Consider the following 72,089-nt stretch of genomic DNA (forward strand, 5'->3'; position numbering starts at 1 on the left):
TAAAGCCATTTTGCAATGGATATAAATCCTTCAAGAAACTATTTTCAGGCCAGGCACAGTGACTCACACCTGTAATCCCAGGACTTTGGAGGCTGAGGCGGACGGATCACCTGAGGTCAGGCGTTCGAGACCAGCCTGGTCAGCATAGTGAAACCCGGTCTCTACTGAAAATACAAAAAGATTAGCCAGGTATGTGGCGGGCGCCTGTAATCCCAGCTACTCAGGAGGCTGAAGCAGGAGAATCACTTGAACCCGGGAGGTGGAGGTTGCAGTGAGCCAAGATCACGCCACTGCACTCCATCCTGGGCAACAGAAAAAAAAACTATTTTCAGCCTGCACTATTGTGAAAAAATAATGGGTTCCCTTTTGCTAATTTGGGTATGAGTAGGGTATCTGATGGATATAGTAAATGTTTTTAAAAATTAATAATATAAACAATGAGATACCACTGCCCACCTATCAGAAGGGCCAAAATCCAAACTGATGACAGCACCAAAAGCTGGAGAAGATGTGGAGCAACAATAGCTCTCATTCATTGCTGCTGGGAATGCAAAATGGTACAGCCACTTCACAAGACAGTTTGGCAGTTTCTTACAAAACTAAACATACTCTTATCGTACCATCTAGCAATTGTGCTCCTTGGTATTATATTTACCTAAATGAGTTGAAAATGTCTATACAAAAACCTACACACAAATATTTATAGCAGTTTGATTCATAATTGTCAAAACTTGGAAGCAACTAAGATGTCCTTCAGTGGGTGAATGAATAAACTGGTACATCCAGACAGCGGAATATTATTCAGTACTAAAAAGAAATGACCTATCAAGCCATGAAAAGACATGGAGGAACCTTATATGCATATAAGTAAGTTTAAAAAGCCAGTCTGAAAAGTATGATTCCAACTATACGACATTCTGGAAAATGCAAAAACATGGAGACAGTAAAAAGCCTCAGTGGTTGCCAGAGGTTAGGGGAGAGGAAGGAATGAATAAGAGGAACATAGAGGATTTTTAGGGCAGTGAAACCATTCTATATGATTCTATAATGATAGATACATATTATACATTTGTCAAAATGTATAATGCCTTATCCTCATGGTAACATCGACTCTTCCTCTGTCTCAGCTCAAGTGTCATTTCTGCTATGAAGCCTTTGGCAAATCCTCTAGGTAAGGCTGTTCCTCCTCTGTGCTCCCACACAGCATTTTGTTTATCTCTTACATAGTATTTAGGTCCTACTGTAATTATTTACTTACAAATCTGTTCTTCCTCTATAATATGAGCTTGAAAACAGACACTATGTCTTAGTCATTTTATAGTCCCAGAATCTAGACATAATAGATACATAATAAATGTTGAACAACTTAATGAATGGATAAAGATGAAGAACTATTAATTCCACAAATATCTGAGTGCCTACAATGAGCCGGGCTCTGTTCCAGTACAAAAAAAGTAGCCAGAACTTTACACCTGTAAGATGATTAGAACCCTGGGAGCAGGCTTCTATTTTAAGCCTTTTTTTTTTAGCTTTTTACCTGTAGAAACTTCCAAATGAGCCACTTGCTTGTTTATTCATGTTTAAGAAAGAACCACCTGCCCAACGTTTAGCAGTGGCATTATGCCCATGAATGGCAGTGGGAAAACACAATGCACTCATTCTCATCTCATAAAAGTGCACTTTAAGAGTCCAGTCTCAATTTCATAGACATCTTCTTTTTATTACTCTCTGGAGAATGTAATTTCAAGAGTTGGCAAAGGAGAAAATAGTAAATGAAGACAAAGACAAAGTGATTCTGCCAATAAATACTTTAATGAGAACCGAGGTCTGTAACACATATAGCAATAACCACCCTGGCCTATGCCTTCTGCTCTAGCCCAAGTCTGGGGCTAACCAATTACATTTAACCACATTTGGAAAGCAGGCCGTTTTCAATGTCACCCATCAGTATCCATCTTCATAGAAGATACCAATCTGGGGCCAGAGTCTCAATGTTAACACTTTCTCTCGGGGAAAAGTTAACATGGTAACACAAACATAGAAATAACTTTGAATCACCCCACTGTTCTTCCATCAGGAGGCTCTTAGGAGACCAACGGCTTGGTAAACACTTACGACATTGTCAAAATACATCAGAACATGGGAAAAGGGCAAAGGAGTAGAAAGGCTGGCAGGGCTGGGCTCACATATAATTCAGTTCTTAGATTTGAAGCCTCTTTAGCTGCTCGTATGTAATAAAAAACTGGAGTAAGTCAAGGAAGATCACCAGGTTGATACTGAAAGCCAAAGCTAGTTCTAAAATTAGCATTGCATTCTCTTAAATTAGTCTATGCTATTCTAAGCTTCATTTGCTTTAAAATCTTTTTTAAAACACTACCTGTCAAATCAAGCATGTGTTGCGTGCCTACCATGTGCCCATTTAGATCACTAGCATCGAACAACATAAACAGAGTAAAACTCTTAATATATTTGCAGTCTTCAGGGGAAAACAGGACAAACACACACACACACACACACACACACACACACAGTAACCAAGAACATCAATGATAACATATAAGATCAGAGTGATTCCAAGAGGGAACGAGATACCCTCTCTCTGTCTACAGACCCCACAAGGGCAGGGAATTACTTTCCAACGCTGTGGTGCTTGCCATTATACACACAACACCACACACAGTATCCAATACATGGCTCTGCACTTAGGAGGCACTCTAAACACAACTGAAGGAGACAGATTCACCCATGAAGAAAGAAGCCTACTTGGCTGTGGATTCCGTCACCCCATGAATGTCTTCTGTCCTGTTTTTATTTCCCAGCTATTTTGGTCCTACAGTTAGGGGTAGGAAATCTGAACCACCTCAGCATGGACTTTCCTGTAGGCTTCTTCCATCAGGGTTTCTAAAAACTTCATAGCCCCTTCCAGATTAGCTGTGTTTGTTGTCATTTTGTTTTAAAGAGTAAAGTTTGACATATCTTTTCCATCCCCTTTAGTTTGTATTAGCCTCCAATTGAAAGCTGTTTCTCTACTTAATTCCATTCTCAAGGGTCACCAATGGGATGCTTGAGTTTCTCACTAGCCTAAAAGGCTTTAATAATCAAATTTTCCTTCCCATAGCCTAGAATTATCTGGGAGCTTGAAGCACTTGCTTTCATCCTCTCAAAGGATACAATGATGTTCCAGGGTCCAAGCCGAAGCCAGTTTGGCCAAAATCCTTTATAGAGTGCAAAAAAGCCCTCATGTTTCCACATCTGCAGGAAAGATATAACCAAAAACAGAGTGAATTCACCTTTCTCTACATTTGACATCACCTTCCACTCCCACCTCAGAGCAACTTATGGCTCCATGAATAGTCTTTTCTCTGAAGGTCCATTTTAAATTCATCTGTAGTCTAAATCCATCCACCCACTTAATCAATAAATATTTACCTACCATACATATGCAAAGCACCATTCTTGATGTTGGGAATATACTAATAAACAAGACAGAAGAAGTGTCTATGGTAGCCAGCCTCCAAGATGGCCCCCAATGAACCCTACCTCCAGTTATTTGTACCCTTGTGTAGCCTCCACCTCATAGTATTTGGTCTGTGTCACCAACAGAATACAGTAGTAGTGAACATATGTCACTTCTATTGCTAGGTTATAAAATATATATTATATATAATAAAGCATCTGTCTTATTCTCTCTTGGATTCATTCACTCTAGAGGAAACCATCTGCTATATGATGAAGAGAGGACTACATGGTGAGGAACTGAGGGCTCCAGCCAACAGCTGCACAAGTGATCATTGAAGCAGCTATCCCAGCCTGTCAAGCCTTTAGATGGCAGCAACCCTAGTTGACATATGAACTACAACCTCAGGAGACAGCCTAAGCTAGAATCAGCTAAGCTGTGTTGCAATCCCTGGCCCATAGAAACTGCAAAATAACAAATGTTTAAGGCAGTGAGTTTTGGAGTAATGTGTTACACAGCAATAGGTAACCTACACAGCAGTCTCTACCCTCATGGAGTGTATATTCTAGTGGGGCTGACAAATACACAAATTGATATATATTATATCCAAAAATAAATGCTACAAAGAAAACTAAAGCAGGGTAAGAAAATAGAAAGTTGGGCAAGTTATTATTCTTCTCTGAGTCTGTTTCATCATTATAAATTCTATATAATGCCATGGCCTACCTCATGTGAATGCTTTGAGGATTACATGAAGAAAAATGTGAAGTGTTTTGAGTTTTGGTTTCCTACTTTATACAACAGGGATCTTATATACATGGTTATGAGAATTAAATGATAAATTATGCATAAACATTATAAACTGGTGGCATGTGCTGAATTTAGCCAGCAGAAATGGTTCATATATAATGGACAAATATCTATTAAGTAACTACAGTGTGTTAGGCATTGTGTTAGACATTGAAAAATGTTATTTTGCCTTTCCAATAGTAAAGTGAAACCCACCACAATTCTAAAAAAACGAAATATTTGTATAAGACAATAATATGAGAAGCCAGAGTTGTAAATATCCTTTATCCCATCCTGTTCATTAAGTATACTAGAGATAATTACCCTTACTAACCACTTTTGGGAACAAACAGTAAAATAATAAGCACAATATTTATGAAGATATAGTGGTAATATGTTTCCCCCAGTGGATCTTCAGCAAATAGTAAAGGTCTAAGACCAAAACTGATGTTGGAAAATTGTGAAAATCACCCCAAATAAAGCCTAGATGTGAATAACCTAGAACTAGACTGTTAAATGACAAGAGACCTCTGAGAGACCATCCAATCTCATAATCTCTTACCTGGACTACCACAATAGACTTTTAATTGGTCTAAAATCTCTACCTAGAAGCTAGAACAATCTTTTAAAATTATAAATCAGAGCATATCACTTCCTGCTTAAAGCTCTCAAATGGCTTCCTGGTGGATTTCATTCTAATTACAAATTCTCTGCAAAGACCTGTAGGATCCTACATGATTTAGCTGCTGCCTTTCTCTCCAGTTTCATTTCCTACTAGTTTCTCCCTTTATTCACCACACATTCAGCCACACTAGCTTTCTTTCTAACCCTTGAACATGTCCAGCTTATTTCCAACTCAGACCTTTAGTAACCTGTTCCCTCTTTATGAAATGCTTTTCTCCCAGCTCTCATGGCCAATTCATCATCATTCAGATCTCAGCTCAAATGTCACCTCCTCAGAGGTTTTTCTTGACCATCCTTGCTGAAGTAGTTCCCCACTACTGAGTCACTACTGCAATATGCTGTTGTTTTCTGCATAGCATCTATTTCTATCTAAAATTATACTGTGCATTGTGTGTTTATTGTGTCTCCCTCAACTAGAATGTAATCTCCAAGAGATCAGAAACTAGCTTTGTTTGTTCACCATTGTGTCACCACCACCTAACACAGTGTCTGGCACAAGAAATTTTCCCGTAAGTATTTGTTGAAGAGGTGAACACAAAAACAGTAAGGGTCTCTAACACTCTTATGAGCCATCTGGATCTTTTTTTTTTTTTTTTTAATTAAGAAACATGGTCTTGCTCTGTCGCCTAGACTGGAGTGCAGTGGCAAGCCTACGTAGCTCACTGCAGCCTCAAACTCTGACTCAAGCAATCCTCCCGAATAACTAAGACTACAGGATGCAAGCCACAGCACCCAGCTTGAATCTTTATAAATTTCCAAAAACAGTGACCAATTTCTTCACAACATGAGAACTGGGAGGTACCTTTTGGCATAAGGCAGTTGTGTGAAAACAAAGAACTTCTATAGACAAGCATAGACAAAATAATAAAGTATGATGCTATTACACATAATGGCAAAATAGAACAAAGTCATTTAAAAAAATGACTGCTATTAAAAATTTTTAGTAGCACATAAGTAAATGACTGAGCAAATGTAAGTACTTAAAGGTTACTACCAACATAAAAACATGTTTCTGCAGATTCAAAACAGCATAGTGGTTGTAAGTAGAAACTTTGGAATGAAACAGATTGTGGATTAAGTCTCAGATCTGCCTCTTATTAGCTATGTAATCTTGTGTAAGTTATTATTTAGCTACTCTGAACCTAAGTTTCCTCCTTTATAAAATAGGAAAGATAATATTTACTCCACAGTGTTGCTGTGAGAGTTAAAGGATATACTCCATGTACAGTGCCTGGGACAGAATAAGTATTCAATAAATATTAGCTATTACTATATTATTGTATAGTAAATCTTTTAGCCAATCTTCTTGAAACAGTGCTCTTACACCTGTCTATCTATTATTACTTCCTGTGTTTATCTCCTTCTATGAGAATCCAAGTGTCATAAAGACAGGGACATTATGGTTTATTTACCAATACATCCTCAACAACCTAGAACAGTGCTTAGCACATAAGACAAACATTTCTTTCATTTTTTGGTGGCGGCGGGGGTGCTCTTCAAGCGTCAGCTTGATTTTTTTCTTTTTTATTACTTGAATGAATAATCAAACACACTCCTCAATGCACAGCAACTGGCTTTTGCAAACACCAATTCACCAAACCTTCTAAAAAATATTAAATCCAACAGACGCTTTGCAGTCCTTATCATATTAGATCTCTATTGTATGTGACATTAAGTAACCACTCATTCCTTCTTGAAACTCCTCCTTTGGCTCCCATGACACTACTCTCTAAGTTTCCTCATCTTTGGTGTCTTTCCTAGGTTCCTCATCTGCCAAGATCTTAAAAATTGGTATTCCGGGCAGGGCACGGTGGCTTACACCTGTAATCCCAACACTTTGGGAGGCCAAGGCAGGCGGATCATGAGGTTAGGAGCTCGAGACCAGCCTGACCAACATGGTGCAACCCTGTCTCTACTAAAAATACAAAAATAAGCCAGGTGTGGTGGCGGGTGCCTGTAATCCCAGCTCCTCAGGAGGCTGAGGCAGGAGAATTGCTTGAACCCAGGAGGCAGAGGTTGCAGTGAGACGAGATCGCACCACTGCACTCCAGTCTGGGCATAAATAAATAAATAAATAAATAAATAAATATTGGTATAAATAAATAAATAAATAAATAAATAAATAAATATTGGTATTCTGCAGTGTTCTTTCCTTGGCCCAGTGCTCTTCCCTCTACACCAGTGATTGTCAAATGCAGAAATACCAACGGGGGCTTTTGCCAAACTATACTTTCCAGGGTCTGAGAATTGCTGCCTCAGTCAATCATTATTACAGGAAAGAACTTTATAGTACTCCAGTATGCTGGGAAGGCAAAAAGGTTGTGAACTCTTCTACCTACTCTCCTTGGTCAACTCTCTCCACAGTTATATACCACCTGTGTGCTAATGACTCCATGGGCTTTTATCTATATCCACGAACCCTGTCTTGAGTCAGGGCTAGAATATCCAAATGTATCCACTGGATTTTCCTCATGCATATCAAACTGAGTATCCAAAACTATGATGTCTCCCCCAAGACCTGCTCCTCTTGTGATGCCTCTGTCAATGAATGTCACCACCTGGTCACCAACTCCAAAAACCCAGAATTTATCTTTGACACCTCCTTTCTCCCACACCTCTCCACATCTAGTCAACCAAATCCTGTTGACTCTATCAACTAATTCTTTCTTGACTCTGTCCCACCTTCTATATCTCCATTATCATGCTCAAGTTCAGGCCTTCACCCCTTCTTTCTCAGATTACAAGAGCCTTCTATTCAGCTTCCCTATCTGTAGGTCAGTGGTTCTCAAAGTGTGGTCTCCAGACTAGCAGCATCAGTATTGCATGGGAATTTGTTAAAAATGCAAATTTCCAGGTCCCACTCCATACTTACTAAATCAGAATCTGGAGATGGGTCCAAGTGAACGGCAGTTTAACAAGCCCTCCAGGTGATTCTGATGCATGTTAAACTTTTAAGAATCACTGCTCCAGGCTTATCCCCTTAGTAGTCTTCAACCTTGGGTGAACATTGCAGTCACCTGCTATAGTTTAAAATATTGACACCTGGACCTTACTCCGCAGGTTTTGAGTTAATTGGTCTAAGGTAGAGGAGGGAGCTGAGAAAGTTCCCCCAAGTGATTCCAATGTGTACCCAAGATGAGGAACCACTGTGGTAGATCTAGTCTCCACAAAGCCAAAGTGATCTATTTAATGCAAAGCTAATCTGATTAAAAACTTTCAACAGCTCCCTGACAAGTTAAAAAAAATGTCAAGCACCTCAATATAGCATTCAGTATCCTTTATAATCTAACCCTTGGCCACCAATATGAGGAAAGCACCATAATGGAGAGGTAAATGTCAGTTTGAGGTCAAATGATCCGAGTTTAAATTCCAGTTCTACTTAGTGGCTGTGAAACCTTAGGCAGCTTACTTAATTTTTCAGTGCTTCAGTGTCTACCTCGTGGGGTAATGGTGAGGATTCAATGAACGAATACACGTAAGTCTCATAAGGACAGTTCCTGACACACAAAAAAGCACTAAGTGGATGTGAGTTATTGTTATTCAAGATGCCACCATCTACAGGGAGCCTATCTCAATGCTTCCAAATTGAGAACTCTGAGTTTATCACTTATTAGGCTATACTGATTATCTGTTTGTATACCTATAGTACTTTTGTAATATCTGTAATTTCTCTCTAACTACTAAAATGGTGTCTAATATGTAATATTGTTAAACAAAACTGATAATAGGAGAGAAACCATATGGCAACATCATATTTTAGCCTCAATTTGTTTTCAGTAGCAATAATATCACCAGTAATTACGTAATACTTTTAGAATATTCAGTTCCCACAAACACAACAGCAGGAACTTTCAAAGCCAGAGTGAACAACAGCATAACCCTGAACTGAAATAAAGTACAGGCTTTTTTCCTTAAGTACTGAGTTATCTATTGCAGGGTCTCTGTGTTGTATGAAGTAGGCAAATGGGGGATATACTGTCTTTTCTATCACTAATTCTACATGATACTATTAATAAAAGTATCCTGTATTTTAAAGCATTCAAATGGGAATCATTATATTAAATACCACTGCAAATTGGCAGACTGCTAAGGAGACAGCTTTTCTACCTGGGAATAACTGAGAAGCTACTAAAAAATATGATTCTTTCATCTTCAAAATGGTATGTAGCAACTAATAATAAGAACTGAAGGAAGGTCTAAGACATCAAAGAAAACCAAATTGTAACCCAAATCCACAATGTACTTACCTTTAAAATACCATCAACGGTGCCCTTATAGAGATCCACATGTCCCACGATTGCCCTCTGGTTCATCATGCGAGTTCGCACCACATCAACCGGGTTGGAGGCCAGAGCCCCAGCCAAACCACATGTAAAGCTGGAACTGAAAGGAAAAGTTTAAGTAGATTGACCCCACTTCCACTCCCTGCCCACTTAAACAGAAATTAGGCTAAATGTAAACTGTACAATATAAGTCAGACCCATCAGATAAAACCTGGCACTTGGCCTTTCATTACAATCTAAAGAGACAGGAAATTTTTCTAAAGAGATATCATTCAAAGGCTTCAGTTTTCAATCTGAAACTCAGCCTCTTTTTAAAAGGAGAGTTTCTAAACCTAATAAGATTCCTAAGTAGAAAGCATCATGCACCACCTATTAGTTACATAAATTTTTCAAACCACAGCATCATATGCCAAATGCATCTGAGTAACAAAATTATCATAAAGGTTGCAAGACAAAGAAAACGTAAAGTGAGATTAGCAACAGTCTTTAGCCAAAAAACTGTGCTTTAGTTTCACAGACCTTATTTACCCCTTTTTTCCTGATTCCCATTGAGAAAAGTTTGCTTTCTCAAACAAAATTAACCAAAGCAAATAATAGATGTGCTTATTAGATATAGAGGCTGTGTATGGACAAATGTAAATCAGACAGACCTCTGATAGGCTGCTGTATTAGAAAATATTCCCAAGTACCCAAGCCCCCACAGCACCTGGGATTTCTGTGAAGTATAAAGTGTTCACAAGGCTTGAAGTTCTGATAATAGAAGAGACAAGGGTATTTAGGCCATACGTACCAGTTATCAAATTCCACCTGAGGATTTCAGTAAAAGAGACTTTTTGTACTCAAAATGCTGGAAATAAAATGAGCACATCCCATCCTACTTACACAAAGTGAGTTAAAATTGTATCACCCATCATTCCTGACAATATTAAGTGCTTCTTAGTAATATCATAGACTGGTAGCTCTACTCCCACAACGATGGCAGCACGCTGAGCAGTTGGAACCACACCCTACAAAACACAAGTGACATTAGGCACCAAGGAAATATAAAGGGAATGATGTCTTAGAGTGAACAAAATAGGTCAGGAGTTGAAAAGTAACAGAAAAATACAAGTCTGAAGTACACAGGTCACTCTTTCAAATCAATGACTAATAAGGGAACATTTACAAATTTCCAATTCACTTGCTATACTAAAAATAAAATAATTGATATGACACCCAAAGCACAAAAGACAAAAGAAAGAAAAAGATCAACTGGACTTCATCACAATTAAAAACTTTTGTGACTCAAAAGACACCACTAAGAAAGTGAAGAGCCAACACACACAGGGAAAAAAACATTTGCCACTCCTCATATATCTGATAAGGGACTGGTGTCAAGAATATATAAAGAACTCTTACAACAAAAAAGGCAAACGATCCAATTTTAAAACGGCCAAAAGACCTGAAGATATTTCCTTCAAAAAAGATACACAAATGGCCAATACGCAGATGAAAAGATGCTAAACATCATTAGTCACTAGGGAAATGCAAATCAAAACCACAAGGACATTCCACTTCATACCTACTAGGAGGACTATAATGATTTTTCTTTTAAGTAAAAGAAGGCTAGGTGCAGTGGCTTATGCCTGTAATCCCAGCACTTTGGGAGACTGAGGCAGGAGGATCACTTGAGCAGGAATTCTAGACAAACCTGGGCAATACAGTAAGACTCTATCTCTTAAAAAGATTTTAAAATTAGCCAGGCATGGTGGCATGTGCCTGTAGTCACAGCTACTTGAGATGCTGAGGTGGGAGGATCACCTGAGCCTGGGAGGCTGAGGCTGCAGTGAGCCATGATCGCACCACTGCATTCCAGCTTGGGCAACACAGCAAGATCCTGCCTCGAAAAAAAAAATTAATTAATAAATAAATAAGTAAAAGAGCAAGCGTTGGTGAGGAAGTGAAGAAATAGGAACCCTTACATGCTATGGGGCAGCCACTGTAGAAAACAATTTGGCATTTCCTCAAAAAGTTAAACACAGATTACCATATGAGCAAGCGATTTTACACCTAGGTATATACCCAAGAGAACTGAAAATATATGTTCATATAAAAATGTGTACAGAAATGTTCATAGCAGTATTTATAATAGCTAAAATGTGCAAAGAACCCAAATGCTCATTAATTGATGAAGGGACAAATACAATATGGCATATCCACACAATGGAATTAATATTCAGCCATAAAAAAGAATAAAGTACTGATACATGCTGCAACATGGATAAACCTTAAAATCAGTATGCTAAGTGGAAGAAGCCAGTCACAAAACTCTACATATTGCCTGATTCCATTTACATGAAATACCTAGAACAGGCAAATCTATAGAGACAGAAAGTAGAGTAGTGGTTCTCTGCAGCTAGGAGGGCTGGGAGAAATGAGAAGTGATGGGTAAACGGTAAGGGTTTCTTTTTGGTAATGAAAATGTTTTTGTTTTTTTTTTTCCTTCTTCTTTTTTTTTGAGACGGAGTCTTGCTCAGTCGCCCAGGCTGGAGTGCAGTGGCACGATCTCGGCTCACTGCAAGCTCCGCCTCCCAGGTTCACTTATTCTCTGCCTCAGCCTCCCGAAAGTAGCTGGGACTACAGGCCTACCCACTACTCGCCATTTTTTTTTTTTTTTTTGTATTTTTAGTAGAGACGGGTTTCACTTTGTTAGCCAGGATGGTCTTGATCTCCTGACCTCGTGATCCGCCCATCTCGGCCTCCCAATGAAAATGTTCTAAACTTAGACAGTGGTAATGGCTGCACAAATCTGTGAATACACTAAAAACAATTAAATCGCATACTTTATGTGAATTATCCCAATAAAGAATTTGGGAATTATCATTATAATATGTGAATTTTCCCAATAAAGCTGTTATAAATAAAATCATGAAGCAAAAATCAGTGGGGGGAAGACAGCTTTCAAGTTTAACTCACAGAATTTTCAGATGTGCAGAAAGGACAAACACTAGGGTGACAGCAAAGGTATGAAGAAGCAAGAGAAAAAGTCAAGGGAAAGTGGTCCTTTGCTAACAACTCCTGCTGTGGTAACATTACCAGGGTTTCACTCGCTAGCATGATGTTCCTATCACAGCTCCCATTACAACACAGGGTTGCTAGTACATTAAAAGACACATTTATTAACGACACAAGAAAATGCTTATGATAGCATGTTAAATAAAGCAAGGCATAAAATTATATATAGTATTATTCTATCTTCAGGGGAAAAGGTATACACGCACATGCCAAATTCTTAGAAAGGATTAGAACGAAACACATCAAAATATTTTTTTCCTCTGGTATTAGGATAAGAGATGTTAATTTTCATTTTTATGCCTATCTATTTCTTTTCACATTTTCACAATGAATGTTTTACTTTTATAATTGTGTTTAGGTGTCATTTAAAGTTGAAAATAACATACCATGTGGACATCTGCTTTCTGGGATAATTACTATATTAAAAAGTTTTCAGTTATCTCTAAGTTCCCAAACTCAATTTATAAAGTGGGGCTGCTCTGCCTATGGAGTAGCCATTCTTTATTCCTTTACTTAATAAACTTGCTTTCACTTTAAAAACTAATAATAATAATCCCAGCTACTCGGGAGACTGAGGCAGGAGAATCACTTAAACCCAGGAGGTGGAGGTTGCAGTGAGCTGAGATCGTGCCACTGCACTCCAGCCTGGCAACATAGCGAGACTCCGTCTCAATCAATCAATCAATCAATCAATCAATCAATAAATAAAATGAAGTGGAAGTGACACAGCTGTGCCAAGATGCTTGATTGTGCTGATATGGCTGGCTAGCCGAAGGGTGCCTTCCTTGCTGGCTCTTTGACCTGCTTCTCATAAAGAGGGCACCCTTCACAGAAGACTGCTTTGGTGAACAAAGGCCCCAAACTGGAGCCCACAGTCCAAAATCAGGCTATAGACATGTTTTGAGTGGCCCACAGTGTTTCCAAAAGACTGAATTGGCTGTTAATATGTAAAAATCAGGATATTTCACACAGAAATGCAGATTTCCAGCATCTCTTGAAAGGCCAGAAAATTTGACCACACTGGGCTCACCGTCAATGCATGGCAGCAATGGGCTGGAGCTAAGGAGTAGCTGTCCTCTCTCAGTGGGGACTGTGCTTTCCAGGACCACAGTCCCCACCACGCTACTCTCTCTCCAAATCTGTGGTAAGTGCTAGTTATACTTTGTTATTGTACTCGTGCTATTTTTTCTTACAATGAAGTTAGGAAGAAAGTGAAATGTTTTCATTATTCATGTTACAATCAGAGCGAGAAGATAAAACAAACAAAGATGAGCATGTTTGAAGAAAAATGCAAACATATTTTCTTGTTGAAATGAAAACTAAGTCCTGTATTTTTAACATGCAAATAAAACATGTCTGTCTCAGAAGAATACATTCAACAATGTACTTTGCTTCTTTATGTTAGGTGCCTCGATCATGTAAGTAGCCTGGATCATAAAAACAGTTATGTTCAGTTTCTCGAAATATAAACATAGATTTACCACATAATCCAGCAATTCCACTTTTGGCTATATAACCAAAAGAATTGAAAGCAGGGTCTAAAAACGATATTTGCACACCCATTTACCCAGCAGCAGTATTCACAATAGGCAAAAGGCAGAAGCCATTCAAATGTCCATCAATGGTTGAATGGATAAACAAAATGTGGTATATACATACAATGGAATATTATTCAGCCTTAAAAAGGAAGAAATTCTGACACATGCTACTGCATGGATGAACCTTGAGAATATTATGCTAAATAAAATCAGCCAGTCACAAAAAGATAAATATTATATGATTCCACTTACATGAAGTACCTATAATAATCAAATTGATAGAGACAGAAAATAGAATGGGGTTGGCAGGGGCTAGGGGAAGGAGAAATGGGGAACAGCTTCATGGGTATAGAGTTTCAGTTTTACAAGACCTAAAGAGTTCTGGAGATCAGTTGTACAACAATGTGAATGTACTTAACACTACTGAACCATCGAAAATGGTTAAGATGGCAAATTTTATGTTATGCCTACTTTTTATTACAATAAAATATAAAGTAGCTATGCTCCTGTGAAAAAATCTCCAATTCTATTTATTCCTCTGTTTTTGTTCCTTATCATCAGTTTATGAGAAAGTTCTAGTTAGTTCCATTTTCTGACTTTAAATTAGATATATCAAGAAAGTGTACCCTGCTATTACCAAAAAGCAAACCTCAAGGACCATTAATGGATGCAAAGACCATTAGTTAGATGAAAGGTGATTAGATATTAGAATATATGCACGTTACTAGAATATTATCACCTCACAGATTACTTGCTAATTGCAAAGGAGGGAAAAAAAAAAAAAAAAACTTACGTTTTACAATGGCGAGATCTGGTGGACGTTATCTTACCAAATAATCAAACTTGGTACCACTAATCATGGGACAGATTAATATTATGTGCCTCTTGCTGTGATGCAGTATGAAATACACAGCATCACCTATGAAGCACCCTTATCAAAAACGTTTAACATGAATCTAATCAAGCCAATATACCCTACTTACAGTTTATAGGAAATACAAAAGACAGAGAAACAACTTAAACACAATCAGGAAACATTTTATGAGAAAACTAGCCTGGCCAGGCATGGTGGCTCACATCTGTAAGGCCAAGGCCAGAGGATCACTTGAAGCCAGGAGATCAAGACCAGCCCAGGCAACAAAGCGAGACTCTGTCAAATAAAAAAAAAAAAAGAAGAAGGAAGGAAGAAAATAAATTATAAATTAGCCTGGTCTCATTAACAGGAAATTCTAATATGGGCTAGATATTAGGTATTAGGGACTTGTTAATTTTCTCAGATATGATAATGGTATTATTATGTAGAAGAATATCCTTATTCTTAGGAGATGCATAATTAAGTATTTAATTGAGTGCCATGATGTCTGCAACCTACTTTCATTTAGCTTAGCTGAAAAGAGAGAGTGTTTGTGTGTATACACATAAACAGATAAAGCAAATACGACCAAACTTTAACAGTCATCGAATCCAGCTCACAGGTATGTATTTCATAGTTGTATTCTTTCTTTTTTTTTTTGAGACGAGTCTCGGCTTCTGTCGCCCCAGGCTGAGGCAGTGGCCTGATCTCAGCTCACTGCAAGCTCCGCCTCCCCGGTTCACGCCATTCTCCTGCCTCAGCCTCCCGAGTAGCTGGGACCACAGGCGCCCGCCACCTCGCCTGGCTAGTTTTTTGTATTTTTTTTAGTAGAGACGGGGTTTCACCGTGTTAGCCAGGATGGTCTCGATCTCCTGACCTCGCGATCCACCCGCCTCGGCCTCCCAAAGTGCTGGGATTACAGGCTTGAGCCACCGCGCCCGGCAGTTCTACTCTTTCAATTTTTCCTTATGCTTGAAATTTTTGTTATGAAAAATTATAAAGGAAGAAAAATAGCAAAGCTCTCATTTTTATTTAAAAGTCTATTAAAGATTTCCCATTCCACTCTCTCTGTATATTCTACTAATAATCTTATTAATATTACAACACTTAGGGATTAAAAAGTTAGAGCAACAGTGATGCAAAGCAAAGTATAGATAGAAGACTAAAAGATAATATGACAAAAAGTTTAACAGAAATTATCTCTAGGCAGTGGGACTACTGGATTTTTTTCTTTTTACTTTTTTATATTTTCTCAATATTTTACAGTACATGTTATACTTTTTAGGTTAAAAAATTGTTTAAGGTAACAGCTCTTTTTTTTTTTTTTTGAGACAGAGTCTCGCCCTGTCACCCAGGCTGGAGTGCAGTGGCATGATCTTGGCTCACTACAACCTCCTCCACCTCCAGGGCTCAAGCAATTCTCCTGCCTCAGCCTCCTGAGTAGCTGGGACTACAGCCGTACACTGCCATGTCTGGCTAATTTTTGTATTTTTAGTTGAGATGGGCTTTCACCATGTTGGCCAGGCTGGTCTCGAACTCCTGACCTCAAGTGATCCACCCGCTTTGGCCTCCCAAAGTGCTGGGATTACAGGCATGAGCCACAGCACACGGCCAGTAACAGCTTTTGAACACAAACACTACAAAAACATACGTCATCGTGTTAGTACAAAACTGGCAAAAAAAAATACACTGAACAACTACATTCACTGTGAATATGATCGAAATGACCATCTCAAATAATGTAATAACTTTCCCCACCTATATAATCCCTAAACATTATGCAGAAATAAAAGGCCAATGATAAGTTTTGGGCCTTTCAAAGGAGATGAGGAGTTTCTTACCTTAGTTTCTGGATTATAATTCACGATTTTATGTCTTTATATTAAAAAAGTATTCTTTGCAAATTATAGGAACTGAGAGTGTAGAATAATAGCAGGAAAAGAGTGCTTACCCTCCACAGACCCCTGGTGCCTTCTTGTTGGTATATATCGATAAAGCTTCCAATCATGCTCCCTTGGAACAAGCTTCCTTGAGCCTGCATTCGAATCTAAAATGAAAAGAGGTGAACATTTTATTTTGTCGGAGAGAACCAAAATGCTAAATTCATTTTAAATTCATTTAAATTCATTTTAAATTTATCTAAAATGTAAAAAGCAGTATTCGGGAATCCCAGAAAAATATCTGCTATTATGATAAAGTTAATTAGTTAAACTGTATAGAAAAAGAATTTGTGTCAAAGTGTATTTTATAAAGATGATTTTCATCAGCCTCACATTCCTCACACTAAGTCTATTATTTCTGGAGCTAGAAGAAAATCTGGGGAAAAGAAAGAACAAGTGCTCAGCAGGACTAAAAAATGACTCATTTAGTGAAAAATTAGAAACAACTTAATATCCAAAAACAACAACTACACAGATTGGTTACAGAAATTATACATTCATTTAATAGAATACTATGGAGCCATAAAATTTTGTTGTACGATGGTATTTGCTGACACTGAAAGATATCAAAAATTGCTAACCAGAAAAAAAAATATTGCAAAGTACTATATCATTTTTATTAAAAACATGTAAACTTAAAAATATCCATAAGCACAGCAAAGAGACGAGGTGAACATATAAAACTAAATACTTACAGTGGTTTATGTCTGAGTGGTGAGGCTACAAGTAAGCATTTTTCTCTTTTGTGTTTTTTCTGCCTTCCACATTTTTCTACATTAAACATGCATTGCTTATGTAATTATAAAAAGGAAAAATGTGTTTTAAAATATAATTTTATGTTTATGAGACCTTAAGTTGAGTTCTATTTATAAAAAGCATGATATTATATTCTGCCAAGTGGCCTTTCAGAGCTGCAAGAAAGGAAAGATAGCATTAAATGGCCGTGTAAAAGGTTTGGTACAATTCCCCACAGACTCTGCACACATACAATCCTAGTAGTCAGTCACTAAATACTAGTGGCCCAAATGTAGGCCTGATTTTTATGCTACCATTCTAGGTTTCAACAAATGTATTTAGTAAGTCATGTAATGGCAACATGCTTTTATGCAGAAAGTTAACTGTTACTACTAAGAGTTTTAAAATATTATAATTATAAAAACCTAAACCCATTAAATCAAGATACAAACTGTCACAAAGACAAATCAAAACTACTAATACACTGTGGTAAGTAGAACACTTCTTTAAGGAGGTGATTCCTGAGCAACACAGGGACTAGCATGAGGCAAGTGAAGTGCTTTTCTTAGGCATGAAATGTAAGGGAGTGCAAGAAAACCTAAGTAATCAAGATAAATGACATCTCAATATGATATTTTTTAACCAAAATTAATCTTTTCTTAGGCATGAAATGTTAGGGAGTGCAAGAAAAACTCAGTAATCAAGATAAATGATGTCTCAATATGATATTTTTAACCAAAATTAATCCACAAAAAGCCATGATGAATCAAATATCAAATTTAACTAAAGCTAGGAATCAACAGGGCCAGGATTAGGGTGAGGTGAATGAGATGAGTTATATGAAATCTTGGTATCTGGTTCATCATGAATTTTTTGCATTAATTTTGATTACTTAAAAATACTGCATACAAATGTTGTTTATATTGATTACTGAGTTTTGTGGCACCTTCTTACATTCTGCATCAAAGGGGACTGCCTTACTTGTTTTGCCCTAGTCCTGGCCCTGTTTATGAGCCTTGTCTTGAAGGACAAATTCACCAGGAAAATGAGAAAGACATTTCAGGAAGAAAGTGCTACATGCACAAAGGCAAAGAAGCAGTACATAGTAGATCAGATATGGATTTAGATAGATCTTTCTAGCTTCACCTGGGGATGGGTTGAGGAAGTGGAGTACACACTAGAGTGAAGGGACAAGTTAGGAGGCTACTGAGATGAGGCCCTACAAGAGGAATGGTGCGGAAAGGACAGAGTTGAGAAAGATAGATGAGGCAAAATCTGTAGAAACTTGGTATCTAATCCAATACTAGAAGGAAGCAAAGATACAGAAGAATCAAAGATGATCTAGGTTTCTAGTTTAGATGACCCAGCAGGTCTGGGTAGTGTGGTAGATATGAGCTGTCTCCCAAAATCTACTCTCCTTTCTTGCAGCTAGATGTAGCCATGGAACTAAGTCTTTCAGAATGGAACATGAACAGAAATAATGGTTGAAACTTCCCAGTGTCTTGCTTAGAAGGAAATCACCTGTATTTCAGAATAGCCAAACGCCCTACTAAATGAGAAAAAGTTGTCATTGGCCGCCTATAATCCCAACACTTTGGGAGGCCGAGGTGGGCAGATCACCTAAGGTCAGTAGTTTGAGACCAGCCTGGCCAACATAGCGAAACCCCATCTCTACTAAAAATACAAAAATTAGCCAGGCGTGGTGGTGTGCACCTGTGTAATCCCAGTTACTCGAGAGGCTGAGGCAGAATTGCTTGAACCCAGGAAACGGAGGTTGCAGTGAGCTGAGATCACGCCATTGCACTCCAGCCTGGGCGACAGAGCAAGACTCCATCTCAAAAAAAAAAAAAAAGAAAGAAAAGAAAAGAAAGGTTGTCCTTGCAGAAGAATTCTAGCTAAGAAACATGGATGGAATGATGGAATCAGAAAATCACCACTTTGTGACCTTAAATGAAACAATTGATTCAGGTAATAGTCACCAATGGATGAAACCATTAGATGAAGGATTGACAGGAAACTACTAAGGAGAAATCGGACTGTCACGCCTGAACCCACTGATCAATCATAACATACCTATATTGGGACAACCAAACACTGTGTGCCTCCTCACATGACTCAGTATGACCTTTACAGAAACCTTCCTTTTACAGAGATAGAAGATTTAGAGGACTAAATTACAAAAGACAAATCCAAAACTTGGAAATTCTAAAGGAGAGCTGATCCCATTTATTTGACAAATTAATGGCAAAAAGCAAATAAATAAATAAATAAATAAAAGGTATATGGACAGGAGTAGGGTACTCTAGAATAAAAGGGACTTAAGAAACATAACAATTAAATATAATGTATAGGCTTTGGAACCCAAGTTAAACAAATCAACTGTAAAATATAAGACAGTCTAGAAATGTGAACACAGATTATTAGATGTTATTAATGAATAAATGTTAATTTTGTTCAATGTAACAATAGCATCATGGTTATATAGAAAAATATTCCTTTTATGAGATGCACATCGAAGTATAGGGGGGAAAAATGACAACGTCTGGAATGTGCCTTAAAATAATTCAGAAAAAGGGAATAAAAAAGCACGTCTAGCAAAATCTCAAGCTATCTCGGTGATGTGTACAAAGATGTTCAATGTACTATGTTATTTTCTACTCACTCATATGTTTGGAATTGCTTATCAAAAACTACATATTTAAAGATTTAAACTATTAAAGATAAAAATGGAGGCGACAATTGAGATAAAGCCCAAGACCAGACACCCATCATCAGGGAACCGAAACTTAAGTCTTCCTATTTCTTCAGAACTGCTATCTCTAATCATAACAACAAAACATAAGCTTTATATCTTTGTCAGAATGCTTCAGTGAAATGAAACCAATAACTATAGACAATCACCTTAAACAGCTGTTTGCCTTTAAAAGAAGGATAATTTATAACAGTCGATCACAAAAAAGGTCAAAATGTTTCTGCCCTTCTGCTTTATAAACTGTACTGTAAGATAAGTTTGTTATCACTCGGTTTGAAGTATCCTGGATCAAGATCTGTACTTTCTCTTATTGCATACAATAAACTTTAAAACTTTTCCTGATTTTATTTTTGACAAATCAAAAGGAAACTGCTTTCCCTTTACTCTCTCCCCATGGGCTGGAATGAAGGTTTGATGGTGCTCCAACTTCAACTATACAGATTAAAATAATACCACAGGACAGGGGTCAACAAACATTTTCTATAAGGGTCCAGACAGTAAATATATTAGGCTTTGCAGGGCTTATAACTTCTGTTGTGACTACTCAGCTCTGCCACTGAAGCACAAAAGCTTTAAGACAATAAATAAACAAATGGAGTGGCTGCGTTCCAATAAAACTTTATTTACAACAGGGAGTGGGTCAGATTTGGCCCACAGACAGTAGTTTGCCAATCCCTGCCCTAGGAGATGGCAGTGCAACAAAAATGAAGAAAACTGGATCCTGGATGAATACATGAAGTAGTGCTGCCTTACCAGCATTAACTGCAGTCCTCTAGATGGTTACATGAGAGAGAAATAAACTTGTATATGGAGATGTTTTATTTTTGAGTTTCTTTGTGACAGTAGCTTAGCCTATAACCTAACTGGTACAGTGAGAGCTAAAGTATTAAGAATGAAAAAGGCAGTCAGGCACAGTGGCTCACGCCTGTAATCCCAGCACTTTGGGAGGCCAAGGCAGGCAGATCACGAGGTCAGGAAATCGAGACCATCCTGGCTAACATGGTGAAACCCTGTCTCTGCTAAAAATACAAAAAATTAGCCGGGCGTGGTGGCAGGCACCTGTAGTCCCAGCTACTTGGGAGGCTGGGGCAGGAGAATGGCATGAACCCAGGAGGCGCGGCTTGCAGTGAGCCCAGATTGCGCCACCGCACTCCAGCCTGGGCGACAGAGTGAGACTCTATCTCAATAATAATAATAATAATAATAATATTTTTAAAAAGAATGAAAAAGGCCACCAGGGAAAGACTGAAGAGGAGAAAAGAGCTAAAGATGGAACCTTGGGTGGGAGAAGAAAAAGATTTAAAGTACATGCATAAAAAGGAAGCCCACAAATGAAACTAAGGAATAGGAAAACTAGAAGAATTTAAATAGTGTAGTAACAAAACCAAAAAAGAACTTCAAGTAGAAGTAATTAGTCAAAATAGGTTAAGTAAGATGAGAACTAAAATGTCCACTGGATTGGATAATGAGGACATTACTGATGACCCTGCGGAGAGTGATTTCAATCAAGTAGCAGGAGTGATTACAGCAGGTTATGGAGGAAATGTGAAATGTAAAGATTACTCTTGTAAAATCTGAATGAGAAGGTAAGGAAAGAGATAGCATGGTGTTTTGAAGTCAGAGGGTCAAGAAAATATTTTAGGATAGAGCGATTTGACCATAGTTATCATTTGAGAGCAGATAACCAGTAAAGAGGAAGACACTGAAGAGAAAGAGGACAAATGATAGAGAAAGGTCCCTGATGAAACAGAAGTGAATAAAAGTAGAGTAACCAGGTTTTTTTTTAAACTTAAGCATGTATCAAAATCACTTGAAGGGCTTGTCAAACCAGACTGCTGGGCCCCATCCTACCCTTTCTGATACAGTAGGTGTGGGATGGGGCCTGATAATTTGCATTTCTAACAAGTTCCCAGGTAATACTGGTCTGGTCTGGAAAACCACTACAGTAAGACAAGATAAGGATGGGTATAGATGGAAGTTTACACATGTAGGGTAGAAAGGACATGAAATTGAGAGGTCTAAGGCCAGGCCATAGGAGGTCGGGTTGTCTGCTGAGAGTAAGAGGAACAAGGAACTCTTCAATTAAATTATCTTCATAAATACTTGTTCTAAGTCAACAAAAATAAGCATGGGGAAAGGACTCCCTATTCAATAAATGGTGCTGGGATAGCTGACCAGCTATATGCAGAAGAATAAAACTGGGCCCCTACCTTTCACCATATACAAAAATTAACTCAAGACAGATTAAAGATTTAAATGTAAGACCTCAAATTATAAGAATCCTAAAAGAAAACCTAGGACACACCATTCTGGGCATTGGCCTTGGGAAAGAATGTATGACTAAGTCCTCAAAAGCAATTGCAACAAAACAAAAAATTGACAAGTGGGACCTGATTTAACTAAAAAGCTTCTTCACAACAACAAAAAAAAAACTATCAACAGAGTAAACAGACAACCTACAGAATGGGAGAAAATATTCACAAACTATGCATCTGATGAAAATCTGGTATCCAGCATCTATAAGGAATTTAATTCAACAAGCAAAAACCACATAACACCATTAAAAAGTGGGCAAAAGAGATGAATGGACACTTCTCAAAAGAAGACATACAAGCAGCCAACAAACATTGAAAGATGCACAGTATCACTAATCATCAGAGAAATGTAAATCAAAACCACAACAAGATACCATCTCACACCAGTCAGCATGGTTGTTATTAAAAAGCAAAAACAACAGACGCTGGCGAGGCTGCAGAGAAAAGGGAATGCTTAGACACCGTTGGTGGGAATGTAAATTAGTTCAGCCACTTTGGAAAGCAATTTGGAGACTTCTTAAGGAACTTAAAACAGAGTTACCATTCAACCCAGCAATCCCATTACTGGGTATATATCCAAAAGAAAATAAATAATTCTACCAAAAAGACACATACACTCCTATGTTCATCACAGCGCTATTCACAATAGCAAAGACATGGAATCAACCTAGGTGCCCACCAACGTTGGATTGGATAAAGAAAATGCGGTACATATACACCATGGAATACTATGCAGTCATAAAAGAGAACAAAATCACGTCCTTTGCAGCAACATGGATTGAGCTAGAGGCTATTATCCTAAATGAATTAGTGTAGGAACAGAAAATCGAATACAGCATGTTCTCATTTGTAAGTGGGAGCTAAATATTGCATACTCATGGACAAAGATGGCAACAATAGACATCAGGGAATAATAAGAGAGGGGAGAGAAGGAGGGGAAAAGCGTTGAAAAACTGTTGGGCACTGTGCTCACTATCTGGGTGATGGGATCATTCATATCCCAAACCTCAGCATCATACAATACACCCATGTAATAAACCTGCACATGTACTCCCTGAATCTAAACACTAAAAAAAAAAAAAAAAAACCTTGTTCTGTAAATCTAAAATGATATAAAAATTCTGTAAATTACTATCATTTTAGTCCAGAAAGACTGTCTCATATTTTTAATCCATCAACCACCAGTGGTTTATTTCATATGTGTTGTTTTTCAAGTCATTCTCTCAGTTCTCAAACCCCTCTCTGAACTGCAATAAACAGATCTCACCTTTGCTAACCTAGCCACTTGTGGTTTCACTAGTGGTCAAATTTTAAAAAGCATGTGTCCTCTTACTTTTTTCTCACAATCCCCTTAAAATAATTTTAAAATAATTTTTTAAAACTTTGGGTTCCCCTCACTTATTTTAATTCTATATTTAGTGCTTTTAACTAATCATAAGTTTAAACACGTTAACAAGTAGAAAATATTTACCATTTTTATGAAATAAGATGAAATTTTATATTAAAAGAAATGTTTCAGTCTGTGACTTGATAAAACCTTAAAGAAATCCAATTATACTCTTAATAAGTCAGCACCACCAACCTATACTGTTCTGGTTCTGAATTCAGAATATTCCAATACAGTCCAAAATATACCATTTTAAAGCCAAATCTAACCCTTAATAGAAATATTAATAAAACAGGAAAAGACAGAAGCATGACAGACTTAAGGTACCCAAATTAGTTATTAAAGTAAGCTTCTCCAAAAACTATATTTCAATTTACCCCTCTGTTTGGCATCCTAGATTATACCACAGGTCAACATACCATACCAAGATTTAGAATAGGCAGGGACATGCCTTTCTTTTGTAAAACTGAGTAAGGGCTATTATGTACAGATTCATTCTTGGACCAATTTTAAGATGGAGTACAAATGGATGTGAGAGATCTGGAAATTGATTCCTATAAAACTGCATAGCCCTTGGAAAGAACCTACAGGGCCTTGCATACCCCAGTGTGAGGACCAGTGGATTAATGCATATCGTAATAAACTGACTGCCATTTATTGAGCATCTACTACACCAAGTACAATGATAGGCAGCATATATATATATATATATATATATATATATATATATATACACATATATATAAAATCACTAATCCTTTACAACTCTATGTTATAAACACTGTATTATCTTTGTTTTTCAAATGATGAAATTGAGGCTTAATGCAGTTAACTGATTTGCCCAAGGTTCTACAGCTGGCAAGTGACACAGCGAGAATCTGAACCCAAATCTGACTCAAAGTTTATGCTCCTTTCAAATCACACTGTGTCTCTCTTACCTTTAGAACATCGGTGGGATTGGCTATAGTGGAAGATATCACTCCTGACACTACCCCACAGATCATATTAATTAAAAGAGTTTCATCTGTGAAAAGGAAAAGAAAAAGAAAGGTCTGCTTGTATTAGGTACCAGTTTGAGAACACAGTACTGACCTACTGGAGAAAGGGAAACTTGGTTAGAGAGATGACTTTAGAAATGAACCAAAATGCTTAGGAAAATAAAGAAACTCAAATATTTCTACATCTCAATTCAGTGCTAAAATATGTTAAAACTTGTAAAATATAAATCATTTCTAAAAACATCATTATTTCGGCCGGGCGCAGTGGCTCACACCTGTAATCCCAGCACTTTGGGAGGCCGAGGTGGGTGGATCACAAGGTCAGGAGTTCGAGACCATCCTGGCTAACACGGTGAAACCCTGTCTCTACTAAAAAATACAAAAAGTTAGCCAGGTGTGGTGGCGGGCGCCTGTCGTCCCAGCTACTTGGGAGGCTGAGGCAGGAGAATGGCGTGAATCCGGGAGGCGGAGCTTGCAGTGAGCCAAGATGGTGCCAGTGAACTCTAGGCTGAGCAACAGAGCAAGACTCTGTCTCAAAAAAAAAAATCATTATTTCTAAAGGACACTAGCTGGAACACATCCTTTTCTTCTTCATAACTATCAATATCCCACACACGAATTCAGAAGGTGGTATTTCCCCTTTGATCTTTTCAAACATCTAAAGAACATGCTTTTTAAGTATTTTTCTGGGTAATCGTCAACTCTAAAGATTCGGGAACTGAATGTTAAAAGAGAAAGTCTTCTGTCTAATACAAAAAACTTATCTGAATATTAATTTTGATAGGCCTGAGATCTCTCCTAGCCTCTGTTAATTTACAAAAGATTTCTGTAGTCAAATATGAAAAAACAATCATTTAGAACTAAATCTCCTCAGCAAGAAAAAAGAACAAAGAAACCAAAGAGCACATTGTTCTATAGTGAAATTCAATCTTTACCGCTCCTTCACACCATGAAGACCCCACAAATAGAAACTAAATAAACCCAAGTGAAGAATCTATGAAAGAAAAGTATTTCAGAAAGAGGTGGAAGAGAACCCTTCACGATCCCCCAAAAAAGGCTTCAGAAAAAGTTGATTTTAGGACAATAAAGTGATTCAAAGGACATTACTAACCGAAAGGCTTTCCAGCTGTCCCCAAACATCCAACAGCCCCAGGCCTGTGGTAAAATAACCATTTAGTGTAGTATCATGATGGAAAATGCTACAGCAGCAAACAGACATATGATAATGCTGAATATTCGTAAGGTAGTCATAAGTACATCAGAATTTAGAAAGTAGCCTAAAATTATTCCACCTAATAAAAGCTTATCAAAATTGCCAGCTAGAAAATGCCTTACAGTTGAAGTCCTCTTATTGATGAAGATAGCATTAATTTTCTGGACAAGATTGTTCCATGTTTCTTTTGGGATGATCACGTGCCTTGTTTGTTGCTAGGAAAAGGGACAAAATTTGAAGAAAAGGTCTCTCTAACTCGTATATCACCTCTGCAAAGATTTATTCCAAGTTAGAACAAGCTCACTTTGTCTTTGCAGTGACTCTCCTGTATTCTCAGGCACCTCATGACCAACACTTCTCACTAAGCATGATTTCAACAATCCCTTTGAGTATCACCTCAAAAGAGGGTGAGTATACTGACCTTCTAAACGTTCTACAAATAAGCGCTTCAAGCTTTGGTAAATCCCAATTTTAATGGTGCCATATGATGCTTGTCTTAGCAATGCAGGAGCAATTCTGCAAAAAAAAAAAAAAAAAAAAAAGTAAAAAAGTTATTCTCAACATGTATTTGCAGATTATACATATCTACACAGCCTACTTATTTGCACTACCCATCTCATTCCACCCAACAACAGCAGAATATGATTTTTCTTCAAGCACTCATGAAACACTCACCAAGAAACTCAACATTCTGGATCATAAAACCAACCTCAACACATTTTAAAGAACTGAAATAATATACAATATGTTATCTGAAGATAATGGAATCAAACCAGAAATCAATAAGAAAAATCCTCAAACATTTAGAAATTAAACAACATACTTCTAAACAATCTATTGGTCAGACCAAGTGTCTGTCAAAGGAAACTTTTTAAATTCACAAGTCTAAATGACAACAAAATTCAACCTACTAAAATTTATGAGATGCAGCCAAAGCAGTGCTGAGGGAAATTTATAGCATGAAAAGCTTAAATTAAAAAAAAAAAAAGGGAGGGGGGAGTCTGAAATCAATAATCTATGCTCCTACCTCAAGAAACTAGAAAAAGAAGAGCAAAATAAACCCAAAGCAAGCAAAAGGAAGAAAATAATAAAAAGCACAAGTCAATGAAATTGAAAATAGGAAAATAGAGAAAAATCAATGAAACAAAAAGTTGGCTCTTTAAAAAAAACCAACAAAAGTGATAAACCTCTAGCAAGACTCACAAAGATAAAAAGAAGATGCAAATAAAAAATGAAACGGGGACTAGCACTACAATCCCTGTAGCCATTAAAAGGACAATAAGAGTATGGTATAAACAACTTTATACTCATAAATTCAACACCTTAGAAGAAATGGACAAATTCCTTGAAAACCACAAGCTACCAAAACTCAGCTAGATAAAACAGATAATCTGAATAACACTCATACCCACTTCAATGGACTGAATGTTTGTACCATCCCCAAATCAAGATCTTAAAATCCTAACCCCCAATATGATGGTAATAGGAGGTGATTAGGTCATGAGGGTAAAGCCCTCATGAATAGGATTTGTGCCCTTATAAAAGGGATCCCAGAGAGCTCCCTCACTCTCTTTCTGCCATGTGAGGATACAATGAGAAGTCTTGGCAGTCTGCAACCCAGAAAAGGGACCTCAGCAGAACCTGACCATACTGGCGCCCTGATCTCAGATTTCCTGCCTCCAGAGCTGTGAGAAATAAATTCTGGTTGTTTACAAGTCACCCAGTCTATGGTATTTTGTTATAGCACCCCAAACTATGATAACCTTAAAGAATTTGCATTCTGAATTTAGATGCTCCCCAAAAAGAAATATTCAGCCCCAGATAATTTCACTGGGGAATTCTACAAAACATTTTAAAAATTAACACCAAGTTACACAGTTCCTTCCAGAAAACAGAAGAGGGAATGCTTCCCAACTTATTTTGCCTAGTATTACCCTGATACCAAAACCAGACAAAAACAGTACAAAAAAGGAAAACCACAGACTAATGTCTCTCATGAACTTAGATGCAAAACTCCGTAAGAAAATATTGGTAAATTGAATCCAGCAATGTATAAAAAGAATTATACATCATTACTCACCTGATAAAGTTTTTTTTAAAAAATCAACCTCTACTTCCTAACAGTTGCAGATACGTCTTTAATCATATCAACAAGGAGGCACTAGAGCCAAACTTCCACCCTATTTAAGTTCTCCTTTAAACTGGAGACATTCTCATTCATACCTCCTTTGGGATTCTTCCAAATTGCAGAACTATACTGTAGGAGGTATAAATAGAAAGACAGCAGCAGCTCAAATGGTTAGGATTTTTAAATGATGACTAAATATGCATATTTTGACTTTATTCCTTGCTATCAGAAAAGAAAATATCTTGTGATTATACATGCTGATGAAAGAACAAGGTGAAACAGATGATCCACAAATCAGGATGGTGGATCATCTTCAGGATGCTTCAGGATATACTACTTGATTTTTCCCCCAAGAAAATTACCTTTTAAATTAAGTCTAACATAGTTTAACGATGTAACATAGTTTAACGATAACACTGATATCTATTCTCTGAGTAATAAACCGGTAGCCTAGACGCAGGAGTGGCCTAGGAAACTGGCAACAGATGAACGACAAACTAGACAGTAAACCACAAATGGCTAATCAAAAGGTGATGATAAAGATGGGTCTCCCTCTCTCTCATTATGCACTTTCTGTTTAAACTGCAAGGATAATATTTTTTCAAAAAGGATAAGTTTAAAGGAAGTCAGAATTTGCCAACTCAGGAGGGATATCACAAAAATATATATAATTAATTGGTGCTGTTTTTAACAGTGGCTATTATGACTCTCGGGAAATCCGCAGAAAGTCTATGCTGCAACGACATATCCATTTTAAAATGTTATTATCACTTATAGCCAAATGAACACAAAATCCAAAGCTCAAGACTTATAAGGAGGAGAAATATAAACTGGCATATCAATACTGAATTACAAGTTGAAATAGTGACTATGAAACAGACACAAACTATCAGACAGCTGAAAACTATGGCTTCTTTAAAAAGCATTTCTGTTAATGATATAAGGAAAGAATCAGTCTTACCCTGAATAGAGAGCCAATACACCTTCCTCTTTACAGATGCGAAACAGTGCGTGGAACATCCCTCTATATTTTATCTCTTTGAAACGGGCATCAATGCTTTGGCCTTGAACCTGAAGTCGTGTTTTGGTAAGGTCCACAGGGAAAGTCCCTATAAAGGAACACACTCATTTATAAGTATGTCCAAAGAATCACAGTTAAGTTGTTGCTAAATATAAGCCAAGGACAATATTTGAATCCCAAGACAAAGTCCTTTTTAATAACACATAGAAGAGCTCTAGTAGAATACCACTGTCAGAGGACATGAGTTGCATGTGGTAAGTGAAATGCATTATACTATACATAGGCAGCACCAACTGACCCACAATATACTTCAAACTGTAATATGATAAAATGCTTTAAGATTGCCCTATTATAAATGCAAAATAATTAAATGTTGTTTTTTATTTCATCTGTAACGTTCAATCTGGCATTTATCAGTCTCCCTCCTGCCCCTTCCCACCCCAAGTGTCCCCACTGCTGTGTCTCATAAAATCTCCCCAAATTTTCACAAAGATAGGAAAGCATGGGATTGCTGCTCCAGATGCTCTTATATAGTGCTACAAAGTTTTGTGGGGTTTTTCTTTTATCTGTTTACAAGAAACAAATAGTCCCCTAATATTATGAAAGATAATGGCAAAGCCCTATTTGGTTCTCCTCATCCTGGTCCCTTAGGTAATTCAGGACTAATACCAGCAGAGTGTTTGGGGGGAAATTTTCTTTAACCAAACCTCTTACATCAACAAACAGAAGTGGTCATCACATTGACAAAATATATTTCAGGGTGTAAAACTAACAAGATGATTAGGTAGCTCTGGTCACTGATGACCCGAATATCAGAACACCACAGGATATGCCAAGAACGTCAGTAGTCATTCATGAATAGTTTAGAAAAGAGAATATCTGGAAGATGAAAAAACAACAATCTAAAAATATTTCAAAATTAAAATCATGTAGAAGAGACTCTTGTTTGATCTTGTGAGTATATTTTCTTCTAAAATAGGACAGAGGTTTGAAAAAAAGGACTTTCAGTACAAATAAACTTATAAACAATTTAGCATAAAAGACTATTAATACAGAAATATAGCAAAAACCCTTAAGACATATCAAGTCCCTCTATATATTCATGTATTTTACTTAAGCCTAGCAAATTAACAAATCACTAAACTACCAAAAAAGCTTTCCTTAGTTTGACTTTTCTTAACTCATCTGCCATAATATTAGTAGTACTTTCCCCGAAATATTACTTCATGGCTTTGAGACAATTTTCAAAATAACGTGAGCTTCTTATTTTTTATCTGGCTTTCACCAAAAATAACCATCACCATAAGCTACCATCTATACCATATAATGCAGATTTGTCCTTTCTCGCATTCTTACCAAACTCAGCCACGATAGAGGCAAGGCCGCCATATACAAAGGGTTTCCAATTCAGACCAGACATCTCATGACTTACAGTGGTACTTTTCTGGTGCTAAAAATAAACACAAATCAGAACAAGGCACAAGAGTGAGGAGCATTTGTTAGCATCCGATCATATAATTTAGATAAACAAAATTGGCAAATAAAACAGAGGTAGAGGAAAAACCCCACCAAGTGGAATGACACAAAATAGGGGATCCTGTTTTATGTGCTGGATGATCATGAGTTTGTTCTTTACTGACATTTTGTAGGGGTAGGCGTGTGATTCACTCAGAGATCAACCTGTGCCCTTCATTCTCTTCAGTTTCTTTAATGTTATATTTGTCCCCTCCCAGAGAAGAGGCTTCAGTCCATCCAGCACACCCAACTTTGACATTCAACTAGATAATTACAAATGAAGGAACCCGGAATTCAAATTATGTAGGCTGAGGCATCTCATAAAAGCAGTTTATGGTATTCAGTTAGCTTGATTCAGGTACAAAGCACAGGCTTACACTACTACCCTCTCATATTCTTAGCCCTCCTATCTCTCCACTATAGGGTTTCTAGCTATATATAACTTTGTCCCCCCAGCCAGGCCCAGGCTGAGCTAAGAACCTTTACACCTTCCTTCTAGCCCCCAAAGGAAAGATAGCAATATGATGTCTCTCTTCCCTCTGACATTTAACGTACATCCATCTAGTGGATCTCGTTTGCCTTCCTCTTGGCCTTTTAAAACACACACATACAAATACTGTTCTTCTTTTATGTTCTAGTTATTTAACGATGTATTCTGCTCCCAGCCTCCCTTTTCTCCTTCCCTATCCCACCCCCGTTAGACCTGTCATCGTCAATCTTTTCAGCTTTACTCTCTTTTTATGCCACTTTCAGCTTGTTCTCTCTTGGATTTTATTTTTTTCCACAGCTCTGGCCTCTAGGTTTTGCAAATTTTAGCATGTATTAGAATCATCCAGAAGGCCTATTAAAACATAGATTGTTGGGCCTCTCCCCCAGAGTTTCTGATTGGTGGTGTGGCCCTGAGAATTTGCAAGATCCCAAATAACGCTGATGCTTCCACACTTAAGAACTGCTCTAGGCATTGCCTACTAAATCCTGGTTCACCTGAAAGTAGTATCTGTTCTTAGCATGGACTCTCAGATTTCTTTCAAATATTCCTTTTTCAGAGCTTCATAGTATGTATACTTCTGAATTTCAAAAGCAACTTCCAAGTGGTTTATGGTCAGGAATGCAGACTCCTGAAGTCAGACTGTTAAAATTTAAATGCTAACTCCAGATTCATTTCCTGACTCCACCACTTACTAGTTCTGTGACCTTGGGCAAGTTATTTAATCTATGTCTCCACTTTCTGAACTGTAAAATGGAACTAATAATAAAAACTATATCATAGGGTTGTTGTGAAAATTAAATATCAAAAACACCTTGAAAAGTGCCTGGCACGCAGTTCGATAATTGTTAGTTAACTATCATTATTACATTTTTAAAAATTTAAGTACCCAAATTTACATCTTAACAGATATTACTTGCTGTCCACCCTTCCCTCCCATTGCCCAATCTGGGGTTAGCAGCTATGAGTCACAGTATCCCTTTAAACGTTTTGCTTTGCTTCCACATAAGGAATTCTCTGTAACTAAGCAAAATACAATTTTCCAGAGAAGATAGCAAACATGCTGATTAAATGTTCTAGTTACAGGCCACAAAAATCATTATGGAGTCTTCCTTTCAAGCATAGTACATATAGAGTCTGGGATAGATAACCCTTTTGGGGGAAAGTTGTTGAAAAGAATTCTAATGAGCAAAGCAGGAATAGCCACTTCAAATATCAATTGCAGCTGGAAATAGGAGTCTTGAAGACTAAATACTACCTTATCATCATTTCTAGCTATGCCCGCATTTTCCGATTAGAATTGATAGTAAAATATGACACATATAGTGAGAGTAGAGATGGAAAAGCAAGACCATGGCATATCCCCTCTTTGAGTTTGTGAGGAAAAAATTAACTCTCCATTCACAAATTTAGAGATTGCCCCAAATAGTCTTAAAGGTTTCAGACAGCTACTTTTACATAAAGTTGTCTCTCCAAAGCTTTCTCTTTACAACTTTTTTCAATTCTTTGTATTACAGAGAAAGCCTCTATCGGAACTTTACAACCTGCTACCAGCCCCTTAATAAAGAAAATGTGCTCAGCGTTCAGGGAGTGATGATGAATCAGTGAAAGGCAGGGAGCAGGGAGGACATGGCAGGAAAATGAAAGACCAGTCGCTGAATCTTACGACAGCCCAGCGGTTCCCTAGTGAAGTTCCCACAATTCTAAGGTGAAATGAAAAAAATAAGGGCATTTAGTGCTTTTTTATTTTCAGCTAAATGTATTTAATTTAGGGACTGTCTATTATTAACAGATCACATTCTTCTTATGCCTGGAGCATAGGCTAACTAGCCTGTATTTGTGTACGCTCCCCACACTTTCGTTTACATTTTACTGGCCCATGAAATCCAAAAATCTGGGGACCACAGGCAAAACCCACCATTGCCACAATCACTACTTCCCTACCCCCATCTGATAGTAAAATCTCTTTCACTCCAATGTTAGGAAAAAATCTTATGAAGAAATCCTGGATCATCTTTGATTAGATCTGTTTTTAGACACTCCCTCCTCATATTGAGCCAAAAGTCTGTCTTCCTCTAATTCGTACCCGGTCTTTGGACAAATGCATTCTTTTTTCCCTAGGCAAGCCCTTCAAATATTTAAAGACAGCTATGATGTTCTCTTACATCTTATGTTTCTCAAGCTAAATATCCATGATCTTCCTCTTCATTCGACACATTATACTTCAATTACTAGAGCTTAAACTTGCATTCACTTTTTTGGGAGCCACATTACACTATCAAATCATTAAACTGTCAGCTGAAACCTCCAAGTCTTTTACATAAAGTTGTCTACATGCATGCATGTTGTGTCACACCTATTCTACAGGTGTGCAATATTTTTTGAACCTTCTTTTATCCCTTCTATATCTTAATCTCAGGCATAAAAATAATGACTAGGATGAGGGTCAACTTCAAGATGTCCAATGTTATTTCCTCTCTTAACTAAGTAAGATCCCCGAGGGAAGATACTATATCTCACAGTACTTTTTTTAACCCCCATTATAGCTTGCATAGAATTGAGTACACATCCATTCAATACTTAGTTGGTTTTGCAGTGTGACGTCCTTTACCTGTGTATGCAGCCTGTATATAAAACATTGCAGGGGAAACCAGGAAGGTAACTTGCTGGACTTGACCAATGCTACACACCCTGTGTATGACACTATCTTGATCCCCAGATATTCTCTGCCTATGAACCCTGTTCCCTTGCTTTTGTTGCAAGGAATTACTTATGTAAAATACCCCCAAGCCCTCTAAAAATTATTTTAACTTGTAGGGGCTAACCCCAGATATGGGTAAAAGTAGTCATATCTAAGGTAAAATAAAAATATAGTACCCTAAATATTTTTACTGTATAAAGAAACCAATGAAAATTGTCTTCAAAATGCCAACATTTATTCTGAAGATCTGACTTCGGAGAATTTGATAGACTAATGAGTGAAAGTAAGAATGTCCTACAATACAAGTTACATTGCCCTATACTACTCCCAAGATCTGGTCGGGAAACTCTGGGTGCCTTTCCTGCTTTCTCCTTTAAGAAAGACTAGAAATTAGAGATTCTCAGATCCAGAAGGTAACAATGGAGAGCCAAGCAGATATTTATCGAAGGCGTGCTAAATGCCCAAACCTGCAATGCACTTTGGGTATAATCATGTTTGAAAAACACTGATATTCGTTCTAGAACCAAAACAATATTTACCATTCAACCTATCTTTCCTGAATAACCAATGAGATGGGACAGGGGAAAAAGTACAAAATACAGTACTTGCCTTTCAAGAGCTTATAATCTGGTGGAAGAAATCAAAGTAGTTCGCTAGAGAAAAATTAAGTGCTAAACTGTGTAGTACAAACTCTAAGAGCAAGAGGAGCATAGAAAAGACTACAACCAGCATGGGCTTGACTAATTTGAAAATTGCGGAGGTGAGAGAACCTAAACTGAACCTTGAGAGATGGTAGGTACAACCTGGTTAGGTGCAGGTAAGGGAGAGGGGCAGGGAAGAGACAGAACGAACAGAAACACAAATGTGAGAACAAGCACAGCATGTAGAAGCAGGCATCAGTATGGTTTGTGCTAAGAAGAAAGGAACCTAACTGGAACAGAGAATTCCCTTGTTGACTGAAACAGTATCAGACAAGAAGTGTGATAAGGAGCATGTTATGTTGAAAGGCTTGAAACCAAGGGGTGGGGGTGGGGGGCGTAAGAGGGGGCTGCATGTTTTGCTTGTGTGTGTGCGTTTAACAGAGAAGTGACTTGAGGAAATTCACATTTTAGCCTATTAGGGCTGCAGCAAACACAGTGGATTACATTACAAACGGGAGAGGCAGGGAGACTAGCTTAGGATGGTGCAAAGTACAGCAGACAAAGATGCTTGTTGGCACTGAGGTTAGAGATAGACTTCCCCAATGAAGACACAAAGAACTCGATGATGTAGGGAATGAAGACGAGGGAAGAGTTCATGATAACATTAAGCATCTCTAGCCTGGGGGGGGAAACAACAACAACAAGGAATCACTGACAGGAAACTATAAATGTCCCTGCTGTTATCTTGTCTGAGAAACTAATTCATGTTGATAACAGCTGTCATGCCAATCAAGTAACTGAACTGCATTTTAATAGATGCCTTCAATGCCTTGACCTCAGGAGTGACAGGGGGTAGAAACCGAAGGGGAGCATCTTTCAACAGCATCCCTCACACTAATACAATGGAGGTGTTTGCTTACTCCGCTTACAATCACGGCCGCCGTTGCAAACTTCACCCTTAGAAAAATTAGGATTATTCCGGGAAAGATACCCATTCACCCTCTGGGTAGCAGGATCTTGCCAGTTCCTCAGCTGTCAGAGCGAGCTCGTGGAGAGAAGGGAGGCGCCTGAAGGAGGCGGCCTCCCAGGGGGGTCGAGGAAGCAGGGTTCAATCGAAGAAGTAAAACCACCGATGCCAGAAGAGTGAAAGACAGGGAAGGGACTCAGCTGAGGGGAGAGAGAGACCAGAGGACCGTTAAGCCCTTCCCAGGCCGGGAACCAGGCCAGCCCGGCCCCACGCGGCCTGGCGCGGCCCAGCCCCGCTCCCCAGCCTGGAAGTCCAGGAGCTCCCCCTCACCTGCTCGGGCTCATCGGACGACTGGGAAGCTGAGGCTCCCACAGTCGGAAACGCCACTGCAGCGCCAACCCGGAAGCATTGAAATCAACGGAAGTAACCAAGGCGTTGCTTCGGCAACGGCGGCGCAACCATTTCAACTCCGCCCCTTCCCAACCTGAAAACAAAGGCGCGAAATAAAAGGCGGAAGCGGCAGGGGTCTAAAGGCGAGGGTCAGAACCATTGTGGGCGCAGAGGCCTAGAGGGGCAACTGGTCTTGCGGGAGGTGGAGGCAGGGCACCTAAGGCGTGAGAATTTGGCAGCTTCCCCAGTTAACGTGCTCGCCGGAGAGGAAAGAGGTGTCGCCTCGTCACCGCCAAACCCACCCATCTAGCGCGTGGAAGGACTAGAAAAGGAAGGGGCCCCTCCCCGGTATCAGGGCTTGCGGAGTTGGGCAAGGGGAGTGGTGGGAGTGGTGCCCTGCGAGCGCAGTAGGAAAAAGGCGGCAACGTGGAGCGGCTGGGGCAAAGGCTTCAAAACAAAAGTAGGAAAATGAGACATATAGGTGAGCCGAATTTAGTGAGGTGCCTGGGCTCAATAAGAAAATAAAGGTCAAGGCCAGGCGCGGTGGCTCACGCCTGTAATCCCAACACTTTGAGGGTCCGGGCGCATCACTTGATGCCAGGAGTTTGAGACCAGCCTCACCAACATGATGAAATCCCGTCTCTACTAAAAATGCAAAAAAATTAGCTGGGTGTGGTGGCACGCACCTGTGGTCCCAGCTACTCGGGAGGCTGAGGCAGGAGAATCACTTGAACCCCGGAGGTGGAGGTTGCAGTGAGCTGAGATCATGCCACTGCACTCTAGCCTGGGTGACAGAGCAAGACTCCATCAAAGAAAGGAGAGAAAGAGAGAGAGAGAGAGAAAGGAAGGGGGAGAGAGAGAGAGAAAGGGAGGGAGAGGAAGGGAGGGAGAGGAAGGGAGGGAGAATGAACGCGAAAGCACCTACTGGACGTCAGACATTAACGAGTGAAAAGTTACGGTCAGGCCCCTTACTTGAAGCTCTTGCTTTAATCAGAAACTTCACTTAAGAAAGAGCAAGTTGGATACCAAAAAGGGGACCATAAAAAGCTAAACGGATAAGGCAGAAAAACACCAACAGGGGAAATCCCAGTTAATCCAAACCTCATAATCTGCCAGCAGATGACAAGAGTCCAACCCCCAGCTTCCGACTCTGGCCCCTATGGCTGCTGGAAGGGGACACCGCAAAGCCCCCTGGGTGATTCAGTTAGCCAACGGGCTATGACGTCCGATTTTTGAGCCCCTTAACAACGTTCCCTAATCACGTGAGAGTACGCAATAGTAAGGTTTATTGCTTCTGTGCTATAAGGAAAAGTCAGTGCAAGGCATTTGGCCCTATATGGTTATTTGTTGAATGAATAAATATTTGGAACTGTGTTCTTCCAAAAGGATATTTCTCATTTTAGTTCACCTTGTTTTATTTTGCTGCGTTTTTTTGTTTGTTTGTTTCTTTTTGGACAGAGTGGCACTCTGTGGTCCAGGCTGGAGTGCAGTGGTGCGATCTCGGCTCACTGCAACCTCCGCCTCCCAGGTTCAAGCGATTCTCCTGCCTCAGCCTCCTGAGTAGCTGAGATGACAGGTGCCTGCTACCACACCCAGCTAAATTTTGTATTTTTAGTAGAGATGGGGTTTCGCCATGTTGGCCATGCTGATCGCAAACTCCTGGCCTCAGTTGATCCACCCGCCTTGGTCCCTCAAAGTGCTGGGATTACAGGCGTGAGCCACCGAGCCCGGCCTATGTTTTTGTTTGTTTTGTTTTCCATTTAAAAATTTCTTCAGGCAGCACACATGATCATAATATTAGCTGACATTGTGGAGTACCTACCATGTACCAAGGGTGGTGCCAAGAGCTTTTTGTGTTCCTAACTACCAGATAAGACAGGTACTATTATTTTCCCCCTTTGACGGTTGAGAACACTGAGGCCATAAAAGGTTAGGAGAGTAATTTAGTAAATGACAGAGCTGGAATTGCTCTTAAGCACTATGCTATATTGCTCTCATCTATACTATAGTTGGGAAGCCGAGGCAGGAACATCGCTTGAGCCCAGGAGGTCGAGACCAGCCTGGGCAATATAAGGAAACACCCGCCTCTACCAAAAATTTAAAAATTAGCCATGACTGTAATCCCAGTTACTCCGGAGGATGAAGAGAATCACTTGAGACCGAGAGGTCGAGGCTGCAGTGAGCCGTGATCGCGCCACTGTGCTCCAGCCTCAAATTATTTTTGGTGGGGTGCGGTAGCTCACGCCTGTAATTCCAGCACTTTGGGAGGCTGAGACGGGTGGATCACCTGAGGTCATGAGTTTGAGACCAGCCTGGCCAACATGGTAAAACCCCGTCTCTACTAAATACACAAAAATTAGCCAGGCGTGGTGGCACATGCCTGTGATCCCAGCTACTCGGGAAGCTGAGGCAGGAGAATCACTTGAACCTGGGAGGCAGAGGTTGCAGTGAGCGAGACTGAGCCGTTGCACTCCAGCCTAGGCAACAAGTGCGAAACTCCGTCTCAAAAAAAAAAAAAGTATATATATATATATAATTTTTTATTTTTTAATACAAAAATTTAAAAACATACACATACCACACTTTGGTTAACATGTTAGCAATTTAACTGCTTACTTATGGTTTTTCCAACATTCTCCAAAACTATAACATAAAAAATATAATCCTTATTATCAAAGTTGGTCATATTCCTTATAAATTGCCTCCTATTTGTAGTCTCTACCATAAAGACCAGTATTTGACTATACTGTCTCTTATGTTATGCTTGAATTCTGATCTCTCCAAGAGATAAGCTATTCAAGAGTATAGAATCATGTAATCTAATGGTTGGAGGGAAACTTAGAGGTCCCTTCTATAGTAGTCATTATAGACAGCTGTCCAGTCTCTGCTGGAATACTTCTAGGGTAAGCATACAACATAAGTCAGCCCATTACATTATTGGATAACTCTTAGAAAGTTCCCACATGTATTAACCACAGTGCACTTTCCATTTTCTACTCTCCCCAGAGAAACAGCTGGTCTTAAAGAATGAAAAGAGCACTGTAGTTGAAGCTAGAAAACCGTTTTTTATTAATTGAGGCGAAGTTCACATGATGTTAAATTAGCCATTTAAAGTGAACAATTTAGTGGTGTTTAATACATTGACACTATTGTGCAACCATTTTCATCACCTAACATTTTCAAACCCCACATCCATTAAGCACTTGCTCGCCATTCCTCCCTCCCCAGATCCCCTGGCAACCACCAATCTGCTTTCTTTCTCTATGAACTTACCTATTCAGAAAATTTCATATTAATGGAATCATACAATATGTGACCTTTTGCATCTGGCTTTTTCACTTAACATAAGTTTTTGAGGTTCATTCAAGTTGTAGTGTCAGTACTTCATTCCTTTTTATAGCTAAGTAATATTCCACTCTGTGTATACACTACAATTTTGTATCCATTCATTCACTGGTAAATATTTGAGATGTTTCCAACTTTTGGATATTGTGAATAATGCTGCTATAAATATGTGTGTAAAAGTATTTGAGTATCAGTGTTCAATTCTTTGGGGTATATGCCTAGGAGTGAAATTGCCAGAAGATCTTCTTGAGGTCAGACTCTGTCATTTTCTATCTCTGGTGACTCTGGGTAAATTACTTAATTTTTCTGAGCTTCAGTTTCCTTATCCAAAGATTAAATATTCTAATACTCCTAGCACAGAGTCAGGCACTTAGTACATGCTTAACAAGTGTTAATTGCCTTTCTTTCTTTGTTCTCCCCTTAATAGTCCTCTGATGTATCAGCAACCCCAGCAGTGTTTTCTTCCACAAGCTTAACATCCCCTCAATCAGTTTTCATAAGGCATGCTTTCCAGACCTCCCACCATATTAATTATCCTACTCCTGGAAGATGTCAGGAGAGAAAAACTTTTCCTCTAACCTCTTAGGGTCAGTGCCTGCAGGCTGTAAATTAAACTAAAAACAGATGAACAGGAGAAAAGGCACGCACTTTTTATGAATATTTATCTGCACAGTTCACAGAAAAGAAGTGAAACTCAAAGTGGATAGACTCAGAGCTTATATACCTTTTTAACAAAGCAAAGGGGGTTTTGGCTTCCAGAGATGATAAATTTTGGAGAAGTAACTAGGAAATATATGAGAGAAGAATAGAAGATAAGGCCTAATGGAAGATAAGGGCTATTTTAGTAAGGTCTGTTTATGCCAGTTCATTCTGGCTTCATCTTCCCATCTCCAAAGACAAGTAAGAGTTGCTCTTTTCTCCCTAGTATAGGGGGACACCTTCCTCAAAGGGAAATTTATGTCCTGCTTTTAGACTGATAAGGAGAGGACAGAGAACTCTTCCTGCCCCTGTAGATGCACAATTATGTTTAGCTCAAAATAATCCTTATGCCAAAGTGACATATATTGGGGTGGCATATTCTGATCCCCTTCAAAGACAAATAAAGGTAAATTCATAAATAGTTAGCATTGCCTATTTGGTGGGGAAGGAGAGCATCTGTTAGATGTTAGGGATTGGAAACTACACCTAAGATGTGTTTTTTGAATTTAAAATTGGGAAAATTTTTGTTTTCATTAGAAGTCACCATTAAGGGCCAGGTGCGGTGGCTCATGCCTGTAATCCCAGCACTTTGGGAGGCCGAGGCAGGTAGATCGTGAGGTCAGGAGTTCGAGACCATCCTGGCTAACACGGTGAAACTCCATCTCTACTAAAAATACAAAAAATTAGCCGGGCGTGGTGGCACGCGCCTGTAGTCCCAGCTACTCAGGAGGCTGCGTCAGGAAGGAGAATCGCTTGAACCCAGGAGACAGAGGTTGCGTTGAGCTGAGATTGTGCCACTGCACTCCAGCTTGGGCGACAAGAGTGAGACTCCGTTCCCCGTCCCCCAAAAAAGAAGTCACCATTAAGAAGAGTGAAAAGGCAAGCCCCACAATGGTAGATTTTTAATCCATGTATCCTACAAAATTAAAATCACAATACACACCCACCAGCGTGGCCAAAGTTAAAAGGACTGAGGGTTGGCAAGGATGTAAAGTATTTCAAATTCTCACATACTGCTAGTAGGAGTGTGTGTTAATTTTCTATTGCTGCATTAAAAATTTGCCACAAATTCAGCAGCTTAGAACAACACACATGTACTGTCTCACAGTTTCTGTAGCTCAAGAGTCCAGGCATGACTTCACTGGGTCCTGTGCTCTGGGATCTCACAAGGCTGCAATCAAGGCGTCGGCCAGACTTATATATTTAAGACTTGACTGAGTGAAAATCCACTTCCACACTCACCCAGATTGTTGCAGAATTTATTTCCTTGTACCTGTAGCACTGAGGGCTTCAGTTTCTTTCTGGCTATTGACCAGAGGCCACTCTCAGCTGCTGAGGCTGCCCCCATTTTCCTGAAATGTGACTCTTTCCACAGACAGTTCACAATATGGCCACTGCTTCTTCCAGGCCAGTAGGAGAATGAGAGCCTAAGATGTGATTTTTATCCGTGCAGTGTACAGTGGGACTATTAACTTTCTTTGGTGAAGACTATACATAGTTTTCAAAATTACAATAGCTTCATTATTTTTTCTGATTATAAAAAATGCATAGTTATTATAAAACACTAAAATATACACAAAAGTGGAAGGAAGGTAGCAATCACCTGAAATCCAAACATCCACTGCTACTCTTGATAGTCAAGAGCCTCCTCCTAGTCCTCACCATGCATACACACATGCTTATCCTATAATTCTTGAGATAGATGTGTTCATGTCATGTGCTTCTGGAGAGTGGCCTTATGTCCTTGTGTACTGGAGTCAGTGGCCTGGCTATTCCTAACTTATGGTCCTCCTACATCAGGAAGCAGATTTTCTGCTTTTGTTTTCATAACAAGTAATACTCCCTCGCCTGGCCCCAATTTTAAAGTGATGCATGTTCATGGAGGGGAAAGGAAAACACAAAAGAAAATTTTCAAACACACACAAAAAAGATAAAAACACAAAAGAGGTTGGGCGCAGTAGCTCACACCTGTAATCCTAGCACTTTGGGAGGCTGAGGCGGGCCTGAGGTCAGGAGTTTGAGACCAGCTTGACCAACATGGTGAAACCCCATCTCTACTTTAAAATACAAAAAACAATCAGGCGTGGTGGTGCACGCCTGTGATCCCAACGACTCAGGAGGCTAAGGCAGGAAAATTGCTTGAACCCCGGAGGCGGCAGTTGCAGTGAGCCAAGATCAAGCCACTGCACTCCAGTCTGGGCAACAGAGTGAGACTCCATCTCAAAAAAACTAGCAATACACACACACACACACACACACACATAAAAGTAAAATGTAAGCGTCATCCCCACTACCCAGATACCAGCATTAACATTTTTCCATCTTTCATATATTCATATAAATGCTGCATAAACCTAGTCTTACCTGTGCCTTCTTGCAGACCTCACTCACTCCTCCTTGCTGTCCTGGAAAGCCACCTTCCCTCTCCATTTATCTTTCCTATCAGCTTCACATTCTTCCTAGGTTACCACAAAAAGAAAATCTTCTAACCCTGTGTCACCCTCTAGATTCTGCTTGATCTCCTTCCATTAATAGCCCTTTAAACTTTTTTTTTTTTTTTTTTTTTTTTGAGATAGGGTCTATCTCTGTCACCCAGGCTGGAGAGCAATGGCACTATCATAGCTCACTGCAGCATCAACCTCCTGGGTCCAAGTAATTCTCTACCTCAGCCTCCTGAGTGGCTGAGACCATAGCCATGCACTACCACACTTGACTGGGCTTTTATTTTTTATTTTGTAGAAAGGGTTCCTCCCTATGTTGCCCAGGCTGGTCTCAAACTTCTGGGCTCAAGGGGTCCCAATATTAATATTCTTTGGCTCACGCCTATAATCCCAAAACTTTGGGAGGCCAAGATGGGCAGATCACTTGAAGTTAGTAGTTCGAGACCAGCCTGGCCAACATTGTGAAAACCCATCTCTACTAAAATTTTTTAAAAATTAGCTGGGTGTGGTAGTGGGCACCTGTAATCCCAGCTACTTGGAAGGCTGAGGCAGGAGAATCGCTTGAACCCAGGAGGCAAAGTTTGCAGTGAGCCAAGATCATGCCACTGAGCTGCAGCCCAGGTGACAGAGCAAGACTCCCCCTCAAAAATAAAATAGATACATATATATATGAAATATCTATATTCTGTATATTGTATTTAGCTCAATACATCTAAAAATATCATTTCAGCCTGTAATCAATATAAAAATTACTAATTAAATATTTTAGTTTATTTCCATACTAAGTTTTTGTGTATTTTACACTCACAGCACATCTCAATTTGGACTAGCCACATTTCAAATGCTCAATAACCACATGTGGTGAGTGGTTCCCGCAGTAGGCCGCAGAGATCTATCTCATTGCTCCATCTGATGAATTATCACGTAGCTTCTCCAGCATCCCACTAAGGAATTATCTAGCCTCCTGCTACTCAAGTGTGCTCCACTAGCAACATCAATATAACCTGGAGCTTGCTAAAAATGTAGACTCTCAGGCCTCAGCCAGAATCTATTTAAATAAGAATCTGCATTTTAACACTATGTCCAGATGATTTGTTTGCATATGAAACTTTAAGAAGTCTGTTCTGCCCCTGTTAAACGCTTCCAGTAGCAGGGAGCTCACTATTCCACCCCCAAAGAAGCTCATTCTATAGTTAAATGGTTCTAAATTATTAGAAAAACATTTATCTTTCCTTTACTGAGTATTCCCTATGATCCTGGCACTGTGCTAAGCACCTCACGCAAATTATCTCATTCAAGCCCGGCAGTCTATGAGATAGAGGCTAATTTTGGCTCCTTTTGTTATTGTTATGGTTTTTTTTTTAATTTTTCATTTTTTTGAGACAGAGTCTCACTCTATTGCCCAGGCTGGTGCCCAGTGGCGTGATCTCAGCTCACTGTAACTTCTACCTCCCAGGTTCAAGTGATTCTCCTGCCTCAGCCTCCTGAATAGCTGGGATTACAAGCGTGTGCCATCACGCCCGGCTAATTTTTGTATTTTCAGTAGAGACAGGATTTCACAATGTTGGCCAGGCTGGCCTCAAACTCCTGACCTCAGGTGATCCGTCTTCCTCAGCCTCCTAAAGTGCTGGGATTACAGGCATGAGCCACCGCGCCTGGCCTGTTGTTGTTTTACTGTAGAAAAATGTACATTACAGCCAGGAGCAGTGGCTCATATCTGTAATCCCAGCACTTTGAGAGGCCAAGGCGGGTGGATCACTTGAGGTCAGGAGTTCAAGACCAGCCTGACCAACATGGTGAAACCCCGTCTTTACTAAAAATACAAAATTAGCCAGGCATGGTGGTGCACGTCTGTAGTTCCAGCTACTCGGAAGGCTGAGGCAGGAGAATCACTTGAACCTGGGAGGCGGAGGTTGCAGTGAGCCAAGATCATGCCACTGTACTTCAGTCTGGACAACAGAGTGAGACCCCGACTCAAAAAAAAAAAAAAAAGGACATTACATTAAACTTACCATTTTAACCATTTTTAAGCAGACAATTTTATGGCATTAAGTACATTCCCAATATTGTGTAACCATCACCACTGTCTATTTCCAGAAATGTTTCATCTTCCCAAACAGAAGCCTATTAATCACTTCCCCTCTCCCCTCTCCCAGCCCCTGGTCACTACTATTCTACTTTCTCCATGAATTTGCCTATTCTTGGTACCTGATATAAGGGAAATCATACAACATTTGTCCTTTTGTGTCTGGCCTATTTCGATTAACATAATGTTTTCAAGGTTCATCTACATTAGGCCCTGTATCAGAATTTCCTTATTAAGGCTGATTCATATTCCATTGTATGTACAGAGCACGTTTTGTTTATCCATTCTTCTATAGATGAATATTAGGGTAGTTTCCACATTTTGGCTATTATACATGTTATGAACACTGGTGTACAAGAATCTGTTTGAGTCCTTGCTTTCACTTTTTGGGGTATATACCTAGGAGAGGAATTGCTGGATCATATGGTAATTCTATGTTCAACTTTTTAAAGAACTGCCAAACTGTTTTCCACAGTGACAGCATTGTTTCATCACAGCCCTTAAAAATACAGCAGTTATTGTGGCTACTTTTATGATCAGAAAAATGTTTAAACATGCTGTTTTATGAAAACTGAAATATAGACAATTTTTTTTCCTTTATTGGAAATATTTATTTAACAACAACAAAAAAAAAAAAACACAGAATACAAAGAGTGGTCCTAACAAACTAGTGGTCTTTAATTTTTAGTGGCAATCCATATTTCTAGTGATGCTTTTAGAAAACAATGTAACAAACATTTAAAAGTCATGCTAATATTACTAATATTTACACCTTTCATCGCAGTTGGGTAAGTATCCAATTGGATACATATCCTAGTAAATTTTTAGCTACCAAACAAAAATTGAACTGATATTCATAACATAATGGTTTATTTTCCTATTTTTCCTGGCTATCACGTGCCTTATATTTTTATAATGAAAAAGGGTACCAATTGTTTAAATGTCTTTAAAAACTACCCATCTACCTATATAGCAAGTTTTAACATGATTCTTCGAGTCATCCCTTACCCAAGAAATTCATCTGATTCTCTACCCTGTAATGTATACTTCATATAAACTTCTATAATCCTTTATTCATCACCTTCTATAATGTTATCAGTAACCTCACTGGCCTCACTTTGGTGTTTTCTTCTTTAAATCTGCTACTCTAAAACAAAGGTCAGCCATTTTTTTTCTTTTAAATGGCAAGATATTGAATATTTTAGGCTGTGCCTGTCACTTGATCTGCGCAACTACTCAAAGTTGCCACTGTAGCACCAATGCAACCACAGATCACATGTAATAAGTGAACATGGTTGTGTTCCAATAAAATTTCGGGCCAGATATGTTACCAACCCCTGCTCTAAAGAAATCCTAAACTAGTATTGTTTAGGCAGAACTAGCAGTTGAGACTAGAATAAAATAGGATATAATTAAATATCAGAAAATTAAATGGTCCTACTTGCAGACCATAATGTATGATTTAAATATTATACTTCAAAATTTACAAGAATGTGTAAACTGAACTGATAAGCTAAAAAATTCCTAGGTTAAAAAAAAATCAAATGTGCACACCTATTCAATGAAAAATTGTCTTACTCGCGGAAGAGCTTGGGACAACGATCAGATTCCACCACCTGCTTGCAACCAAGCCCATGCAATTACTAGAAAATGTTGGATACTGGCCAGGCGCAGTGGCTCACACCTGTAATCCCAGCACTTTGGGAGTCCAAGGCGGGCAGATCACCTGAGGTCGGGAGTTCAATACCAGCCTGGACAACATGACAAAATTCTATATCTACTAAAAGTACAAAAATTAGCTAGGCAGTGGCATGCACCTGTAATCCCAGCTACTCGAGAGGCTGAGGCAGGAGAATGGCTTGAACACTGGAAGCAGAGGCTGTGGTGAGTTGAGATCAAGCCACTGTACTCCAGCCTGGGTGACTGACACAGACCCTTTAGAAAAAAAAAAAAAAACTGAAAATGTTGGGTATAAATGATTCAACAAAGGAGAATTTCTCAGAAATTTTCTGTTTGTCTCCTTGGATTTAAACTCAAAATGGTGGCATAAATAGGCCTAATTAATTCAAGTTGAGGGGTAATACTGCAAAAAGACATAAAGAAAAGCTAGAAGAGAATTTATCAGTAAATCCCCTTCCTCTCTGCTCTTATTTTATAAAAAGTAAATAGTAAACCCTCAGAAATGAGAGCATTCTAATCTTAAAGTCGAAAAAAAGAAAAATCCCAAAGGAAAAAAAAAAAAAGGTAATAAATCAAAATCAACCTCACATAGCCTTTTCCTAAAAAATGAAAGCAACAAACATAGAAAGACAGGCTAAATAAATCTATATTACATTGAAAAATTACAGATTATATCTTTATTACATTTTCCTTGGCATCAGATTCCTTGCTGTTCCAATACGGTTTTATCTCAGTTAAGAATGCCTGTCTCAGTTCAGCCTGGAAATTCACCACAGGCACTTGCTGCTGCTGAGAAGGCCTCGGGTATAACTGACATTCTTGGTTCTCAGTGAGGTGGTCCTTTTGCGTTTAACTTGGACTTCCACCTCTTGCACATGCTGGTCTGTAGTCCGTCTCAGGTGTTAGTGATCCCTCGCTCTCTCCAGCGCGTCACTGACAGCTCCTCGGGCATCAGAGACCTCTAGTGGCCAGCCGCTCTGCTCTGCCAACAAAGATTTAAACACACACAACACACACACACATACACACACACACACACACTCCCATTGCCCAGTGAAACACACGTTAATGCAATCTTTCTGGGATTTCTTTTTATGACAATTGTTTCTTCAAATAAACATTTTGTTCGTTCCCATGGAATTCTAAACATGCTTTTAAAGGAATAATATTTTAGAAATGTACTTACCTTGAAATATACAATTTTCCAAATAATATGCAGCCATCAGAAATTATGTTTATGGGAACCATGTAATAATAATTAATAAACCCTACCATCTATAGACTGCCTACTATATTCCAGAAACTTTACGTACACCAACTCTAATCCTTACAACAACACTGTGTAGCCTTTAGCCTCTGACAGACCAGGTTTCGCTAGCTGTGTGGTCTTGCATAAGTACCCAACCACCCTGTCTTCAAGTTTCCTCACCTGTGAAAACAAGGATCTACCAGACTTATCTCTGGACTTACTGAACATTCAAATGAGCTGATTCATATAAGGCACCTGGAACAGAGCCTGACACATCGTAAGCATTCAATATATGTCTATTATCACCAACAAGGGGCGTGCCTTAAAATTTAAACATGACAGAATAAAATCAAACCATGACAGTACCAGAAGAAGATGTAGGTGAACAGTATCATAACTCTGGGGTGAGGAAGACCTTTCTAAGCACACTACAAAAGGTAGAGACAATAAAAGCAAAGGATTAATAAAACTGACCACTCAATGAAAATAACTTCTGAACAGCAGAAAACACTACCAAGTTAGAAGAAAAGCAATAAATTGGAGGAAAAAAAGGCAGGGCACGGTGGCTCACGTCTGTAATCCTAGCACTTTGGGAGGCTGAGGCAGGCAGATCACCTGAGGTCAGGAGTTTGAGACCAGTCTGGCCAACATGGCAAAACCCTGTCTCTACTAAAAATACAAAATTTAGCTGGGCATGATGGTGCACACCTGTAATCCCAGCTACTCGGGCAGAAGGGAAGGAGAATCACTTGATCCCAGGAAGCGGAGGTTCCAGTGAACTGAGATCACATCACTGTACTCCAGCCTGGGTGACAGAGCAAGATTCTGTCTCAAAAAAAAAAAAAAAAAAAAAAAATGATGACATATTTGATGGATGAAAGGTTATTGTCTTTAATATACAGTGAGCTTTACAAGTTAAAAGAAACCTGTAAATATTTTTAAAAAGAAACTTGTAAAGCTCACAGTACATTAAAGGGGAGGAGAAGGTAGTGAGAGATGAGGTCAGGGAGGTACCAGGGGTGGGGAGATCAAATGGGGCTCTGTGTATCATGCCAAGGACTTTGGATTCTATTCTAAGTGTACAAACACTCAAAAGTATTTTCCTTTAAAAAAAGGCAAAGAACATAAACAGCAGAGCAGGACCGTTTGATGTGGCCATTTTATCCACAGAGACATTTTGATAAGCCCTGCTGACACTGCTATCCCTAACCTCCAGTCCAGTCGACTTTTCACTTTTTACTTTACTCCTTTCTGCATCATTTAAATTTTCTTCTATAAATGTGTGACTTGTCATCAGGGAAAAGGAAAGAAAGAAAAAACTTATTAGACAAGGGTAGCCTCTAAGAGGAAACCAAAACATCTTTATAAAATAAATTTTATGATATTAAATATAACATTTGAAACTTAAGTCCTGAGAGAAAAGTTTAGAATTTAGTTTAGTATTTCCTCTACAGCCTAGAGCTGAAAATAAAATATCTTACTGAGTTCCAAATACCCTCCTTCTTCCCCTCCACCTACTGTCTATCTATATCCAATTCATTCATTCATTAGGCTCTTATTGAGCCCCAGTTTTGTGCCAGGCATGGTGCTAGGCCTCGGGACCTCCCAGAGAAGCAGAAACAGTCCCTGCCCCCATGGTGCAGACAGTCTCATTGGGAGTTGGAGGAGGAGCAGGTAAAAAATAATTACATATTCAGGTTAATGATATATTGTCAGGTGTGAAGAAAGGGCGCAGAGAATTGCAGGGGCAGCTGTTTTAGCTACAGTGGCCAGGAGGCCTCCAATGGAGTGATCTTTGAGGAGAGGCATGCAGGAGATGAGGGGACATTGATGAGGATTTCTAAGAACACTCCAGGCAAAGACCTGAAGCAGGCAGGGGCCTGGTGTGTGTGAGAAACCTCAAGGTCACCAGCACGGCTGGAGCAGAGCCATGAAGGGGGAGGGCAGTGGGAGATGAAGGCAGGGAGGTACTGAGGGTGGTGAGATCAGGTGGGGCTCTGTGTATCATGCTAAGGACTTTGGATTCTGTTCCAAGAGCTGGAAAGGTTGATGTGATCGGGGGAAAGCAAGCCCACACAAAGCAGAGGTGTCTAGTCTTTATATTTTTAAATGAAAAAAAGAGTAACTTCCATTAAAACAAGTGACTCCTGGTTTTGTGTAATTGCAGACCATATAGTGCCCAATCCCTAACCATCCCGTACTCCCACATCTAACCTGTACCTCAAAGTGGCAGTGGTTAGCAGTAGAGAAATCTTCTGTTTGGCTGTTGTGAAGAAGGCATTAACACAGCATGTTTGGTGGCTTACTCCTTGCATGTCTCCAAGTCACTCCTTGGGAATGTAGCCTTCAGCATGTTCTTTAGGTCACTGATGGATTGACTATTTTGCTCTGTACACCTGGAGTAATACACCATGCCATAGCACCTTGTTAGAGTTGCTTTGCCCAAACATCAAGATTGATGTATGTGAACCTGGTTTCGTTGCTGGGGTCCTGACCACGATCAATGGCACAATCTTGGCTCACTGCAACCTCTGCGTCCTGGGCTCAAGTGATTCTCTGCCTCAGCCTCCTGAGCAGCTGGGATTACAGGCGCACGCCAACATGCCTGGCTAATTTTTGTATTTTTAGCACAGACAGGGTTTCACTATGTTGACCAGGCTGGTCTCAAACCCCTGACCTCAAGTGATCTGCCAGCCTCGGCCTCCGAAAGTGCTGGGATTACAGGCAAGAGCCAGCACACCCTGCCTCCTGAGCTTCGATTGCCATGGCCAGTTGCTAGCAGGATGTGCATATAAGACTAAGTCTTACATCACAGCCTCAGACCTTGAGACTTGAAACAGTCTTCACTGGGCACAGATATTCCACACATGTCCCTGAAGTTCACTGCTATAAGAAATTGAAAGGGGAACTATAAAGTATTGTAAACTAAAAGAAAAATGAAAACGCAACATAATTAAAGCTGTGGGATGCAGCTCAAGCAGTACTCAGAAGGGTATTCAAATCACTAAATCCCTATACTAGGAAAGCTGAAAGCCCTCAAATCAGTGACCTCAACTTGGATCTTAAGAAACAAACAAAAAACAAAAAAACAAAAAACAATAACAAATTTAACTCAAAGTAAGCAGAAGAAAGGAAATAATAATGGTAAGGGGAAAACATCAGTAAAATAGGAAATAGGAAAAAACAGAGATAAATCAATTACATCAAAAGTTGGTTATTTGAAAAGACCAATAAAATGTACAAATCTGTATCCAGACGGATCAGGAGAAAGAAAGAAGATGCAAATTACCAATATCAAAAATAAGAGAGGAGATATCACCATGGATCCTCCAGACATAAAAAGGATAATAAGGGAATATTATAAACAATAAACAAAAAAGAAAAAATAGATAAGTTAAACTTTATCAATATTTTAAAATGGACCTCAAAGGACACCACCAAGAAAGTGAAAAAACAACTCACAGAATGGGAGGGAATATTTGCAAATTATATATCTGATAATGGTTTAGTATCTTGAATACATAAAGAACTCTTAAAGGACCCACCTCTCAATACTGCCAAGTTGGGGATTAAATTTTAACATCAGGTTTGGGGGAGGACAAATATTCAAATCATAGAAACAACTTTATGCCAATAAATTTGACGATGTTGGTGAAATTGACAAATGTACACATTTCTTAAAATACAAAAAGTGCCAAAGTTCATTCAAGAAGAAATCAATAACAATAGTCAAATATTAATTTGTAGTTTAAAAACCTTCTCACAAAGAAAACTTTGGTCCCAGACTTCACTGGCAAATTTTCCCAAACATTTAATGAAGACATAATTACAATTCTATATGAAATCTTCCAGAAAATAGAATAAAATAGAATATTTCCCAAATCATTCTACGAGGTCAGAATACCCTGACACCAAAATCAGATAAAGACATTACAAGAAAGAAAACTAAAGACTAATACTGTTCAAAAAGACTCAAAAATTCTTAAAATTTTAGCAAATTGAATCTAACACTATATAAAAAAGACAATTTATCATAACTACATGGGGTTTATCTGAGGAATGTAAAGTAGATTTAACAATCAAAAATAAATCACTGTAATTCACTGTATGAATAAAAGAATAAATAAAAAACATATAATCATTTTTATAAACACAGAGAAAACATTTCACAAAAATGCATCATTCATTCCTGATTAAATCACTAAGCAAACTAAGAATAGAATACCCTAAAGAAGTGTAACTACAAAAGACCTGTAGCTAGTATCACACTTACTGATGAGAGACTGAATGCTTTTCTCCTAACATCAGTAATAAGGCAAGGCTGTCCATTCATGCTGCTTCTATTCAGTATGATACTGAATAGAAAAAATTCTAGTCAATGAAATAAGGCAAGAAAAAAAAGGCATTCAGATTGGAAAGGGAAAACAATGAACTCTCATTATTCATGGATAACATGTTGTCCAAATAGAAAATCTTCTAGAATGTTGTACAAATAATCTACAACTAATAAGTGGGCTTAGTAAGGTCACAGAATATAAAGTCCATACACAAGAATCAATTGTACTTTTATATATTAGCTGTGAATAACTGGACATTTTAAATTTTAAAAATATTTAAAACAGCATCAGACATATAGAATATTTAGGGATAAATGTGATGCTAAATGTGCAAGATCTGCACATTGAAAACTATAAAAAATTACTAAGAGAAATTAAAGAAAACTTAAATAGGAAGATATACTATACTCACGGTTTGGAAGACTCAATAGTATGAAAATGTCAGTTCTCCTCAAACTGATCAATAGATTCAACACAATACCAACCAAAATCCCAGGAGGCTTCCTTATAAAACTGATAAGTGGATTCTAAAATTCTTAGTTGATATGCAAAGGATCTGAAATACACAAAAAATTTTGAAAAAGAATGACAAAGTTAAAAGAATTACACTACTTGATTCAAGATTTATTACAAAGGTAATCAAGACAGAGTATCATTGACAGAAGGACAAATACATAGATCAATGGAGTAGAATAAATGGTCCAGAAATTGACTCACAAATATGGTCAACTTATTTTTAACTGAGATGACAAGGCAATTCAATGAGAGAAATAATATTTTCAACAAATAATGTTGTCAAAATTCAATAACCTTGTCAGGCACATTGACATACACCTGTAGTCCCAGCTACTTGGGAGGCTGAGGTGGGAGGATTGCTCAGGAATTTGAGGCAAGCCTGGGCAACAGAGAGAGACCCTTATCTCTAAAAAATAAATACACACAAAAAATTTTGAATAATCTCATGCAAAAAACCACAAAAGTTAGACCTGTATTTTATGCCATATAAAAAATAAAATCTCAATGAATCATAGACCTAAAGGTTAAGAGTTTAAAAACTATTTCTTGAGACTGTTATGTAGCAAACTAAATTCCTAACTGATATAGAAGATTCCATGGTGTAAAAAATATATGAAGAAGTATATTCCTTTTGTAAATGTTTATAATTTGCAATAACCTATTAAAACTCAGAAATCCAACAAATAAATTTAATTTTGTTTAACCCAGTAATACACAAGTATATTTGGCCATGAAGCTCTTTATTTGCATATTAGTAAGTCTGTGAAACACAATTTGAAAACCATGATCTTGTTCAAGACTTTTGCTCTAAATATGAGAACTCTAATGCCTAGAAAGAGTAATTCACTTGAGAGAAATAGGAGATGTCGCCAACCATAAATCCTCTGCTTTTTGCATTACACAACAGATTATCATTTTCAGTGGCATGGAATATGCGTTGAAGGTTTCATAAGTAAGTGTTGCTTCTACTTCTGTGCTTCTACTACCTCCTAGGCCATCCCTATTATAGCGCTAATCATCCTACAGTACAATAATCTGTCTTTTTCATGAGACTGAGCACTCCTTCTGCCCAGGAAATGATAATGGATCATTTTTCTTTTGCCCAATTAGTGCCAGTGACTAGAATATAGTGGAATTTCAGTAAATGTTTCATGAATAAAATATAAAGGTGGGGAGGATTTCCATGCGAACAGCTGATATGGTTTGGCTGTGTCTCCACCCAAATTTCATCTTGAATTGTAGTTCCCGTAATCCCCATGTGTCATGGGAGGGACCTGGTGGGAGGTAATTGAATCATGGGGGCAGTTACCCCCATGCTGCTGTTCTCATGATAGTGAGTGAGTTCTCACAAGATCTTACGGTTTTATAAGGGGCTTTCCCCGCTTTTGCTCAGCACTTCTCTTTGCTGCCGCCATGTAAAGAACGTGTTTCCTTCCCCTTCTGTCATGATTGTAAGTTTCCTGAGGCTTCCCCAGCCATGCTGAACTGTGAGTAAATTAAACCTCTTTCCTTTATAATTTACCCAGTCTCAGGTATGTCTTTATTAGCAGCCTGAGACTGTTATTAGCAGCATGAGAGCGGACTGATACAACAGCCCAAGAACAAGAGTACAGACATCCAACAGTCAGAGTACAAGACTCCAAGTTAGGAAGAGAGGAAACATTATCTAAGGGAAGAAGTCATGGTTGGTGGGAAATTAAAAATAATATATGCATGACAAGGAAACAGGAAAGTAAGCACAATGAGATGCAGCATTAAAATCAGTACAGAAAGATTTTTGGTTCAAGACAACTGGTATATAATTGCATAATCACTAAATAATTGCCTGCACTACACACCAAGAATATGCTGTGTTTCGTGCAAAAAAATCAGCACATTATTGCATACTAACCACTTTAAAATCATTATTGCAATTAGACAGCACTGGATATATACAGGTTTAAATATCAGTTCAATATGTTGAAAGAAATAATTTCAAGCTTGCTATTCTCAAAATAAAAATGTTAGAATATATGACAACAAAAGTACATTACAAAAGAAGCTAACTTTTTAAAATTTATTTTTTTTTCTATAATAGGTTCAAGTTCAAGAAGAAGCTAACCATTATATACTAAACTCTTGACTTATTTAGGTCTCATAACTACCCTGTCAGGTAGATTTCTCATAAACCTCCCATCTTTTAAACAGATTTCAGGAAATTAAGCATCCTCTCTCTAACAATCTGCATTCAGTCACAAGAATCTAGGTTGCCCCAATTTTCCCCTAATAATTTCCAAATCTCAAGATTTTTTAATGCAGTGAACTTTTCCAATGACTCCAATTTTACAAATAGAGTTTAATTTTCCTGATGTACAGAACCTCTTGTTGAACACTTAAAAATGATAACATGGAAGCTGAGGCAATAACAGGAACTGCATGAGCTCAGGAGTTCAAGGCTACAATGAGCCACGATTGTGACACTGCACTCCAGCTTGGGCAACAGAGCAAGACCTCTCTTTAAAAAATGACAACAGGTTCATCATCTTGTTCAGGAAAGACACACTCTAGAAATTCAAAACAGGTGCCTCTCCAAGGGAAAACCTAAGACTTGTAAGAGTTCCCAGCATGGTTTTGACTTGAAATTGATTTGTAATTTTTCACAGAACTGTAACCAAGTCCAGACTCATTTTGTTCACCACACGACAGCTCAATATGCCAAGAGACAAGAAGTTAGAGCAAGAACAGTGACTTTATTTTGAAGACCCAGTAAACAGAGAAGATGGCAGACCAATGTTCTTATTCTTGTTCTCTTTCTTTCTTTCTTTCTTTCTTTCTTTCTTTCTTTCTTTCTTTCTTTCTTTCTTTCTTTCTTTTTGAGACAGAGTCTCACTCTGTTGCCCAGGTTGGAGTGCAGTGGCATGGCCTCAGCTCACTGCAACCTCCGCCTCCCGGGTTCAAGCGATTCTCCTGCCTCAGCTTCCCAAGTAGCTGGGATTACAGGGGTGCACCATCACGCCCGACTACATTTTGTATTTTTAGTAGAGATGGGGTTTCACCATGTTGGCCAGGCTGCTCTTGAACTCTTGACCTCAAGTGATCCACCAGACCCAGCCTCCCACAGTGCTAGGTTTATAGGTGTGAGCCACCGCACCCGGCCTGGACTACTATTCTTAATAACTTAAGAACCATCTTAACTCAGTAAAAATTTCAGCTCCTTTTATGTTAAGGGCAGGGGAAAGAGCAAGGGGTTGGAATCAAGAAGTGAGCAATGGCTGCAGATATCTGGGCACCAGTGAGGGTCCAAGGAGGTTGGGAGCTGTTTTTTCCTTGGCCAGGTCACAATACTCCTATAAATCTTTAACAAAACATAGTTTGTTGTTTATATACTTCCCCTTTAATGCCAGAGTTAGTTTCAAAAACTATATGATTGCCATTTTTGCATTTTATCTCAGTGCTCTAAAATTATCCTAACTACATGCAGGAATGGGTAAAGGCCCCTTAAACAAAAATGGAGTTAGTTATGTTAGTTCTTCTGCTATTTTACTGTTACATAACCAGAAGTAAAAAGAAAACAAACATGTATACAGTACGTAATAAATTATACAGATATTATGCTAAACACTTTTTAAAGTGTCCTCCATTTAATTCTCACATCTTCCTTATGAGATAAAATGGACCTTGCTTCTGGAATGTTTACTAAACATTGTGAGTTTTTACATTTTCAACAAAGGTGCCAAGAACATACATTGGAGAAAGAACAATCTTTTCAATAAGTGATACTGGGGAAAACTGGATATTCATCTGCAAAACAATGAAACTAGACCCTCACCACATACAAAAATAACTCAAAAATAACTCAAAATTGAAGACTTAACTGTTAGACCTGAAACTGAAACTGCTTTAAGAGAACATTGGGAAAATGCTTCAGCACACTGGTCTGAGCAAAGATTTGGGGTAAGACCACAAAAGCACAAGCAATAAAAACAAAAATAAACAAATGGAATTATATCAAGCTAAACAATTTCTGCACAGCAAAGGAAACAATCAACAGAGTGAAGAGACAACCTACAGAATGGAAGAAAATATTTGCAAACTATCCATCTGAAAAGGGATTAATAACAACAATACATAAATAACTCAACTCAATAGCAATAAATAAATAAATAAACACCCAAATAATCCCATTTATAAATGATTTGAATAGGTATTTTCAAAAGAAGACATACAAATGGCCAACAGGTATATAAAAACATGCTCAACATCATTAATCAGCAGAAAAATGCAAATCAAAGCCACAATGAGGTCATCTCACCCAGGTTAAAATGGCTGTTATCAGAAAAATAAGAAATAACAGATGGTGGTGAGGGCACAGAGGAGGAGGAACTCTCATACACTGTCAGTAGGAGTGTAAATTAGCACAACCATTATGGAAAACAGAATGGAGGTTCCTCAAAAACTAAAAATAGAACAACCATACGATCCAGCAATTCCACTAGTGGGTATATATCCAAAAGAAAGAAAATCAGTATATTGAAAAGATATCTGCACTCCCATGTTGATTGCAGCATTATTCTCAATAGCCAAGATGTGTAACCAACCTAAGTGCCCATCAACGGATGAATAGATAATGAAAATGTGGTATATATTATATACACAATTGAATGTCATTCAGTCATAAAAAAAAAAAAATGAAATTCTGTCATTTGAAGCAACATGAATGAATCTGGACCTTCACTCTAAGACTTGTAAGAGTTCCCAGCATGGTTTTGAATCAAAATTGATTTGTAACTTTTCACAGAACTGTAACCAAGTCCAAATCCATTTTGTTCACTGCACGACAGCTCATATGCCAAGAGACAAGAAGTTAGAGCAAGAACAGTGACGACCCAGTAAACAGAGAAGATGGCAGACTAGTGTGAAATAAGCCAGGCACAGAAAGACAAATATTGCATGTTTTCATGCATATGTGGGAGTTAAATAAATTAATCTCACGGTGGTAGAAGGTAGAATAGTGATTATCAGAGTCTGAGAATGGGAGAGGGGAAGGGGGATGAAGAGAGATTGGTTAATGGATACAAAAATGCAGTTAGAAGGCACAAGTCCAAATGTTTGATAGCACAGTAGAGTGACTACAGTTATCAATAATGTATTGTATATTTCAAAATGTTTAAAAAAGATTTGAAATAAATGTTCTCAACATAAGGAAATGATAAATATTTGAGGTGATGGATACCCCAACTACCCTGATTGACATATTGCATGCATGTGTCAAAATATCACATGCATCCCATAAATATGTACAATTATTATGTATCAGTTTAAAAATTCTGGCAACTACTCTAGGAAATAAAAGAAAAAATTGTGAGTTTTTAAAAGGTAGAAAAACAAAGTACATAAATAGGATAAATGTTTAACAATGGAGTAGATTAGTTATAAATAAACAGAAAGTGTATTAGTCCATTTTCACGCTGCTGATAAAGACATAACCCAAGACTGGGAAGAAAAAGAGGTTTAATGGACTTACAGTTCCACGTGGTTGAGGAGGCCTCATAATCATGGTGGAAAGGAGGAGCAAAGTCACATCTTACATGGATGGCAGTAGGCAAAAAGAGAGCTTGTGCAGGGAAATTCCCCCTTATATAAACATCAGATCTCATAAGACTTATTCACTTTCACAAGAAGAGCATGGGAAAGACATGCTCCCATGATTCAATTACCTCTCACCAGGTCCCTCCTACAACTCGTGGGAGTTCAAGATGAGATTTGGGTGGGGACACAGCCAAACCATATCATTCCGCCCCTGGCCCCTCCAAATCTCAAATGTCCTCACATTTCAAAACCAATCATGCCTTCCTAACAGTTTCCCAAAGTCTTAAGTCATTTCAGTATTAACTCAAAAGTCCACAGTCCAAAGTCTCACCTGAGAAAAGGCAAGTCCCTTCTACCTATGAGCCTTAAAAATAAAAAGCAAGTTAGTTACTTCCTAGATACAATGGGGGTATAGGCATTGGGTAGATATAGCTATTCCAAATGGGAGAAGTTGGCCAAAACAAAGGGGTTACAGGGCCCATGCAGGTCCAAAATTCAGTAGGGCAGTCAAATCTTAAAGCTCCAAAATGATCTCCTTTGATTCCATGTCTCACATCCAGGTCACGCTGATGCAAGAGGTGGGTTCCCATGGTCTTGGGCAGTTCTGCCCCTGTAGCTTTGCAGGGTACAGACTCCCTTCCAGCTGCTTTCATGGGCTGGCATTGAGTGTCTGCAGCTTTTCCAGGCACACGGTGCAAGCTGTCAGTGGATCTACCATTCTGGGGTCTGGAGAACGGTGGCCCTCTTCTCACAGCTCCACTAGGCAGTGCCACAGTAGCAACTCTGTATGGGACTTCCAACCCCATATTTCCCTTCTGCACTGCCCTAGCAGAGGTTCTCCATGAGGATCCTACCCCTGCAGCAAACTTCTGCCTGGGCATCCAGGTGTTTCCATACATCCTCTGAAATCTAGGCAGAGGTTCCCAAACCCCAATTCTTGACTTCTGTGCACGTGCAGGCTCAACACCACTTGGAAGCTGCCAAAGCTTGCAGCTTGCACCCTCTGAAGCCTCTCAAGTGCAATAGAGAAGACGAGACAATTAAATTTCAGTTCTGTTCAATTCGGGGATGAAAGTAAGGATTTCTCCAATGATAGCCAGTCAGTTTTGGGGTCACTGGATGTGGTAAATATCTATAAGACTCAGGCAGAAGAGACACTGCTAAGAAAGAAGGCAAGGCACATCCAAAGTAATAAATCGAAGGAAGTAGCCACCATCTGAGGGCAATAGCATGTCAAGAAGAGCTATTGGAACTTAGAGTTGGATTCCATGGAAAATATGGAAATATTTCTTTACCAAAAGAGTTGTCCAGCAGGGGAAAGCAATTGTATCTTGAGGGTGGGGGTTTCCATGATGTTGCCAATGGCTAAGCCAAGACCCTGAGGTAGCCACCCCAGTATTCACCTCTCTTTTCTTGTTGGCCGCATCCATGTCCTTTACTGTCACATCCCTGCTCTAGCTTGTCCCTGAAACTATAATTCTAAAATAAGCAAATTAGCATAATTCATATTTAAATCAATCAGCATAGTCCCATTCCCTGCCATTGGTTGATTTTGTCAGGGCTTTGGGAATAGTTTTCCTTTCATATTCGGGAGGAATTTCAAAGGCAACCCCCTCTTCATGCACTCAAAGAAACAAGGAGACTTGGAGCTGTGGGCAGCCATATCTCAGCCACAAGGAGAACCAAGTTGAAATAAAGCAGACATCAAGAAAACATAGGCAGAAAGAAATCTAACTTTGGTGCCATTTTTGAGTCTCTGAATCAAATAGGTTCTAAACCCAGGTCTACTTTTATTGATTAGGCCAGAGGAATTTGACTTTTCTCTTACTTGTGATTTAGTATTTCTAACTGATACAAGCCCATTGGTCATTTTTGGTAACAAAGACCCAAATAGGAAATGAACAGAAGGATTAGATAACTTTTTTTTTTTTTTTCTGAGATGGAGTTTCAGAAAACTGGAGTTCGCCCAGGCTGGAGTGGAGTGGTGCTATCTCAGCTAACTGCAACCTCTGGCCCCCCGGGTTCAAGTGATTCTCCTGCCTCAGCCTCCTGAGTAGCTGGGACTGCAGGTACATGCCACCATGCTCGGCTAAATTCATTTTATTTTATTTTATTTTATTTTATTTTATTTTATTTTATTTTTGTATTTTTAGTAGTAACGGGGTTTCGCCATGTTGGCCAGGCTGGTCTCAAACGCCAGATCTCAGGTGGTCCGCCCGCCTCGGCCTCCCAAAGTGCTAGGATTACAGGCATGAGCCACTGTGCCTGGCCAGGATTAGATCACGTTTAAGGCCTCATCCCAGTGGTAAGATTCCACAGCTCAGTGGCAGAGCTATAGGGAAATCCTGAGAAAACGAGGAGAAATGTAATCTAACCTGATTCATGCCTATTTTTAAGAATAATGGAAAGCCAGCTTCTTACCCTTCCCATACATACTGACTCAGAGGAAGAAGTAGCCATCTGCCCAAATCCTCAGTCATGACAGCTCCTGTAGTGGGACTGACTGGTGAAAAAAATTATTTTTTTTGAGGCAGGGATTCACTGTGTTCCCCAAGCTGGAGTGTAGTGGCACAATCACAGCTCACTGCAGCCTCGACCTCATGGACTAAAGAGGTCCTCCCTCCTCAGCTTCCTGAGTAGCTGGGACTGAAATGCACGCCACTATGCTCAGCTAAATTTTTATACTTTTTGTGGAGACAGGGTTTCACTACGTTTCCAAGGCTGGTCTTGAATTCCTGGCCTCAAGCGATTCTCTTCCCTCAGCCTCCCAAAGTGCTGGGATTACATGCATGAGCTACTGTGCCTAGCTGTGAAATTTTTCATGTCTATTATTGCCCAGAATATTTTATACTTCCTTTTTTCTTATTAGACTGTGAATTCCTTGAAGATTGGGGCTGCCAGGCATCTTTCTACATAATTCAGCTAATAAGTTAGACACTCAAAAAATGGGAGCTGGAATGAAATTTATCAATCATTTGACATTATAACAAGGCATTTTTTTTTCATGCTCTAATGGGGCCTTTGCACGTGCTCCTCCTCCTCCTCCTCTTCTTCTTCCTCTTCCTCTTCTTCTTCTTCTTCTTCTTATTCTTATTCTTTTACTTTTTTAACAGAGTTTCGCTCTCGTCACCCAGGCTAGAGTGCAATGGTGTGATCTCGGCTCACTGCAACCTCCACCTCCCGGGTTCAAGCGATTCTCCTGCCTCAGCCTCCCAAGTAGCTGGGATTACATGCGCCTGCCACCACGCCCAGCAAATTTTTGTATTTTTAGTAGAGAGAGGGTTTCACCATGTTAGCCAGCCTGGTCTCGAACTCCTGACCTCAGGTGATCCACCCGCCTTAGCCTCCCAAAGTTCTGAAATAACAGGCATGAGCCACCACACCCGGCCACATATGCCCTTTTCAATGAGAAAATATTATTCCCACTAGTGTATTTCCTATAATATCTCTGTCCACTTGGGACTAGAAGGAACAATATGATGGAAAAATTAGTTTAATAACAATCAAACCCTTCAGGTAATCACATACCAATCACAGTTGAACTCTCATTATTCTCCTCTAACAGCTGGCAAGAATTTCCCACTTCTGGGGGTTCCTGGCAGAAAATTTGTTTACATTTACTCTTTTAACATTGGTAGATACAAAGATTTCCCTAAACCTTGCTGGTATTCTTGTTTATTTTTATTAAGGTGAAATTCACCTAACATGCAATTCACCATTTACAAGGGTTCAATTCAGCGACATCTACTACTTTCACAGCGCTGTGCAACCACCACCTCAAATCCTTTCATCATCAAAGAATAACACTATGTACCCAGTAAGGAATAAGAAAATGAGGAGACAGCTCACAGAATGGGAGAAAATATTTGAAAATGATATATTTCATGTGGTTCTAGTATTCAGAATATAGAAATAACATCCCCAACTCAACAACAAAAAGATAAACAGCCTAGTTTAAAAATGGACAAAAGACTTGAACAGATACTACTGCAAAAAGGATATCAAATGTCCTATAAACACATGAAAAGATGCTAAACATCATTCTAATGCAAATCAAAACCACATGAAATACCACTTCACACCTACTATTATGGCTATTCAAAAAAAAGGAGAAAATAACATGTGTTGGGGAGAACGTAAAGAAATTGGAACCCTTGTGCCTTACTGGTGGGGGAGTAAAATAGTGTAGCTGCTGTGGAAAACAGCTTGGCAGTTTCTCAAGTCAAATGTATAATTACCACATGATCTACCAATTTCATTTCTGGATATTTACCCAAAAGTATTGATAGCAGGGACTCAAACAGGTATTTTTATACCCATAGTTATAACAGTGGTTATTCGCAATAACCAAAAGGTGGAAGCAACCTAAGTACCCATTGATAGATTAATGGATCAACAAAATGTGGCACAATGAAATATTACTTGGCTTTAAAAAGGAATGGAATTGGCCGGGTGCGGTGGCTCACACCTGTAATCCCAGCACTTTGGGAGGCCGAGGTGGGCGGATCACCTGAGGTCAGGAATTCGAGACCAGCCTGGCCAACATGGTGAAACCCCGTCTCCACTAAAAGTAAACAAATCAGCCAGGCACGGTAGCAGACGCCTGTAATCCCAGCTACTCGGGAAGTTGAGGCAGGAGAATCGCTTAAACCCAGGAGAAGGAGGTTGCAGTGAGCCAAGATCGTGCCATTGCACTCCAGCCTGGGCAACAAGAGTGAAACTCCATAAAAAAAAAAAATGAAATACTGATACATACTATAGCATAGATGACCCTTGAAAACATTATGCTAAGTGAAATAAGCCAGACACAAAAAGGCAAATATTGTATGATTCCATTTATATGAGGTATCCATTATAAACAAATTTATATATAGGCAAAGTATAATAGAGGTTACTAGGTGCCAGACGACAAGGGTAATGGGGAGCTCAATAGTTACACTTTCTGTTTGGGGAGATGAAAAAGTTACGAAATCAATAGTGGTGATGGTTATACTACAATGGGAATGCATTTAATATCACTCAGTTGTAACTCTTAAAATTGTTATGATGTAAAATTTGCAATTTTTATATTACACATATTTTGTCACAAGTTGTTTTTTAAAAATAATGTAATATACAAAAACCATTGCACTGTGCTCTTTAAATGGATTATTTGTATTGTTTGTGAATTATATTTCAATAAGGCTGTTTAAAAATCCATTACCAGCCCAAAAAAGTAGCATCAAAAAGGATAAAAATATTAGAGAACCTATTTAACCAAGAAAATGAAAGACTCATACACCGTAAAATACAAGCTATTCTTGAACACAATTTTAGAAGACCTAAATAAGTGGGAAACCAATCTAGTTTCATGAACTAGAAAGCTAATATTTTTGAAATGGCGATTCTCCCCAAATTGATCTGCAATTTGAATGCATGACCTACCAAAACACCACCTGCCTTTTTTGCAGAAATAGATAAGTCTGTCCTAAAATTCACATGTAATTCCAAAAATCGTCAAATAGCCAAAACAATTTTGGAAAAGAACAATGGGGAAGAACCCACACTACTGAATTAAACAACTTACTACAAAGCTGCAGAAATCAAAACAGTGTAGGTCTGTCATAAAAAAGAAATATACAGCAATGGGATAGAACAAGAGCCTAGAGATAAACCTATAAATCTATGGTCAATTGATTTTCAGCAAAGGTACTATTCTGATTCAATGGGAAACAACAGTGTTTTCAACAAATAGTTCTGTTGCAACTGGATATTCATGTGAAAAATAATGTATTTGGTCTCTATCCCATACCATAGACAAAAAAAAAAAAAAAATCATTCAAAATGGATCAAAGACCTAAATATAGCCTAAAGCTATGAAACTGTAAAAGAAAACACACACTAAATCTTTATGACCTTGAAATAGGCAATGGTTTCTTAATTATGATACCGAAAGTACAGGTATGAAAATAAAAAGTAGATGAATTGGGCTTCATTCAAATTAACAATGTTTGTACCTCGAAGGACACTATCAAGAAAGTTGACCAGACAGTCCACAGAAAGGGAGAAAATATTTGCAAATAATATAACTCATAAGAAGGTGGTATCCAGAATATATAAAGGATTCTCTCATAAAGCCCACTTTAAAAATAGACAAAGAATTTGAACAGACATTCTCCCAAAGATACACAAAATAAATACGCAAATGAAAAGATAGCCAACTCATTAGTCATTATAGAAATGCTCATCAAAATCATGAGATATTACTTCACATCCACTGGATAGCTACATTTTTTTTTTAAGTTAAAAAAAAAAAGTATTAGGAAAAATGCAGACAAATTGAAACCATCATACATTGTGGATGGGAATCTAAAATGGATCAGTCCCTGGGGAAAACAGTTCTGCAGTTCCTCACAAAGCTAAACATGGAGTTACCATATGACCAAACAATCCACTTCTAGGTGTCTACCCAAAAGAATTGAAAACATGCTTACACAATACTTGTCCACAAATTTTCATGAATGTTCAGCATTATTAATAACAGACAAAAGTAGAAAAACCCAAATGTCTATCAACTGATGAATTCTAAACAAAATGAGATATATCCACACAATGGAATACTATATAGCGTAAAAAAGGAATGAAGAATTGACATATGTTATCACATAGACAAACACTGAAAACATTATGCTAAGTAAAGAAATCACACACGGCCGGGCGCGGTGGCTCACGCCCGAAATCCCAGCACTGTGGGAGGCTGAGACAGGCAGATCATTTGAGGTCGGGAGTTTGAGACCAGCCTGACAAACATGGAGAAACCCCGTCTCTACTAAAAATACAAAATTAGCCGGGCATGGTGGCCAGGCGTGGTGGCGCATGCCTGTAATCCCAGCTACTCGGGAGGCTGAGGCAGGAGAATCGCTTGAACCCAGGAGGCAGAAGTTGTGGTGAGCCGAGACCGCGCCATTGCACTCTAGCCTGGGCAACAAGAGTGAAACTCCGTCTCAAAATAAAATAAAATAAAATAAAAAGTCACAAAGACAACTTATAGAATTCTATGAGTCCATTTATATGCAGAAAACGCAAATTTAACAGAGAGCAAGTAGACTAGTGGGTGTTCATGATTAAAGGTTATGTAGGATAGAAAAACGATGACTAAAGACTACAGAATTTCTGGCTGAGGCAATGAAAATATGTCATAATCAACTGTGGTGATGGTGCACATATCTGTGAATATATTAAAAACCATTGAATTGCACGGTTTAAACGGGTGAATTTTCAAACAAAGCTATTTGAAAAACAGTTGTATTCCTATATACTAGCATAAACAACCAAAAGTAAAACTAAGAAAAGAATTGTATTTCAAACATAATCAAAGCTAATAAAACACTTAGGAATAAATTTCACCAAGGAATTGTGAAACTTATACACTAAAAACTACAAAATGTTGAAATAAATTTAAAAAGATATAAATAAATGGAGCACCATCCCAGTTTCATGGTCTAGAGAATGTAATATTATTAAGATGGCAAACTCCCCAAATTCATTTACAGATAGAATACAAGGCCTATCAAATCTGCCTTTTCTCCCCAACATAGATGAACTCATCCTAAAATTCATATGAAACTGAAGAGTACCCTAAAGAGCAAAAACAGTGTTGAGAAAGACCAGTGTAAAAGAACGCAGTCTTCTTAATTTCAAAATTCATTACAGGCTGGGTGTGGTAGCTCACGCCTGTAATCCCAGCGCTTTGGGAGGCCAAGGTGGGCGGATCATTTGAGGCCAGGAGTTCAAGACCAGCCTGGTCAACACGGCAAAACCACATCACTACTTAAAAAAAAAAAAAAGAAAGAAAGAAAGAAAGAGAGACAAAAAACTAACAACAAATAAAAATTAGCCAGATGTGGTGGTGCACGCCTGTGATCACAGCTACTCGGGAAGCTGAGGCATGAGAATCGCTTGAACCCGGGAGGCGGAGATTGCAGTGAGCTGAGACTGTGCCATGGCACTCCAGCCTGGGCGACAGAGCAAGACTTCATCTCAAAAAAAAAAAAAAAAAAAGCTTATTACAAAGCATAGGATAGGAACACAGAGAAATGGAATACAATGAGAATCCAGATATAAACCCACACATCGATGGTCAAATGATTTTTTTTTTTTTTTTTTTTTGAGATGCAGTCTTACTCTCTTGCCCAGGCTAGAGTGCAATGGTACAGTCTCAGCTCACTGCAACCTCCACCTCCCTGGTTCACGCAATTCTCCTGCCTCAGCCTCCTGGATAGCTGGGATTACAGGCATGTGCCACCATGCCCAGTTAATTTCTGTATTTTCAGTAGAGATGGGTTTCACTAAGTTGCCCAGGCTGGTCTTGAACTCCTGACCTCAAGTGATCTGCCTGCTTCAGCCTCCCAAAGTGCTGGGATTACAGGTGTGAGCCACTGCACCCGGCCTATGGTCAACTGATTTTTGATGAGGGTGTCATAACCACTCAATGAGGGAAAAAAATCTTTTCAACAAATGGCTCTGGGAGAAATGGATATTCAAAGCAAAAGGAGAATTTTGTCCCTTACCTCATACCATAATCAAAAATTAACATAAAGAGGATTCAATATCTAACAATAAGACTTAAAACTCTAGAAATCTTAAAAGGAAATATAGATGTAAATTGTTGTGACCTTGGATAAGGCAATGGTTTCTTTTTTTCTCCTTTGAGACAGAGTCTTGCTCTGTTGCCCAGTCTGGAGTACAGTGGCGCAATTTCGGCTCACTGGAACCTCTGCCTCCCACCTCAGCCTCCCAAGTAGCTGGGATTACAGGCATCTGCCATCATGCCCAGCTAATTTTTGTATTTTTAGTAGAGACGGGGTTTCACCATGTTGACCAGGCTGGTTTTGAACTCCTGGCCTCAAGTGATCCACCTGCCACCTTGGCGTCCCAAAGTGCTGGGATTACAGGCATGTGCTACCTTGCCCGGCCCCAAAATTTAACCCGGTGTGATGGCAAGTGCCTGTAGTCTCAGATACTCAAGAAGCTTAGGTGGAAGGATGGCTTGAGCCCAGGAGGTGGAGGTTGCATTGAGCCAAGATTACTCCACTGCACTCCAGCCTGGACAGCAGAGCCAGATCCTGTCCCAAAAAATAATAATAATAATTTTAAAATGGATAAAATACTTTGGAATAAATTTAACCACGAAAGTGCAAGACTAGTACTTTGAAAACTAACAAATACTGTCTAAAGCAATTAAAGGAGACCTATATAAATGGAAAACCATACCAGTTTCATGAACAACAATACTTAACATTGTTAGGATAGCAATAGTCCTCATTGATCTACAGTTGAAATGGAAGGCGTGTAAAAATACTAGATGCTGTTTTTGGCGGAATGAACAAATTGATCCTAAAATTCATATGGAATTGCAATGGACCCTGAATGTCCAAAAAAAATAAAAGTCTGGGAAAAGAACAAAGTAGAAGAACTCAGTTTCTGATTTCAAAACTTACAACACAACACCTCTACGAAACTACAGTAATCACAACCTTATGGTCCTGCCATAAGCATAGAAATATACAGTGTTAGAACAGAAAAAGGGTCCAGAAATCAGCCCATACATCGATGGAAATCTGATTTTTATGAGGATGCCACAATCATTCAATAAGGAAAAAGTCTTTTCAACCAGTAGTTCTGGAACAACTGAATATCCACATGTGAAGAATGCATTTGGTCCCTACCTCATACTATACAGAAAAATTAACTCAAAATGGATCAAAGACCTAAATGTAGGATCTAAAACCAGAAAATTCTTTAAAGGAGTGCTCACTTCGGCAGCACATATATTAAAATTGGAACAATACAGAGAAGATTAGCATGGCCCTTAAGCAAGGATGACACAATAATTTGTGATGCATTCCGTATTTTGGGGATTTTTGGTGCAGGGACAGGGAATAAGAGCTTGCTCTGTTTTTACTACTGTTATTATTTTTTAAATAATAAAAGTTTTACAAAGAAAATTCTTAAAAAGGAGCATAAATGTAAATAATTATGATTGTGGATTAGGCAACAATTTCTCAAGTGTGATACCCAATGCTGAAGAAACAAAAGAAAAAACATGAATTGGACTTAATTAAAAGTAAAAATATTTGTGCCTCAAAAAATATTATCAACAAAGTGAAAACACAGCCCATATAGTGGGAGAAAATGTTTGCAAATTATAAGTCTCATAAGACTCTACTATGAGAATATATAAAGAAATCTCTCAACTCAAACACAAAAAGAAAAACAGCCCTGTATAAAATGGGTGGAGGGACCAGGTGCAGTGTCTCATGCCTGTAATCCCAGCACTTTGGGAGGACAAAGTAGGCTGATCACCTGAGTTCAGGAGTTGGAGACCAGCCTGACCAACATGGAGAAACCCTGTCTCTACTAAAAATACAAAATGAGCTGGATGTGGTGACGCACACCTGTAATCCCAGCTTCTTAAGAGGCTGAGGCAGAAGAATTGCTTGAACCCTGGAGGCACAGGTTGCAGTGAGCCAAGATCACACCATTGCACTCTGGCCTGGGCAACAAGAGTGAAACTCCGTCTCAAAAAAAAGGGTGAAGGACCCAATTAGACACTATTCCAAAGAAGATATACAAATGGTAAATAGATACATGAAAATATAATCAACATCATTAGTCAACAGGGAAATGTGAATAGAAACTGCAGTGAAATACCACTTCACACCCAACTAGGATAGCTATAATTTAAAAAGAAATAAAACAACAAGTGTTAGCCAAGATGTGGAAAGTTTTGAGCCATCCTACAATCCTGTGAGAAATATAAAATGGTACAAGTGATGTGGAAAACACGTGGCAGTTCCTCACAAAGTTAAACATAGATTTACCATGTGACCCAGAAATTCCACTCTTAAGAACATACCCAAGAGAATTAAAAACATTTGTTTACACAATAACTTATATACTGATGTTCATAGAAGCATTATTTATTTATTTATTTATTTTGAGACAGAGTTTTGCTCTGTTGCCTAGGCTGAAGTGCAGGGTATTATGCAATCACAGCTCTCTGCAGCCTCAAACTCCTGGGCTCAAGTGATCCCCCCACCTCGGCCTCCAGAGTAGCTGGGACTACAGACAAATGCCATTACAGCTGGCTAGCTTTTTCTCTTTCTTTCTTTCTTTCTTTTTTTCTGTTGTAGAGACAAGGTCTCACTATGTTGCCCAGGCTGGTCTCAAACTCCTAGACTCAAATGATCCTCCCACCTCGGCCTCTCAAAGTGCTGGGATTAGAGGCGTGAGCCACCAGCATTGTTCTCAATACAGAAAAAGTGGCAACAACCCAAATGTTTATCAATTGATGAATGAATGAACAAAATGAGACATACACATGTCATGGAATATTATACAGCTATAGAAAGCAATGAAGGTGAAGGACTGCTAATGCTACCAACAAGGGTAAACTGTGAAAACAATATGTTAAGTGAAGGAAGCCAGGTACAAAAACCTATGCATTGTATGATGTCATTTATAAGGAATGTCTGGAATAAACAAATCTATAGAGACAAGAAATAGATTTGTGATTCATTAGAGCTGTGGAATGGAAGAAAAGAGCAATGATACCTAAAATATATGGGGTTTCTTTTGAAGCAATGGAATGGTGCCATAAAAAAACTGTGGTTATGGTAGTATATTTGGAACTAAACAAAAGCAATTAAATTTTACAGCTTAAATGTGTCAAATGTGTGTATTTGATTTATATGCCAATAAAGCTGTCTTTAAGCCAGTAGTATTTCTATATACTGGCATTGAATAACCTGAAACAAAAATTAAGAAAATAATTTCATTTAACTAAAAATGGAATAGGGCCTGGGCACGGTGGCTCATGCCTATAATCCCAGCACTTCAGGAGGCTGAGGCAGGCAGATCACCTGAGGTCAGGAGTTCGAGATCATCCTGGTCAACATGGTGAAACCCTGTCTCTACCAAATATACAAAATTGGGCAGGTGTGGTGGCGGGTGCCTGTAATTCCAGCTACTCAGGAGGCTGAGGCAGGGAGAACTGCTTGAACTTGGGAGGTGGAGGTTGCAGTGAGCTGAGATTGCATCACTGCACTCCAGCCTAGGCGACAGAGCAACACTCCATCTAAAAAAAAAAAAAAAGTACCTAAATGGATACCATTAACCAAGGAAGTACAAAGCTTGTACATGGAGAGGTGCAAATATTTTTTTAAAATAAAGAAGATGCACATAAGGAGAAACGCATTGTGGTTTCTTCTTGGGACTAGAAGAATTAATATTAAGATGGCAATATTCCAAAATCTGTCTACATATTGAATGCAAGATCTATAAAAATATCACCAGCCTTTTTGCAGAAATGGGTGAGCTGATCCTAAAATTTACATGGAATTGTAAAGATCACTGAACAGCCAAAAATCTTGAAAAAGAGAAACAATGTAGGAGGATACACTTTCTAATTTTAAAGTGTACCTGAAAGCTGCAATAATCAAAACACTGTGGTCCTGACATAAGGATAAAAAAATAAACAGATTGGTGGGATACAATGATTGTCCAAGAATAAACCCATACATATGTAGTCAAATACTTTTTGATGGATAAGGTTTCCATGTAAATTTAATCTGGGCCGGGTACAGGAGCTCACGCCTGTAATCCCAGCACTTTGTGGGGCTGAGGCAGGTGGATCACCCGGGGTCAGGAGTTCGAGACCAGCCTGAACAACATGATGAAATCCCATCTCTACTAAGTACAAAAAATTAGCCGGGTGTGATGGCGCATGCCTGTAATCCCAGCTACTCAGGAGGCTGAGGCAGGAGAATCACTTGAACTTGGGAGGTGGAGGTTGCAGTGAGCCAAAATTGCACCATTGTACTCTAGCCTGGGCAAAGAGTGAAACTCCATCTCAAAAAAAGATAAAAGAAAATTTAATCTGGAAAATATAGTCTCCTCAACAAACGGTGCTAAGACAACTGGATAAATACATGCAAAAGAATGACATGGTCCCCTACCTCAGAATGCATACAGAAATTAACTCAAAATAGATCAGAGAGTTAAATGTAAGGCCTGAAAACATGGAAATCTTCGAAGGAAACGTGGTGTAAATCTTGATGATCTTGGATTAGGCGACAGTTTCTTCAATATAACAAAATCACAAGGAACAAAAGAAAAACTAGATGATTAGCATTCTTCAAAAGAAAAAAACTCTAGGCCTCAAGGGCAATATCAAGAAAGGGAAATACCAAAAGTGGGAAAGGAGAAGGAGGAGAGGCAGCCTCCCTGGCCAGAATTGGCTGGGAGCCAGGAGTGACTTCCCAGTGCAGGGAAGGGGTGAGTAAGAGTCTACCAGTGACCCACATCCCCAACATGGAACCATGCAATCCTGGCCACAGAACTCCTTGTCCCTCCCAACCTCTGAAACTAACATAGGAAGCTGCTGGGAGACTGTGGGTCAGAATTGTTCTAGGGAGGGAGATCATACTGGGTCCCATACCCTCGCTGAGACCTAAGCAGCTACAGTCAGGCACCGTTTTGAAAACTAGCCTCTGGCAACTGCATGTGGTTATGGTAGTATATCTGCAAGTAGGCAAAAACAATTAAATTTTACAGTTTAAATGTGTCAAATGTGTGTGTATTTGATTTAGATGCCAATACAACTGGGGGTTTTGGGGGTTTTTTTTCTTTTTTTATTATACTTTAAGTTCTAGGGTACATATGCACAATGTGCAGGTTTGTTACATATGTATACATGTGCCATGTTGGTTTGCTGCACCCATTAACTCGTCGTTTACATTAGGTATTTCTCCTAATGCTATCCCTCCCCCTGCCTTTGACAAACCTGACAAAAACAAAAAATGGGGAAAGGATTCCCTATTTAATAAATGGTGCTGGGAAAACTGGCTAGCCATATGTAGGAAGCTGAAACTGGATCCCTTCCTTACACCTTATACAAAAATTAATTCAAGATGGATTAAACACTTAAATGTTAGACCTAAGACCGTAAAAAAAGAAAAAAACAAACAAACAAAACAAACAAACAAACAAAAACCCTGGAAGAAAACCTAGGCAATACATTTTTTTTTTTTTTTTTTTTTTTTGAGGCAGAGTTTCGTTCTTGTTGCCCAGGCTGGAATGCAATGGTGCGACCTCAGCTCACTGCAACCTCCACTTCCCAGGTTCAAGTGATTCTCCTGCCTCAGCCTCCTGAGGAGCTGGGATTACAGGCACCCGCCACCACGCCTGGCTATTTTCTTGTATTTTTAGTAGAGACCATGTTGGCCAGGCTGGTCTCGAACTCCTGACCTCAGGTGATCCACCCACCTCAGCCCCACAA

At 38.9% G+C, this 72,089-nt stretch overlaps 1 protein-coding gene and 1 non-coding gene across 6 annotated transcripts; one reads left to right on the top strand and one right to left on the bottom strand.

The window, feature by feature from the left end:
• Positions 1-1,793: 1,793 nt before the first annotated feature.
• Positions 1,794-37,024, bottom strand: SLC25A14 (solute carrier family 25 member 14). Of its 5 annotated transcripts, none has more exons than XM_031660778.1 (11): positions 36,950-37,024; positions 35,789-35,942; positions 30,504-30,597; positions 29,088-29,235; positions 26,420-26,514; positions 24,726-24,811; positions 16,610-16,705; positions 10,096-10,220; positions 9,178-9,313; positions 3,172-3,252; positions 1,794-2,242 (listed from the first exon to the last, which is right to left on the bottom strand). In XM_031660778.1, the coding sequence occupies exons 3-11, from the start codon at positions 30,565-30,567 to the stop codon at positions 2,201-2,203; spliced, it is 873 nt and encodes a 290-aa protein (XP_031516638.1). In that variant the 5' UTR covers positions 30,568-30,597; positions 35,789-35,942; positions 36,950-37,024; the 3' UTR covers positions 1,794-2,200. The 5 variants fall into 5 exon arrangements, with proteins under 5 accessions (XP_031516638.1, XP_009196503.1, XP_003918317.1 ...); XM_009198239.3 differs by lacking the exon at positions 36,950-37,024 and adding an exon at positions 35,421-35,658 and having other exon boundaries at positions 35,789-35,890; XM_003918268.4 differs by lacking the exon at positions 36,950-37,024 and adding an exon at positions 35,412-35,658 and having other exon boundaries at positions 35,789-35,890.
• Positions 37,025-67,557: 30,533 nt separating this feature from the next.
• On the top strand, positions 67,558-67,664 carry LOC116272177. Its single transcript, XR_004180906.1, has one exon. It is a non-coding gene; the product is annotated as a U6 spliceosomal RNA (small nuclear RNA).
• The last annotated feature ends 4,425 nt before the right edge of the window (positions 67,665-72,089 follow it).

Source organism: Papio anubis, chromosome X, assembly GCF_008728515.1.
Source record: "Papio anubis isolate 15944 chromosome X, Panubis1.0, whole genome shotgun sequence".
NCBI classification, from domain to species: domain Eukaryota; kingdom Metazoa; phylum Chordata; class Mammalia; order Primates; family Cercopithecidae; genus Papio; species Papio anubis.

Coding starts and splice junctions, on each gene's coding strand:
- SLC25A14 (XM_031660779.1), bottom strand. CDS start 35,486: ATGGGTATCTTTCCCGGAATAATCCTAATTTTTCTAAGGGTGAAGTTT. Junction 9,314..10,095: donor ACAATTTTAACTCACTTTGT/GTAAGTAGGATG, acceptor TTTTCCTTTCAG/TTCCAGCTTTACATGTGGTT. Junction 2,243..3,171: donor TTGGACCCTGGAACATCATT/GTATCCTTTGAG, acceptor GACTTACTCCAG/TTTTTTATTACATACGAGCA.